The 72,089-nt window shown below is 38.4% G+C and overlaps 1 protein-coding gene across 3 annotated transcripts; it reads right to left on the bottom strand.

Moving 5' to 3' along the window:
- Positions 1 to 38,588: 38,588 nt before the first annotated feature.
- Positions 38,589 to 46,673, bottom strand: LOC110940326 (DNA primase small subunit). Of its 3 annotated transcripts, none has more exons than XM_022181882.2 (17): positions 46,518 to 46,672; positions 46,203 to 46,338; positions 44,351 to 44,401; positions 43,365 to 43,540; positions 43,092 to 43,169; positions 42,875 to 42,986; positions 40,875 to 40,959; positions 40,727 to 40,778; positions 40,584 to 40,645; positions 40,386 to 40,495; positions 40,210 to 40,319; positions 40,025 to 40,093; positions 39,753 to 39,810; positions 39,582 to 39,655; positions 39,454 to 39,502; positions 39,114 to 39,193; positions 38,589 to 38,830 (listed from the first exon to the last, which is right to left on the bottom strand). In XM_022181882.2, exons 2-17 carry the CDS (start codon positions 46,309 to 46,311, stop codon positions 38,768 to 38,770), a joined length of 1,338 nt encoding a protein of 445 aa, XP_022037574.1. In that variant the 5' UTR covers positions 46,312 to 46,338; positions 46,518 to 46,672; the 3' UTR covers positions 38,589 to 38,767. The 3 variants fall into 3 exon arrangements, with proteins under 3 accessions (XP_022037574.1, XP_022037575.1, XP_035846170.1); XM_022181883.2 differs by having other exon boundaries at positions 46,203 to 46,329; XM_035990277.1 differs by lacking the exon at positions 38,589 to 38,830 and adding an exon at positions 39,303 to 39,381 and having other exon boundaries at positions 46,518 to 46,673.
- Positions 46,674 to 72,089: the final 25,416 nt, after the last annotated feature.

Genomic DNA, 72,089 nt, shown 5'->3' with positions numbered 1-72,089 from the left:
TAATGGAGCAGTCTGATCCGTAATGCTAGCCTGCGAATCCGAAATGCAAGTCAATCTAGTCCGAAATGCAGATTTTGATTCGAAATGCAATCCTTTGAATCCGAAATTCAAGTCTGGAAATCCGAAATGCAATCAGAGGATCCGAAATGGTCCGTAATTGCTTGTTTTCTGTCCGTAATAGCCTGTTTCTGGTCCGAAATGCTTGTTTCTGGTTCGAAATACAAGCTGTCAATCCGTAATGAATGATTTTTGGTCCGAAATCCAAGTATTTTGATCAGTAATGATCCGAAATGCTTGAATCCTATCCGAAATCACTAGCAGAACACGAACTCAGCCTTCAAAAACCTTCCAAAAACGCCGATTTTTCTGCAGAAACGATTCTGAACCAAGCCAATCTAGAGCCGAATGCTCTGATACCAATTGTGAGTCCCCTAACGCGTGCGGATCGTAACAGAATCGTCGATCCAACCTAGAGTGAGGAATCCTCTAGATCAGATTTCACAGAAAAGTGTAGAAAACAGAAATCCTTCAAACCCGATCTTTATTGATTATCTTCGTAACGATTACAATCAATCAAGATCCTAATTCGTCCAAGCCGTTGTCTTTTACGAATTCTCTCCAAGTGATTAAGGTGATTGTAATCGTTACGAAGATAATCAATCAAGATCCTAATTCGTCCAAGCCGTTGTCTCTTACGAATTCTCTCCAAGTGATTAAGGTGATTAGAAGATTAACCTAAACCCTAATGCTAAGCTTTGTTTATATAGGACAAAGCTTTGCATATGGGCTAGGTCTTGGGCAAGGCCCATTTCGCAAACCCTCCCCCATATGTGGGTTTGGTTTGGCCCAATCACTCTTAATTCACTATTACAAACTATTACAAAGCTAAACCCGCTAACTGTTTATCGTTTTACTAATTACAAGATATCCAAAGACCAAATTTAAGCTGTTGTCACAAAACATGCACCAACATTTTGTAATAAAAATCATGGCGAAATTTATATTTTGAAAACAAGTTAAAAATATATTTATAAACACTTGTCACAAAAATATTTCTAAGTATTATATTTCTGGAAAAAATTTGTCAGAGTTTCCTCTGTAACTGGAGGTGGCCACGCTTACTAGCGTATCATTTTCTTTTCATATAACACGTTAGATCGTTCTCAATAACCAACACGACATTTAGACATGCAAAATACTACTTATATCCTTTCAGTTTTAATATACGAGACTGGGCTGTTTTCGGTTATTTTATTAAAATAGTTATCTTATTCCAAAAATTCCCAAATTTTTACAGAATGTCTTGTATGACCCAAATATTATTGTGTAAAAATATCATGGTCCAAATCATTACCAATATTTTGTAGAAATTCATTTTCAGGACTGCATTCAGATTTACCTTTTTCTGACTGCAGTTCACGGAATATTTTATTTAAAATTCATCGTAAGTCCGTTTGACGTAATTCTAGTTGGAGGATTACGGCGACAATAGTGACCATCTACAGTGTAAATTTTATGATCTAACCCTACACCAAAATCAAGTTATGACTAAAAATATGACTCTCATTTACTGCTGTAAAAATGCAGCTTTAGCTGCTGTTACAAATCACCGCTTTAAAAATAGTAAACGAAGTCCAAAAATTATGATTCCGGTGCCCTAAGAACCGTATTTCATAGTACATAAACCTAGACTTCAGAAAATACATTTTTCGTTTTATTAAGGTCCTGTTACAGCTAGTTAAAGTCGGCTGAAAATGCAAATCAGCATGCTTTTTGTAGTATAAGTGTCATTAAAAAGTACACATACGATTACCATTCATTCTAATACGATTAACATCAGAACCTTAGTCATTTACAGCAGATTTTTGTTCATTTAATTCAGATTTATCATGTATTATCACCTTTCATCTCATGACCTTTGTGTAAAGCTTTTATGTTCATGCTTTAAGTTATGATCTTTAGAGTTCTTAAGTTTAACATCATGAATCATACTTCAACCACCTTCATAGCATGTGAAATGAATGGATCTAAGAGACTTACCACTAGCTCAAGGCTAGGAGAGTTCAAGTGAAGAAATGTGGTGGTTAAAAGAAAACGAGAGAGGTCCTTGAGCTTCCAAACACACCAAGCTTCGTTGAACACCTTGATACACCCTTGAATAACCTTGAAATGCTTGAAGCTTGAAACAAAAGTGGGTGGTGTGTGTGTGTGGGAAGTCAGCCGAGAGTGGGAGGGAGGGTATGAGGGAGATGGTGAAGTTGGGAGGATGATGAAAATGATGGTTATTTATAATTCTCTAACCTCCATTATCCAAGGGTTCATATGCCTCCATTAGTACCAACATAATCACACTAAATCCCATGAAAGATTATGGAGATATTTTTGCAAGATTTGAAGAAATCTTTGGTGGGGCTACATGAGTGGACCGAATAAGCAAGGGGGGTTTAAATGAAATTTTGAGGGTAAGTAGGTTAATTAGTGGGGGGAGGGGGTTAAGTGTAATATCTAGTATTTAATGTATTATGTATGTAGTGTAATATAAAGGGTGTTAGGGTGTTCGGGGTCCCTAACTAGCTCAGAAAAGTGTAAACAATGTCATTGACAATATTTTTATGTTCCGGGTAAAGTCCGGTTGTTCGGTTGGGTATCGTTCCGTTAAAGTGCTTAATTGTTCTGTAAAGTGTCTTTTATAATGCTTTTTGTATCACAATTAATTCCTGACACTTTGGAAAGTGTCTAGTATCATTTTCCCATGTTTTTGCACTTCACTAGTTGAGTTAAATGCTGAATTTTATTTAAAAGTGCAGAATTTTGCAGTTAAAGTATGTTTTAGGCACTTCCCGGCGCTATAACTATCACCTAGTGACACAGTTTTACAATCCTCACCTCCCTACTAGTGTAGTAATCTATTCCCGGCTCATACTGGCCTCAGAGACAATGTCTGTCTAGTGCTGGCAATGTCAGCATGTTTACTTGGTTATCCGCTCAGTGTGCTAACTGTGCTTTGTGCATCAAGTTTGTCACTAAAGTTTGTATATAATAAATGGAGTGACAGTAATAAGGTATGATGCAGGAATATGTATGTATCAGAAAACAGAAAGCAGTTTATTCGTAACTGAAATCAAGCACAGTAATTAAGCACTAATTAAATATTAATTATCTTGTACGGATACCTGTTTTGGTGAGGGTTGTCACACATTAGAAGATTGTTGGAACAAACTACAAAAAATATGGATGACCATTGATGGAAGGTACATCCTGAAGATATTCAGATCTACAACACTAAAATTCAAGAATAGAAACTTTATCAACTACTAACAACTACTGATGACAAGTTAGAATCAATCAAGCGGGACATCTTGAAAAAGAATCCTTTACTTTCGGTTAAAGCGGCATATGCAGCGATACGGCGCGAAGTGGCAAGACTCAACATTCTAAAATCTACAACCTCTAAAATTGACATGTCATTGGAGATCGGCCAGGGTCTGGTAGCGAGGGAATCAACTGGAAGGTTTAAACCCGTTCAGAGCCACAATAAAGTAATAAGGAAGACAAATCAAAGTTATATTATACCAAGTGTAACATGAAGAAACATTCAAAGGAGACATGTTTCAAGATTTTTGGTTATCCAGAGTGGTGGGAGAAGGCAGGGCAGTCAGACAAGGTGCTTGTCGTCGTCGGAAGCCTTGACACCGGTGGTGATGAATCAGTGGTGTCAAAGCAACATGGAGGAGCAGGTGGTTTTGGGGGCGTGGCTACAAGGATGAATCAAGCAGGTGCAACAGGTAAAGGGTTTGGGAGAAACTACAACTCAAGCCCTTTAATTCTTAATCCTAAATATTTTAGTCCCTGTTGTTTTGAGTATGACAAGCAGCCCAACCCCAGTATTTTTAATTCAAAATCTAAATTATGTCAATTTAGTTCCTATTGTTTTGAGTATGACAAGCAGCCCAACCCCAGTATTTTTAATTCAAAATCTAAATTATGTCAAGCTAGTTCCTCATCAAGAAAATTAACAGAGTAGATTTTTTTATTGTGTTGCTACAGATACTATGACATATGACTGTAAATATTTTTTAAACATGTCACCCTGATCCAAAGCCTATATTTAAACAACTAGTGGAGAACGGGTTAAGGTCAAAGGGGGAGGTTCAATTGAATTCTATAAGAAAATAAAGTTAGATATATATATATATATATATATATATATATATATATATATATATATATATATATATATATATATCCCACCATTATCCTCAAAGTTGTTGTCTGTTAGTCATGTGACGAAAGATTTGAACTGTGAGGTACTAACGTATTCAACCTTTTGGATTTTGTAGGACATTCTTACCAAGGAGATAATTAGGCATGGTATTGAGACATGAAGTCTCTACTATGCTGATGAGGTGACTCATAAGGGACATGCTATGCTCGCTCATGGAATGACTGATAGAGAACTTTGATTATGGCATCGTCGTCTTGGCCATCCGTCATTTTGGTACCTTAAGTCGTAGAGTGTCCTTCGACCAAAGCAATTGTCACACCCCGACCGCGTTAAAACAACAAACCGCGGTGGAAACGTCGGGGAGTGTCGTAACAGAATCATTGTATCACAACACATGGATTGAAGTTTCGTTATATTGAATTAAGTTTATTACATTGTATTGAAATCAAAAGCAAAACATGAACAAATTGACTTTCATTTTTATCGAGTCACTAAGGTCTCGTCCATTCCTATGTGAGTAAGCATCATAATCATCGTCAAACATCATCAAATTATGGTACCTGAAACATATGTGAAAATACGTCAGCATAAAAATGCCGGAGAGTACATAGGTTTTGTGAGTGTGTCAGATTCACGACTCGAGTTCATACCGCAATACCTCGTCCAACTACGAGAGTTGTCGAGTGAGTATCTTGAAAACAAAAGAGTTTGATATTGCGATATGTTTCTATCAACTTTTACAAGTTGATATATGTGTAAACCAAAACTTTGTAGCCATGAATCTTAACTGAAAACATTTGTTTTAGTAAACCAATTAGTAAATCGTCATTTGAAAGTAATCATTGTATGGTTTATATCTTTAAGTAAACCTTGTAGTGTAACTTTGTGTTGACCAAAGACTAGTCAAAGCAGAAAGTCAAACACTGTTTGACTTTCATGTTAAAAAGCAATAAAAGCATGAAAGAAGCTTACAAAAGGTCCAAGCAATGAAGAATTTGATCTAAAACACCGAGGTATGAAGCAAAGGCTTCAACTTAGAGCAGATTTAGGGCAAATGTGAGTTGGGATGAATGAAATCAAGTGGGTATTTATAGATTTCCAAGAACCGTTAGGATCGTTTCTCGTAATTCGGGCTTTAATCTGGACCATACAAGTGTTGCCCATGGTTTACAATACATGGGGAACTTGAAAACCATCAAATGGTATCACAAATCAGGGATTAAAACCATCAAATTCAGCTCAAATGACTAAGTTCAATGTTTCTGTCTGGGCATCTGTCGCGCCCCGCGTAGACTCACACTGAGTCTTACGCGCCCCGCCAGAGATACTTTGACAGATTGTCAAGTTTAGTCCCTGCAAGTGTAAAACTTGGTTTTTGGTGCATTTTCGACACGTTTAAGCCCTGTTAACCCCATTTCAAGGCTCTACAATGAAGTTAAAGTATAGGGAACTTGAAATATGCTTGAAAACATCTCGGATGTCGGTTCGTTTGGTCGTACTGTTGCGTTATTCGGTTAACTATGCCGAAAACTCGAACGGACGCAAAAACGATCCAAATTACGCGACGAATGGTATTTTTGCATTCCAATCACTAAAATAAAATATATATCAATGATTACAAAAATTTTTGGGTGTCCGGATATGTTCAGAAAGTAAGATATGCGCGAAAATGTAAACTTATGCACTTTTTGACGCAAACCATCCAAAACTTATTTCTAAGTTATGTAAAGGTTATTTAAGGTATGTTAAGCCTATGTCACTGTTCCGGAGTGTTTGTCGCGTTAAACTGGTTTTGTTTACGTATCAGTTCGCGTAAAACTTTCCAGAAAGCGATTTAAAGCTTGAAATTGAACAAGAATTGATATGTGCAAACGATACACATATTTACACAAATCCCAAGTATGAAACACAAGATTTCATTGGTTTTGTATTCGTATGATGGTCGTAGAGGCACAGATGTCACAGTCTCCCCTATTTTAGGAAATTTTGTCCCGAAATTTATTCGTAGGAGTCTGTCTGTAACGTTGTGTTAAACAATTGTCTTGCATGGAATCTAGGGTATCATCTATTTGCGCAGAGTAACCCATCGAAGATTTCTATGCAGGGCATAACCTTGTCATTCCCCAGTGGATATATGAAGAAACACTAGATGAATCGATCGGAATCAATTATCTAGGGGGTTTGAATCTGCATAAAAAGGTAAGTTTCCTCTCGTTTGATTTGATTGCCACTGATCTCCTTCTCTGATAACTCTGCAAAAAAGAAGCACCGTCAGCCTCACCAAGGGGAGAAAAGGGTTCTCTCCTTGACCCGACTCCGGTGTGAGAATAAGTATGGGTTATGAAGAAGAAGATGTATTTGAGAAGTGTGTGTAACTTGAATTTCATACCTGCATGGTTCTCATCTTTATAGTCGGGAGTCTTTTGGGCGGGAAAACCCGTTAATGAAAGGTTGACGGAAGATGCCAACCCCGTAAGTGGTTACATTTCCTTCCGTCAAGTTTCCTGATCCGATGTGAGTGCACACGGATCGTGGTTTAGATCAGTGGCTGGGGTTTTGCCGCATGTAAAGTGATCAATTGGAGATTACTCTCCAATTGCATGCTATCGTTGTGATTTCAGGTTTGCCTGAGGTGGCGACACGTGTCCAGACGGTTATAACCGTCTTAGTGGTGCACGATTGAATTCCTTCTAGAAGATTACTGCTGTAATCTGGTTTGACTCCTTATCGTGTGGAATCAGCTGAATAAATGAATCCCAAGTCAGGGTAAATAATATCCAAGCCTGGATATTATTATGCGGAAGTATTTTAACTTAGGATTTTCATCCTTTGCTTGTGAGGAAGGCGCAAGGATTTATGATTTCCTTTTGGCGCACGGGTGTTGTTTGCTATCTGCCTTTTAACCCTTCTTTGTAGGACCAGTGCGCAGCTGCGCAAGGTCAGAAGGGCTATATGACCAAGTTGTGGTATGGTCCCAAGTACTTGTCATAAGGTTTTTGGGACCTTACCCCTTCAAGTCCCCCCAGTCTAGTGTTGCTCTTATGCAAGTAAGTGGAGCACTGGACTTATGAGAGAGAAAGTGCTTTTTTGGCGCGAAAATGAGGCATCTTCTATGAGAAGATTTAATTTGTTTTGCTGTGAAGATTTTGAAAATTTTTGACTTTAATGGATAGTACAGTCAGGACTATGTGACAGGCTGTCACTGTCAGGTATATTTCACTATCCGTGTTTTTCATGCGCGCGTGAGATCGCGTTTGTGTTGTTTTTCACTCGCCCATGTTGCTTGGGTAACTGTGATATCTGAAAAAGGTGCTATGGCAGTTACCGAGGCTATTTATGGTGGTGAGTATATAAGGCTGCTTGAGTTGCCCAATTTCAATCATTACGTTTATTGAAAACTTTTCCCCTTCCTTTCTTCTTTAATTGTTTGAGAAAGAGATTGCCAATCTTTCTTCTTCTTATGTCAACTGGAGAATATCACGAAGATTTATCAGAGGAAATGTCTGCTGAACTGCCACCGCTGAAATGGCCCAGGGCAATTTTTGACGGCCTGGTTCAGAACCTTAGATTCCCGGAGACCTGGGGTGCCCGGTACCCTGAGGAGGGTCAGACGGCAGCAGATGCTCCGGCTGGGTATATTACTCTGTTTTGGGATTTCTTTTGCGAAGGCAACTTTCGCTTGCCTGTAACAAAGTTCTTTCTTGAAATTCTTGGTTTTTACAAGATTCATCTCTCTCAACTGCATCCTATTGGCATGGTTAGGGTTCGTCAGTTTGAGTTTGTGTGTCGGACTATGCATATTGAGCCGACCGTTCCCCGATTTAGGGTTTTCCATCAAATGCATTGTACCCAGGGGTTTTATTCATTCGCTCAGATAGCATCTGCAAAGAAAATTTTGCAGCATCCTCCAAAGTCTTTTCACGATTGGAAGCAAAAATTTTTCTTTATTAAGGCCGGAGTGATTCCGGTGAGGATGGTTTTAAGGGGAAAGGAAGATGTTCCCGTTGAAACGCTTCGGACCCCTTCTGACGATAATTGGTACCAAGATTTGAAGGAAATTCCTAACATTGTTCTGCCGGAGAAAGCCCTTGTCGGAGCTAGTATGAGTTTAAACAGGAAGATGGACCGGGACGACAAGCCGGTGTATACGGAGGAAGGTCATGGTACGATTGGGTTTTTCCCTTCTTACCTTTCTCCCTCTTTTTTTTTTGAACATGCTTCCCTTCTTTTACAGTTGTTTCGTTGTATGTTGTTGCATATAAGAGAGAAGGCGGAAGGATGGGTACCATTAAGAAAAAGCCTGACGAAGAGCTTTGGTACCATCGTATTGTGAGGAATTTTGCTCTTCCGCGGGATGCGGATTTGTCTGCACAGCCTGCTGCTGGTACAGGTAAGATTGCGCATACTGTTTGTTATTTACTTACCATTGCACGTCTGAGTGAATTGTTCTTTGCGCTTTTATAGGTGAGTTGTCAAATTTGGACATAGGCCCTGAGAAGAAAAAACGAGCGATGACTAGTAATGTTGCGCCGAAAAAGAGTGATGCTGAGAAGACTCAATCTTCTAAAGCTAAAAATGTTGGGGAGAAGAAAGGTATGCGCCATTCTTCTGACAACTGGTGTGATTATGTGGTGGTTTCTGATACTTTGGAGGCTCTTGCGCCTGCAGTTACTATTAGGCGACCGAAACCAGAACCAAGGGATTCTGCTGACATTCCTCCATCCAACCCAGAGAATCCAATTGATTTGGAATCCAGTCCTGAGCATTTGGTGCAAAGGGGAGCAAGCAAAAGGAAACAGAATGATGCGGAAGCCGAGGGTCAGCCTTTAAAGAAGGTTCAGAGAAAGAAAATTACCAGGAAAGGCAATCTTGATGCTTTTATTCCGGATTCTGCTCCTCGTAAGTGTTTTCTTTGCTCTTTTTCCCAACGCGCTTTATATATTTATGGATTCTGTTTTTCCAGAAATCCCTGTTTCTCCTATTCCCACAGAGCCGCCGCCTGTGGTTAATGAAAAACTCCCACCCTCTCCACCGCATGCTTCCATTACTGATCAATTGAAGAATGCCGAGGTTCCTGAGGGTGGCGTGGAGAAGACTGTCAAGCCTGTTGATGTTACTGTAGAGGCTGAGAAGATTTCTGATCCAGGAATTGTGGATGGTGTTGATAATCCACAAACTTCTGAAGTTGCTGCCCATGATTCAGAGAAAGAAAAAACTGTTGAAGAGACTACTGCTTCAGTTTTCTCTCCTAAACCCTCTGATGTTTTGCCTGAGCGTGTTGAAAAGGTTACTGCTGAAGAACAAGGCTCATTTTCTGGAACCGGCGAGGATTCTCCTATCCGCCCAGAAGAAACCCCGGGGGACTATTATTACCGAACTTATACAGAGAAAAATGCTTCCGAGCCGCATGCCCCTGTCTGGAATTTGAAGAAAGGTGACACTTTCTCGGATTGGCGCGTGTGCCGGGATTGGCTGCAGGGAATATTTCCATCGGGGGAAATTAGGTTCCAAGAGAGTCGTCAACACGAGCAAACTTATCATTCCTATCTTGAAGAAGTTGCTTCCCATTCTTCGACCACTTATCGCATAGTGTGCGAGTGGCACAGTATGCATAAAGAGTGGGACTCTTTCAGGATATCAAAGAAGAAACTTGCTGATGATGAAAACCGATTTGCCCAGATGAAGGCTCGGTTGGAAGCTGATCAGGCTAAATTTGAAGTTGCCGGAAAACTGAGGAATGGTCAGTTGCTGGTTGGAAAAGAAAAGCGGAAGCTGAAGCTACCCTTCTTGCTGAGGAGTGCAAGAATTGGAAAAGAATTTGCGAGAAGGACAATGCTGAGAAGATGAATCTTCGCAATGTCATCAATAATCTCAAGGCTGAAGTTGAAAAATTAAAGAAGCAGGATGCGGAGATAGAGAAGCTGAAGAAGGAGAAAACTGAGGCAGAATCTGCACTGGAGGAAGCGTGTTCTCATAGGGAGCGCAGTGAGCAATGAGAGGTACAAGCTTGCGCCACTCTTGCTCTTAGAGATAAAGAGTTAGAAGAACTTACTGCTTTGCTTTCTGACCAGGAACAACTTAAGAAGGATCTGGAGCTTGCGCATTCCGAGAAGACTGAAACCTCCTGCCGTTTGACTGAAGTTGAAGAGAAGTTGGAGAATTCAGAAACGGCGCGGGTTACAGCGGAAAGTGAGCTTGAACCTTTGAAGAATGATATGGCCTGGTTGAAAGATCGCGGAATTGCCTGTGTAAGTTTCCTTCTCTTCTTTTCTTTGAAAAAATGTTATTGCTCTTCTTTTTTTTTATTCTGCCTTTATTTCCTACAGGTTGCTGAATCGGTGTTGAATTCTGAAGAGCTTGATAAGACGGTTGCGTGTTTGGTGATTGCTGCGCGAAATGACGGGTATTCTCAAGGCTACGTTGAGTGTTCCCATCATGTGAATAGCTCATTAAAAGTTGATTGGGATAGTAGCAAGTCTACTACTTATGGTGTAAACACCGGCGCTGAGCTTTTAGCTTTGAAGGCAGAATTCAACAACTTACAGCTTCCAGTGATAGATCTTATAAACGTTGCGCTGCAATCTGACGATCACGTGGCGCAATTAAAAGAAATCTTTCCGAATGGGGGTGAAGATTTAGCGTAGGTTTGTTTCTTGAAATTGTATTGAACAATTTGTTGTAGTATTTGGGATGTGTATCCCTTTTGTTGATGCGCTGTTGCGCAAGTAGCTAAAACACTGTCGTGTTTGGTAGCTTTTTGGGGCATGTTTGTATGCTGAGAACAATATGTCATGGTTTTTAATTTTACAATATCTTGCATGAGTACAATTACTTTGGTTGAGTAAGGCGAATGAAGTTGGTATAAAGCTCATGTGTGAACGTTTGGTCATTTGTGACGTAATCACTGGCCGTTCATGAGGCTTTATTTGATTTTTACCATTATGTTTTTGCGCTTACTAAAACAAATTGCATGCACTTTGTAAAAGAAAAACACAAGAATGAAAAAACTTTGATGTTTATTCCTGGATAGGGAACAGAGGTCATTACAAAGTTTTTTGATAAATATATGGTACTTAACTTACTCTATTTCTTGCGCTATCTTGATAAGTCTTGTCTTTCTGTGCAGAGATCGTAGAGTTTTCTTCTCAGTTTTTTGCCCTTTTGCTTGGGCCTTCCTTTCCCCGGGTTATCTGCTTTATCTCTTTGCGCACATTTTGAAGCAAATGTGTGAGTTTGCCGCTTTTGAGGGCTTTCTCTATTTCTGTGCGTAAAGAAATACAGTTGTTCGTGGTATGACCGCTGTCTTTGTGGTACTCACAGTACTGGGCAGGGTCTTGTCCACGCTTGTTCTTCATAGGGATTGGCGGTTTGAACTGGTAATCTTCTGTGCTCAAGACTTCATCAGATAAAGTCACAGGAAAAGCTATCTGCCCCAATGGGAATACAGCTTCATTGCAAAATCCAGTGAGAGGAAAATCAACCGGTTCTAGACGTGCTTCGTCTTCTGGATCAAGTTGTTTGAAACATTGCTCGTATATGATGTCCATCGAGCTTCCCGGATCTATGAACATATAGTCCGTCCGGTAATGGCCGAAGATGCCAGTAATAGTTACTGGTCGTTCTTCCTGAGGGCCTCCAGGAACAACAGGAAACACAACTTGTTGTCCCCTCCAATGTTGATCGTGACATCGTTTATTTGGCCTTCGCGAAGGGCCTCCTTGTACCATGTTTATGTGTTTTGATTTAACTTTCTGATGGCTGCTATTTCTGGATTGTTGACATATATCAACATTACGACTAGATTGGATGTCCCCCCGACAGGGTGTTGGTGGGTCCAATACTATAGTGTCAATTTCTTCACCAGATTTGATGTTTGGGAACTCGGATCTGGCAATTTACATAACAATTGTGTTTAAAGCAATCTGGCATCTGTTAAACCAATACTCTGGGGATCTCTCTATGATTGGATCTGAGAAATTCTTCCTGTCTGAATGACCGTTGTTTTCGTTTGCTCCCATGATTCCGTTAATCTGGGTATTTTGGGTTGTAGAACCCTCGAACTCAGATCGAGGACCTGATGGGTGAGATAATGAATTGTCTGCCATGCGAAAAACAGAGAATAAGACAACTGAATCGAAACGAGACAAAAACTGAAAAAACAGAGGAATCGGTGGGCGCCAATGAAGAAACACTAGATGAATCGATCGGAATCAATTATCTAGGGGGTTTGAATCTGCATAAAAAGGTAAGTTTCCTCTCGTTTGATTTGATTGCCACTGATCTCCTTCTCCGATGACTCTGCAAAAAAGAAGCATCGTCAGCCTCGCCAAGGGGAGAAAAGGGTTCTCCCCTTGACCCGACTCCGGTGTGAGAATAAGTATGGGTTATGAAGAAGAAGATGTATTTGAGAAGTGTATGTAACTTGAATTTCATACCTGAATGGTTCTCATCTTTATAGCCGGGAGTCTTTTGGGCGGGAAAACCCGTTAGTGAAAGGTTGACGGAAGATGCTAACCCCGTAAGTGGTTACATTTCCTTCCGTTAAGTTTCCTGATCCGACGTGAGGGCACACGGATCGTGGTTAAGATCAGTGGCTGGGGTTTTGCCACGTGTAAAGTGATTAATTGGAGATTACTCTCCAATTGCATGCTATCGGTGTGATTTCAGGGATGCCTGAGGTGGCGACACGTGTCCAGACGGTTATAACCGTCTTAGTAGTGTACGATTGAATTCCTTCTAGAAGATTACTGCTGTAATCTGGTGTGACTCCTTATCGTGTGGAATCAGCTGAATAAATGAATCCCAAGTCAGGGTAAATAATATCCAAGCCTGGATATTATTATGCGGAAGTATTTTAACTTAGGATTTTCATCCTTTGCTTGTGGGGAAGGTGCAAGGATTTATGATTTCCTTTTGGCGCGCGGGTGTTGTTTGCTATCTGCCTTTTAAGCCTTCTTTGTAGGACCAGTGCACGGCCGCGCAAGGTCAGAAGGGCTATTTGACCAAGTTGTGGTATGGCCCTAAGTACTTGTCATAAGGTTTTTGGGACCTTACCCCCTTCAATATACTTTGAAACAAAAATGAATGGATGATTCATTTTCTCCAATGGATTCTTCGTCAGATGTGGAAATGAAAGATGAATAGGTTATTCGTTTCCAATGGGTATTTCTTCAAAAGCGGAAATAAATGGATAATTCATTTTCTCCAATGAATACTTTTATCAGAAATGGAAAAGAAGGAATGGATAAGTTGATTATTTCTCAATGGATTTTTCTTCAGAAGCGAAAATGAATGGATGATTCATTTTCCGCAGTGGATACTTCGTTAGAAGTAGAAAAGAAGGATTATCGCAAGGAATATTCATTTCCCCGATGGATATTTCTTTAGAAGTGAAAATGAATGGATGATTCATTTTCCTCATTGGGTACTTCGTCAGAAGTAGAAATGAAGGATTATTGAAAAAGATATTCATCTCCTCCGATGGATATTTCTTCAGAAGTGAAAATGAATGGATGATTCATTTTCCTCAGTGGGTACTTCGTCAGAAGTGGAAATGAAGGAATTGATACAAGATTATTCATTCCCCAATGGATTTTTCTTCTGATGCGAAAATGAATGGATAATTCATTTTCCTCAATGGATACTTCATCAGAAGTGGAATGGATTTATTTATTTTTCCTCAGTGGATATTTCTTCAGAAGTGAAAATGAACGGGTGGTTCATATTCCTCAGCGGGTACTTCATTAGAAACGAAGGCGACAGAATAACGCATGATTATTCATTCCCTCAGCGGGTATTTCTTTTGAAGTGAAAATGATTGATCAATTCATTTTCCTCAGTGGGTACTTTGTCGGAAATGGAATGAATTTATTCATTTTCCTCAGTGGATATTTCTTCAAAAGTGAAAATGAACGGATGGTTTATCTTCCTCAGTGGGTACTTTATCAGAAATGAAAATGAATTTGTTCATTTTCCTCAGTGGATATTTCTCAAAAGGGAAATGAATGGATAATTCATTTTCCTCAGGGGGTACTTCATAAGAAATGAAAATGAACACGGTTCATGAATAGATTATTCATTTCCCTCAGCGGGTATTTCTTTCAGAAGTGAAAAATGAATAGCTAGTTAATCTTTCCTCAGTGGGTACTTCATCAGGAATGGAAATGAACAGAGTTAACTTTAGTTTCTTGCTTAAGTTGATATATGACAAAACTTGTTGTGGTTTCTGTGCACTAAATTTCATAATTATGTATGCATCCATAATTACGTAATTCCTTGCACAGTCCGCACAGTTTGTTTTATAATGTGTAGGGGATAGAATTTGTTGAACAATCTTGAGATAACTTAGATTAGGTCAACACATAAACACATAAGCACATAATTTTTTACTTGGTTATCAATTCGTTATCAGTTTGTTATTAATTGTTATTAAGTTGACGTTGATTTGTACACGGGTATTCAAAGTATACCCGGAATCCAGTCAATGGACTTCAACTAGCACTTTAATCATCTTCAAGAATTTTACCTTATAAAGATAGGACAATCTTATAAGGATTCGATTTTGTTCACAAAGAATTGTAAAATTCGAATTAGCACACAAAGAATCCAATCAAGGACTTTGATTGTTGCGCTTTAAACGTCCACGAGGGTCTAACTATGAAGATAGGAAGATCCTATATAGATTTGGAATTCGTATAGTGAGAGGTGTTTAGGAACCTTCTACTAGATATGTTAAGACAACATATGAAGCAATTGGATCCTTGAAATCATTATGCCAAGCATGCTAAGCTAGCATACAAAGCAGGGTGTTCTTGAAAATCGAGTACCACATATGTTAAGACAACATACTGGCAGTTTGTTTTTGAAAGCTATGCTTGGAATCGTTAAAAATATGTTTTTGAAAACCTTTTGTAATGTTTTTGAAATCATGTACTAAGTATATTAGGTAAACATTTTTATGAAATGTTTTAAAACCATGTGAGATGATTTTGAAAGCATGTATGAGGTTTTTGAAAACATGCATAATCTTTTGAAATAGTATGCTGTGTAAAATATCATGAAGTCGGGAAGCTATGATATGTAAGACCAATCAAGGGCTTACGGAAGTACTCTTGGGTATCCTTTTAAGGATTTAAAGTGGTACTTTGGGTATTCGTCCAGAGTTGTAACTTGCACCTTGTACTTCGTTTCTTAGAAGAAACGAGTATTCAGGATTTTTGTGGAGATCGCAAGTGATCACAAAATGGAAGAATTTCGAGAGTAGTTTGCTTGGCAAGGAACACGGTTCCTTGGTGTCGGTATCATAGGGGATAAGTTGTTTATACATGCAACCACATTTGTGCATCGAAATGTAAATAAAGATTTATTTATAAACTAAAATATTTGTTTCAAAGACTTGGGTAACAAAAGAAAATAATACATAAAGTTCGATTATTTCTAAACAGCATCGTCTTCCAGTCAGTCAAATGCTCATCCCTGTGCTGGATTTGCATTAGCAAGCTTTGGGCAATTGTTTCGAAAATGGCCCATCTCGCCACAGTTGTAGCAAGAACCTGGTGGAAAGTGAGCTTGAGCAGGATTGTTATTAGCTTGATTTGGTGCAGCTGCAGCTCGACAAACCCTAGCTGTATGACAAGTAAGTCCACAATTTAGGCATTTGTGGCATTTCACACTAGCATGATGATGAAGGTTACATTGGTTGCACATAGGTGCAGTTCCGTTGTATGGCTTCTTAGCAGGGGGTTGAGCTGGTTGGTTAGGGGCAGCTGGATCGTTTTGAGCAACTACGGCGAAATTCTGAGAAGCCTTACGCTTCTTTGACTTCTTAGAGGATTCAATCTGCTTATCCTTTGGTTTCGCTTCTTCGGTGGGTTTCTTGTCGCCTTTTCGGAAAAGTTTACCCTTCTTGATCTGAGATTCAGTCAAGGTAGCGGATAGCTCAATGGCCTGTCTAACTGTAGTAGGGTTGCTACCAATAACAATGTCTTGTACTGAGTCAGGGAGGCCATTAATATACTTTTCAATTGCCTTATCCAAAGGCGTAACCATGGTCGGGCATAACAGACTTAGCTCCTCATATCGGTCCGTGTAGGCTCGATGCTCACTACTATATCCTGTTTAAGATCGTCGAATTCCCTTTCCAATGCCCTGATTTCATGACGAGTACAGAATTCCTTCATCATTAGAGCTCGAAGCTCTTCCCAAGTTTGAGCTACTAGATGCAAATTCAACCTTTCGTTCATTTGGACACTAAACATGTTTGAATGTGCTTTCCAGACTCTCGAACCATTGTAGGAGCGCAGTTGCTCCTTGAGACCCAGAAAATTTCAATGGTTAAGCTGAATTGAACGTTTTGAAGTTACACGGAGCATTGTTATTGTTGTTATTGTTATTCGCTTGGTTTATCTGGGTAATGAGGTTCGGAAGCACAGCAGCCATCTGCTGAACGATTGTGGTTGTAAGGGCAGCATTTTCAGTTTGATCGCGTCTAGGAGGCATTTTCTAAAAAAGAACAAGAAAACATGAGAAACAAGTGAGATTAACATTTGAATGGACAAAAGAGATATTGAAGATATCAACGAAACATAAGGAAGGCGATCATTTGTTTGTTACTTCGAACAAGCAACGACGCAAAAATGGCTGAACAAAGTAAATAGGTCCTTATAATGTATCGCGAAGACATGCTTTAGCCTATAAGTGGACACTCATCCTAAGAGTTCCCAGGTAAGAGTGACTGGTCCGATTATGTGGATTTGTACAAACACTCTAGCCTTAGACAAAAAACTCAGGATACAGGCGCCCACCCTTCCAGATTGCCCGTGTTCACATTAATAAGACCCAAACTTTGACGAGATTATGAAAATTTTGAAGGTTCAAAACCTTATAACAAATCATCTAAGAGAAGACGGTTATTTTTCAAGTCGGATTTGTAATTCGTGTTCTTGTTGTGGTTGTCACTTAAAGATAGGCAACGGTATTGTTTTAAGGCTAAACACAAGGTAACTTGTGTTAGGGTCCTAGGAAGGTTATAGTCTAGGTCAAAGCATTACTAATAACCTAATTCCCTATAACCATGAGCTCTGATACCAACTTTTCTGTCAGACCCCAACCGCGTTAAAACAACAAACCGTGGCGGAAACGTCGGGGAGTGTCGTAACAGAATCATTGTTTCACAACACATGGATTGAAGTTTCGTTTTATTGAATTAAGATTATTACATTGTATTGAAATCAAAAGCAAAACATGAACAAATTGACTTTCATTTTTATCGAGTCATTAAGGCCTCGTCCATTCCTATGTGAGTAAGCATCATAATCATCGTCAAACATCATCAAATTATGTTACCTGAAACATATGTGAAAATACGTCAGCATAAAAATATCGGTGAGTACATAGGTTTTGTGAGTGTGTCAGATTCATGACTCGAGTTCATACTACAATACCTCGTCCAACTACGAGAGTTTTCGAGTGAGTATCTTGAAAACAAAAGAGTTTGATATTGCAGTATGTTTCCATCAACTTTTACAAGTTGATATATGTGTAAACCAAAACTTTATAGCCATGAATCTTAACTGAAAACATTTATTTTAGTAAACCAATTAGTAAATCGTCGTTTGAAAGTAATCATTGTATGGTTTATATCTTTAAGTAAATCTTGTAGTGTAACTTTGTTTTGAAAACATTTGCCCAAGTGATCTAGATAACGCAACGAAATGTAATGTGTTAAAAGCACTTATATATAGGAAGTACCAGCGGCGTATCCACCATGCTTTTATCACATTACACATGTCCCGTTACCTAATCACTTACCATAACCCAATCATTCAATAGTTAAATAGTTCAGTTAGTTCACATAGTTCAAATAGTTCCAATGGTTCAATAGTTCAAAGTAGTTCACATAGTTCAGGTAGTTCCAGTGGTTCAAATAGTTCAGATAGTTCCAGTGGTTTGAATAGTTCAGATCGTTCCAGTGGTTCAAATAGTTCCGATAGTTCCAGTGATTCAAATAATTCACATAGTTTAATATAAACCATAACATTCGTTTTGAAAACTCGGAAATCGTTTAGCACATATGAATCACCCCAAAACATTCGAAAACGGTAAAAGAGGGGAAACTATGTACTCACCTTGATATGTAAGGTATCCTCGATTAAAGTGAACTAACAAGCTCGGGCAATCAAGGAATCAAGTGGCACCTAGTATCGGATCGCTAAGTTAATCAATTGATACCTAAATCGGGAGATTGGGTAGAATGAGGTCTTGTAAACCAAATGAGTATTGGAACTCATGTGATATGGTTTAACAAAGCCTACATTCTAAATCGGAATCCTATCCTAAGTGCTTACGACCCGTTACGACCCATTAAGGTAGCTTACGCTACTTTAATGCGTCGTTCGCGCAAATACGCATTCGAGACGCCTAACTAGTCCTATGAGAAGTATTATATGCCCTAACATGTTTAAATATGTTGCATAATCAGTTTAAGTGGCAGATGTTAAGTTACATATGATTAAATACCAATTATGCATGAAAAGGGCATTTTGGTCATTTACCTAAGGCATATAAACTACCTATCATACAACTAATTAAACTATTTGATCATAAGGTATAACCTTGGAAGGTTATTCCCTATACAACTATGGTCACTAAACATGCTTGGTCGGATCCTAATGATCGACCAAACGGGTCGAGTTCGAAAGTCTAAGCGGTGGTTTAGACCGCTTGACTTTACGACCCTATATAAGCACTAGATTAAAAGTGACGAATTATACATGTTTAACTAAGTTAGAAAACAGGGTTGATATCAAAATAAGGTGTTTTGATACCCGAAAATAGCTTCGATGCAAAATACGCATAAACACGTATTTTGACCGAAACTTTGACTCGTCACTTCGACTAATCGACGTGGTAATCAGTAGGTATAGTCACAAGGGACTATAACCATCGTGATTACGCTCACGTTGCAAAGTTCAAACGAACTTTGTGTTGACCAAAGACTGGTCAAAGCAGAAAGTCAAACACTGTTTGACTTTCATGCTTAAAAAGCAATAAAAGCATGAAAGAAGCTTACAAAAGGTCCAAGCAATGAAGAATTTGATCTAAAACACTCAGGTATGAAGCAAAGGCTTCAACTTAGAGCAGATTTAGAGCAAATGTGAGTTGGGATGAATGAAATCAAGTGGGTATTTATAGATTTCCAAGAACCGTTAGGATCGTTTCTCGTAATTCGGGCTTTAATCTGGACCATATAAGTGTTGCCCATGGTTTACAATACATGGGGAACTTGAAAACCATTAAATGGTATCACAAATCAGGGATTAAAACCATCAAATTCAGCTCAAATGACTAAGTTCAATGTTTCTGTCTGGGCATCTGTCACGCCCCGCGTAGACTCACACTGAGTCTTACGCGCCCCGCCAGAGATTCTTTGACAGATTGTCAAGTTTAGTCCCTGTAAGTGTAAAACTTGGTTTTTGGTGCATTTTCGACACGTTTAAGCCCCGTTAACCCCATTTCAAGGCTCTACAATGAAGTTAAAATATAGGGAACATGAAATATGCTTGAAAACATCTCGAACGTCAGTTCTTTGGTCGTACAGTTGCGTTATTCGGTTAATTACGCCGAAAACTCGAACGAACGCAAAAACGATCCAAATTACGCGACGAATGGTATTTTTGCATTCCAAATTAAGATCCAAATAAAATATATTAATGATTACAAAAATTTTTGGGTGTCCGGATATGTTCAGAACGTAAGATATGCGCGAAAATGCAAACTTATGCACTTTTTGATGCTTTTAGTCCCTATTGATCAAATAAGTTTATTTTCGCATACCGAACCCCTCAAAGCCTATTTATAAGCTATGTAAAAGATATTAAGGTATGTTTAGCTTATGATCAAGTTCCGGAATGTTCGTTACGATACGAATCGGCATAGTTTCGCAGTTTGACACGAATAGTCCCTGCGATCGAATAAACTTGTTTTCGACACACCAAACCATCCAAAACTTATTTCTAAGTTATGTTAAGGTATTTACGGTATGTTAAGCCTATGTCACTGTTCCGGAGTGTTTGTCGCGTTAAACTGATTATGTTTACGTATCAGTTCGCGTAAAACTTTCTAGAAAGCGATTTAGAGCTTGAAATTGAACAAGAATTGATATGTGCAAACGATACACATATTTACACAAATCCCAAGTATGAAACACAAGATTTCATTGGTTTTGTATTCGTATGATGGTCGTAGAGGCACAGATGTCACAACAATACTAGGTTTAAATTTGTGTTCTCTTTGATACATTCTAATGTTTGGGGTCCATCTCAAAATTCTAATAAAAGTTGATTTTAAATATTTTGTGTTGTTTGTTGATGACTTCTCTCGAATGACTTGGGTATATTTTATAAAACATAAATCAGAGGTTTCTGAAAAATTCTTTGTATTTTATATAATAATTTAAACCTAGTTCAATAGGAAAATACAAATTCTTTGCTCTGATAACGGTGGAGAGTTTGTGAATCATTTTATACATATTTCTTTCAAGAAAATGGTCTTATTCATCAAACTTCGTGTCCCAACACACCTCAATTAAATCGTGTTGTGGAACGTTAAATTTTACTTAAAAAGTGTTGTGCTATGATGATTGAATCTGTAGTTCCTCAGCATTTTTGGCCCGAAGCAATAGCAACATAGAGAAAAACGGTTAGTTCCTGTGGTTTGGTGAAATTTCACCTATAGAACCCAATTCTAAAATTACAGCCTTAGTCCCCAACTTTTGCACACTTGTTTCTCGGATAGTCCCTAACGTGAATGATGGTTATTTTTCTTAGTTAAGTGGGTGTGAAATGAAAAAATTACCCTTACTAATAAACATCTGATAAATAAAACCCCACACATCTTCACTTTGAAAAGTCAATGGGTTTGGTTGATGGATGCACAGTCACCTACCATTGCCATTCAATCCAGTCCACCCCCATACCTTCTTAGTTCTCTCCAGCGCACGTTCACACCTACTTCAACCCATTCCTACACATGTCCACCCTACCGCCACCGCCACCGTTTAACGCAAATTTCGATCACCCTAACAATCTTCACGTTTATGTTATTCATCGTCTCCACCGCTACTATCACATCAGATCTGATTGTTGTGCACGATTCAAACGTTGAATACAAAGCTTCGAAGGAATCTGCAACCATCGTTGATTCAAATGTTGTTCACCCTGTGTCCCGACCGAGATGCATATATCGCAATTAGATGAAACCATCGCTAACGATCATTTGCCGAAATCTAAAACAATTTAGATCTCCGTCGTCATTCCGATTGAACCAACACTGCCCTCGATATTTTCTCGACGACATCCGATTCAGCGTCACTCTGTTGATAGATCTAATCGGATTCCACTCAGGTTCGTTTGGCGTCATCCATGTCGCAAGCTTAAGAAGATGATTCTGATCCCGAACAAGAGGTCCTACGGAAATGATATGAATTTATCCGATAAAACAACTAGCGTCAATCTAGAAACAATCGGCAATCAAGTTTCAACGAAGTGGTTGGAATTTAAGCATAAGTAGAGTCATCAGGGGAATGGTGGTGGTTTTAGAAGTTAGGGTTAGGAGATGAAGAAAAGGGGAAGGTGCCCCACTTTTTTCTATATAAATAATAGTGGTGAGCCCCACTTGCCTTTACAAATGATTAATTAATGTTTTATTTTTTTAATGAAGGGTAATTTTGTCTTTTCACACCCATTTAACTGATAAAACTAATCCCCATCCATGTTAGGGACTCTCCGAGAAACAAGTGTGGAAAAATTGGGGACTAAGGTTGTAATTTTAGAAATTTGGGGACTATAAGTGAAATTTCAGCAAACCACATGGACTATCCGGGCATTTTTCTCAGCAACATATGTATATCTTCTTAATTGTCTTCCTACATAGATTCTAGAACACAAAACCCTTTTACAAACACTAGCAAGTCAAGTCCTAATTCCCCATATCTTAACCCTACTACCACGTGTCTTTGGGTGTACTATGTTTATCCACATTCCCAAGTCCGATAGGAACAAACTCGGTGCACGTGCAGAAAATGTGTGCTTGTAGGATATGGTACTCATCAAAAGGGATATCGGTGTTATAATCCTATTACTCGTCACATCCATGTCACCATGGATTGTGACTTCTTAGACATTTATTTTGATGACCAATCTAGTTTTTTAGGGGAGAAAGTTACTGAATCACTAGATTGGTTGAGTACTCTAAGTTATCTTGATGTTGTTCTAGAAGAGAAAGTAGAGGAAGCCACCGAGTCTTTCAATACCAACATAGGTAGGGATCACAAACCAGTATACACAACCAATTAATCTACTTTTGATGATGTCCAACAAGAGGTACATGAATCTCAATCTGATTTGAATAAAAATACTAGTCATAAAGATTTTTCAGTTCCAGAAAGTAAGCCTGGAGCACCATAGACTCGTGTCTTACCTCCAAGGAAAATAGAGGTTTGTCGGCTGCTAGATACTCACCAGAGCATGAGTCTCGATCTTCAAGGTACCCCGTATATACAGACATGGGGAGAATTGCTGAGTTGCAAAAGCTTTTTCTGTAACACTTCTTTTAGAAAATATTCTAAAGACGGCTCAAGAAGCAAGTAAAAAAGTTGAATGGCAAGAGGTTATGATTACAGAAATGAAAGCTTTTACAAAAATGACACATGGGGAAAATGTATGTTACATGTAGGAAAGAAACTGGTTAGTGGCAGGTGGGTGTTTATCGCCAAGTATAAAGCTGATGGAACTATTGAAAGATATAAGGCCAGGGGCGTAGCTTATTAAGTGCCCGGGGGTGCACCCGCCCCCTCCAATATTTCGGTTAGAAGTGTATAATTTCCGATTTTTCGTCCGAAAATTTTAAAATTATATAGGATCGCCCATCCAATTATTTTGCCTAAATATTTATACAATATATAAATCAAAGTAAAGTTTGTTACCACTTTAAATCTTAAAGGTCGTTGGGCTGAGTTGTATTTTTTTGTCCAGGTTTCATTTATCTCGTACCATTATATATATATTGGTCTTTTGTTTGTTAAACAATATTTAGTTTTTTATTATGCAGTTAATATCGGTGAGATATCGGTGATATATCGGTTATATCGGTCATATCGGTCCCTTAGTAAAATATCGGTGTCAAATATCGGTCAAAATATCGGTACCGATATTATCGGTGATATTGACCGATATTTGACTGATATAACCGCTATATCACCGATATTTGACCGATATAACCGATATATCACCGATATATGACCGATATAACCGATATATCATTGATATATCACTGAATTATTTGTGTTAAATTGCTATATATGTAAAGTCTGCATTATATTAAAATTACCGATATCCCACCGATATCTCACCGAGATAACCTATATTTCAAATATCGGTCCATTACCGATATCCGATATTTTACCGCATTAACTGCATAGTTTTATATGTAAGAACGGGTCCTTTGAATAAATGAAATTTTTTTAGTTTTATTTGGAACTATTATTATTTGACCCGATCCGAATAGAATAGCCGCCCCGACCCGGAACATAACGATAGGAAAAAAAATTTGGGTCCATGACTTTACGCCCGCTCGAAACTTTTGCTCAAGCTCCGCCACTGTATAAGGCCATGTTGATAGCTAAGGATATACTCAGACATATGGCATCAAGTACTCTGAAACATTTACCCGGTTGCCAAAATTGATACAATCATGGTGTTATTTTCTGTTGCTGCAAACAAAGATTGACCTCTACACCAGTTTGATGTTAAGAATGCTTTCCTGCATGAAGATCTAAAAGAAGAGATATATATGGAAGCACCACTAGGATTCTCTGATGAGTTTAAAAATGGGGAGGTATGCAAACTTAAAAGAGCTTTATATGGGCTCAAATAATCTCCACGTGGGTGGTTTGGAAGGTTTACAATGGCTATGAAGCGATATGGGTACAAACAAAGTAATGCTGACCATATCCTATTTCAAAAGGAGGGGATATCTAGTTATTCACCTAATAATCTATGTTGATGATGTGATCATAATAGGAATTGATGAAGAAGAAATTGCTTTACTTTAAAAGAATCTCTTTACAGAACCTTGGAGGGCTAAAGTATTTCCTGGGAATTGAAGTTCTTCGATCAAAATGAGGAATTTTCGTTTCTTAACGGAAATATATACTAGACTTGTTAGCTGAAACAAGTATGGTAGATTGCAAACCAAGTAACATTTCAATGATGGTTAACCATAAACTCAAGCTCATTGAAGTAGTTAAGCTAGAAGATTGAGAAAGGTACCAAAGGCTGGTGGGAAAACTAATCTACTTGGCCCTTACTAGACCAGACATTGCCTAGGTTGTTGGGATTGGAAGTCAATTCATGCACCAACCTCAGTCAAAGCATATAAAAGCAGTTATGAGAATTATACAATATCTTAAGGGTACTTCGGGAAGAGGTATAGTGTTCATAAAAAGTGGACACATGGATGTTGAAGCTTTTACTGATGCAATTGGGTTGGAAATCCAAATGATAGACTGTCTACTGCACGATTTTTACCTTAGTTGGAGGAAACTTGGTCATTTGGAGAAGCAAGAAACAGAAGGTAGTGTCTTTATCCAGTGCAGAATCAGAATTCAAGGTCATTGTGAAAGGAATCACAGAGATTCTTTGGCTGAAAAAAATGATGAACGAAATTGGTTTTCCACTAAAGCTTCCAACTCAGTTGATGTGTGATAACAAAGCTGCAATTAAAATTTCAAAATATCATGTTCAACATGACATAACAAACATGTTGAAGAAGACAGACACTTTATAAAATAGAAAATTGAAGATGGCACGGTGAAACTTCCTTACACATGGTCTAAAGATCAGTTGGTAGATGTTCTAACGAAAGTTGTTGGAGCAAAAACGTTTGAAGAAGTGTTGTGCAAGTTAGATATTGGAGACCCCACTATACAACTTGAGGGTGAATGCTAGAATATTCTAGACTTATTGTTATAAGAAAATAATTCTCCTTTAATTAGGGATTAATATTTTCCATGATTAGGAAATCATGTTTAGCTTGTTCTTTCCTATTTAACATTGTGTCTTGTGTGAGTTTTGATATAGAAAAGAAAACCTAATTTTCTCAAGTCTTTGTTACCTGTGAACAAGGAAGGTTGTTCGAAAAAAGCAAACGTCATTGATAAGAGACAGTTGTCTTAAAGGACGGGGTCGACGTCAGTTATTAGGTTAAAAAAGCAACCATATAAGAATTAGGGAGAATTGCATATATCTTTTTGTAATAAGTTGAATTGTTATTTTGGAGAATTGCGTACTCCTCTTATTAATTGAATATTTACCTTACCTAAAATCAAAATTGCATATATCTCCTCCCATAATGAAAGTTCACATAATGAAAAAAGAAACAATTGTGACAACTCGGACTTTAGACCCACTTTGTGCAACGTATGTGAACGTGTTATGATTACGAGCTTTAATTTTAATGAATGATATGTTATTATGTGCTACGTGTATTACGTATTTAATGTGTTTGTTATTATTAAATCGGATCGCACAACACGCACGGCCCAAGGGCAGCCCGATCGAATGGGCCGGCCCACTCCCTCTATGCGCAAATAACCTTAGGGACTTGGTTAGTTTTCTCATTTGTTACAAAATATCTTAACACACACAAAACCCTAGCATATCTCTCTCTCCCTCACGCATAACCGGACGGCACAAGCAACCGGAAATTGATTCCGATTTGAATTACCCTCGACCGATCGGTTAGTGTTTTAATTGAATTGCTTTACTTGAATTGTGTGTTAATCGGCTGAATGTGTTGTTGAATCGGTCGGACATGTTAGAACTGATCGGCCGGATATGTTGTTAATCGGAATTATTGTTTATGACATGTTGATTATGTGCGATTCCATGATTCGATTTACATTATGATAATGATAGATTGGACGATTGATTTTGATTGTTAGATGATAATATGACATTAGGGTTCATAGCATGTTAATCGGTCACCAAATCCTACGTTCGGATTGGTTGTACGATAACCGGTTATGTGGTATTGTGTTTGGCTTGTTTGCATGATAATCGGACAGTTGTAATCGGACATGTTTATGAAATCGGCTCCTATGTGCAAGTGTTAATAAATCGGATAGCTTGAATGGTCTTGTTATTCAGATTAGGGTTCATACGAATTTGTGATGCAATTCCCTGTTTGATCGATATTCTGGTTAATTGATTTGTGGATCGGTGTTAATTGATAACTGTTAAGATGTTAATTGATTGGTAAATTGGAAACTGTTATGTGAATGCTTAATATCCGGATATTCAACCGATCGCACAAGGGTAAGCATGAACTGGATCACACGAGTGATAGAATGGACCGAGTAACACGGACTGTCCATACCCACTGTCCGCACGAGCGGAACTGCTCACCCGCACGAACTGTCCTATCACCCGGACTGACATCCGCACGAACCAACAGTCAGCACGGATTGACAATCCGCACGAACTGTCAATCCGGACGGACTGACTACCCGCACGGATGGTCAATCCGCACGATCCGACTATCCGCACGAATTGTTAAACCACATCCGGACCAACTGGCTGTCCGCACGAACTGTCACCCGGATGAGTGCCACTCGCACGAACTGTCCACCCGGATGGACCAGTGGCCATCCGCACGAAGTGCCCATCCGGACGGATTGGATACCACTCGCACGATTTGATTTGATTTGATTTGTTTGGGCCAGGAATGATGTGTGCTTGCTTGTTAACTCTGTGTAACCCTACGTGCTATACGTGAATCGAACCTGACTTGAATAAATACATGATAGGACGTGATTGATCAATTACTTGCTACCTGTTCTCTTGTGTATCTGCCGAGCAAACCAAGGTGAGTTCACACAGCCAAGGCATGGGATTCCCGGGTTGGGAATTGGGTTGAATATGATGAATGTGGAATGAATACTCGTACTTACGCATATACCAGACTATAGACCATCGTCCTCAGGTTAGTCAGGACACGTTACGTAAAGCCTACGTAACCCAGTATGTTTGCCATTTGTCTCCCGGGTCGGGAGGACACGTTACGTAAAGCCTGCGTAACCCAATACCATTCTCTGGCTTCCGGGTCGGAAGGCCACGCTACGTAAAGCCTGCGTAGCCCCCACGCGTACCACTGTCCTCGGGGAAGGGCACGTCACGTAAAGCCTGCGTGACCCTGTACGTTTTCCTGTTCTCGGTAAAGAAGAACACATGGTCGGAAGATAGTCTAGTAAGTACCATAATGAGAAGCCCGTTATAAAGGATAAACGTGAGATTTCCTCACCAATAAAATACTCTTGCTTGGGAAGCCTTATTAGATGAGCTTACGCATGATTATAACAAACTTATTTCCTGTGAACTCGCTCAACTAGTTTGTTGATTATTTGCTGCATGCCTTGCAGGACCTTAGGTACACTTGGAGCTTGCACCAGAGGAGAAGCAGGTCGTTGTGGACAAGAACTCGTGAATGCTTATTAAACACTTTTACATTCACATATTGATACTTATGTTTTGGGTTTTACATTTAATGCTTCCGCTACTTAAACAGTGTTTGGTTTTGAACACCAATTATGTCTTTGATTATTATTAAATGCTATGTTTGATATAATTGGTGGCTTGATCCTGGTCAGTCACGCTCCCAAGCGGTGGTGCTCCGCAGGTGGATTTTGGGGGTGTGACAGATTGGTATCAGAGCCATTGGTTATAGAGAACTTGGTTTTAATATGGGAAAACGTTTTTATTAAAACCGGACTATAACCAGAACAGTGCTCTCAACGATCCACAACGACGCTTCGCTCCACGTGCAAGACTCGACATCTTAGGTAATAAGGTTTATGTTATTGCCTGTTTGCTAGAACTGTTTAGAACTTTGCTCGCGTTACGCTTAGATACACACGATACTATAGCACGAGAATCCCTACATGCTCATACTTTTCTGTCATCGCCCTATTCGCGAACCATTCTTACCTACGCTACCTTTTACAATGAAGATCATGTCTGGACGAGTTAACATGACACAAGCCCAGCTAGAGGCTCTCATTGCTACGGCAGTTGCAGCCGCTCAAGCAGGTCAACCCGCTCAGCAACAACCTGTGTGTACCTTCAAGAATTTCATGGACTGTCGTCCAAATTCCTTCAGTGGCACGGAGGGAGCAGTTGGACTCCTCCATTGGTTTGAAAAGCTAGAATCGGTATTCGAAATGTGCGAGTGCCCTGAGGCTCGCAAGGTCAAGTTTGCTACTGGTACTTTGGAAGGAATAGCACTGACTTGGTGGAACGCCCAAGTCCAAATCTTAGGGTTGGCAGCTGCTAACGCCACCCCATGGAACGACTTCAAGGAACTCATCAAGCGTGAGTATTGCACTCGCGAGGATATTCATAAGTTGGAGGATGAGCTCTATAATCTGAAGATGGTGGGATCGGAAATCGAAGCGTATACTAAGCGGTCGAATGAGCTGGCCGTGTTATGTCCAACTATGGTGGACCCTCCATACAAGCGCATTGAGTTGTATCTCAAGGGATTGGCGCCAGAAATTCAGAGCCACGTGACTTCGGCTAATCTTGAAAACATTCAGGAAATCCAGCGTCTCGCTCATCGCATCACCGACCAGGCAGTGGACCAGAACAGACTGCCTAAGCGTGTCAACGCTACTGCTACAGTCACTACTTCAGCTACTCCTGCTACTTCTAGTGATGGCAAAAGAAAATGGGATGGAGATTTTAGCAAAAGTTCAGCATCTGTTCAGTCACAAGCTCAGCAGCAGAAGATCGATCACTATCAGAGTCCTAGTCAGCAATCCTCTGGTGGTCACAGACAGAGGAGATATCAGGGTAGTCAACCTAGGTGCCACAACTGCAACAGGCATCACAGCGGCCAGTGCAACAAGGGTCGTTGTCAAAGATGTCTCAAGATGGGTCACGAGGCCAAAGACTGTAGGAGCCCACGGCCTGTAAATCAGGACCAGCAACCACAACAACCAGCTCCACAGAACCCACAACAGCAGCAGCCACCACGTGGAAACCGGGGATGTTTCCAGTGCGGAGCAGAAGGTCATTACAAACGCGATTGTCCTCAATTGAACCAGAACCAGAACCACAACAATAACCAGGGCAACGGGAACAACAACAACAACGGGGGAAACAACAACAACAATGGCAACGAGGCAAGAGGTCGAGCTTTCGTGTTAGGACGAGGAGACGCAATGAACGATATTTGAACTTATAACTTGTTTTGGGTTTTCATTAATATGTTTCCGCTACTCAAACAAAGTTTAGTTTGAACATCAATCGTATTGGGTTTTATGAATTATTTTAACTGCTACACTTTATGTTTGATATGATGGATGGTTTGATATGATTGAGCGCACCTATCGTATTTAAGGACCTTATGAACAGGGTGTGCAAACCCTACCTAGACAAGTTCGTCATAGTATTCGTGAAGTCTACTTTCTAGGCCACGTAGTGAACAAGGATGGGATTCAAGCCGATCCATCCAAGGTAGACTCGAAGCTGGCCTGCACCACGTACGCCAACGGAAATACGCCAATTCTTGGGTTTGGCGGGTTATTACAGACGGTTTATTAGAGACTTTTCGAAGATTGCTCAGCCGCTTGCGCTACTGACACAGAAGGGTGTTACCTATCGCTGGGGAGAGCCCCAGGAGACCGCTTTTCAGCACCTAAAGGATAGACTTTGCAGTGCACCTATCCCCTCATTGCCAGAGGGCACAGACGACTTCGTGATTTATTGTGATGCATCCATTCGGGGACTTGGATGTGTGTTAATGCAGCGCGACAAGGTTATCGCTTACGCCTCTCGTCAACTCAAGATTCATGAACGGAACTACACGACGCACGATTTAGAGCTGGGAGCTGTTGTATTCGTGCTTAAAATATGGCGACACTACCTGTACGGTACCAGGTGCACGATTTACACCGATCACAGGAGTCTCGAGCATATTCTTAAGCAGAAGGATTTGGATATGCGTCAACGACGATGGGTCGAGTTACTTAACGATTACGAATGTGCTATTAAGTATCATCCAGGCAAAGCCAATGTTGTGGCTGACGCTCTCAGTCGGAAAGACACTCTACCACGGCGCGTGCGAGCGCTACAGCTTACGATTCAGTCTAGCCTTCCAGCACAGATACGAGATGCTCAGATAGAGGCATTGAAGCCCGAAAATGTCAAGGCTGAAGCCTTACGCGGCTCACGACAACAGATGGAACAGAAGGCAGACGGTGCCTACTATGTAACGGGGCGTATTTGGGTCCCACTTTATGGCGGTCTACGCGAACTTGTGATGGATGAAGCTCACAAGTCTCGCTATTCGGTACATCCAGGGTCGGATAAAATGTACCACGACATCAGCACTACTTATTGGTGGCCTAGTATGAAGGCCCACATCGCTACATACGTTGGAAAATGCTTGACCTGTGCGAGAGTCAAGGTCGAATATCAGAAACCAGCTGGCCTACTCCAGCAGCCTAAGATACCGCAATGGAAATGGGAAGAAATTTCCATGGATTTTGTCACAAGCTTACCTAGATCCCAGCGTGGGAACGATACGATATGGGTGATAGTTGATCGACTCACCAAGTCTGCACACTTCCTACCTATAAAGGAAACGGATAAGTTCTCCACTCTCGCAGACGTCTATCTTAAGGAAGTTGTTTCGAGGCACGGAGTGCCCACATCCATCATTTCGGATCGCGATGCACGATTTACGTCAGAACTTTGGCAAGCGATGCACAAATCTTTCGGCTCACGATTAGACATGAGCACAGCATATCATCCTCAGACGGATGGGCAGTCTGAGCGAACGATCCAAACACTTGAAGACATGCTTCGGGCATGCGTTATTGATTTCGGCAACGGCTGGGAAAAGCACCTCCCTTTGGTGGAGTTCTCGTATAATAATAGTTATCACACCAGCATTCAAGCCGCTCCATTCGAGGCATTGTACGGGCGTAAATGCCGGTCACCACTCTGCTGGGCAGAGGTGGGAGATAGTCAGATTACGGGTCCAGAGATAGTAGTGGACGCCACAGAAAAGATAGCACAGATACGACAACGCATGGCGGCAGCACGCGACCGTCAGAAAGTCTACGCAGACAAGCGTAGAAAGCCATTAGAATTTGAGGTCGGGGACCGGGTTTTATTGAAAGTTTCACCCTGGAAGGGTGTGGTTCGTTTTGGCAAACGGGGTAAACTGAATCCGCGGTACGTCGGACCATTCGAAATCATAGAAAAGATTGGCAAGGTAGCCTACAAGTTGAACCTACCAGCTGAACTCGGGGCAGTTCACAATGTCTTTCACGTATCGAACTTAAAGAAGTGCCTATCAGATGAAAATCTCATCATTCCTTTTAAGGAACTCACTATCGACGAGCGGTTGCAGTTCGTTGAGGAACCAGTAGAAATCACGGACCGGGATGTGAAGGTCCTCAAACACAAGAGAATCCCTCTTGTCCGAGTTCGTTGGAACTCCAAACGTGGCCCAGAGTACACCTGGGAACGCGAAGATAGGATGACAGAAAAGTACCCCCAGTTATTCGGGAACAAGGCAACCACTACTGAGGCTGAAGCTACTACTTCGGAATTTCGGGACGAAATTCCAGATCAACGGGGGGAGGATGTGACACCCCAGGAAAATCAGTGAACAATACAGTTTATCTAGCTTCCTCAGTGAGTGCATACCAAATTTCGGGACGAAATTTCCAATTAGTTGGGGATAATGTGACAACTCGGACTTTAGACCCACTTTGTGCAACGTATGTGAACGTGTTATGATTACGAGCTTTAATTTTAATGAATGATATGTTATTATGTGCTACGTGTATTACGTATTTAATGTGTTTGTTATTATTAAATCGGATCGCACAACACGCACGGCCCAAGGGCAGCCCGATCGAATGGGCCGGCCCACTCCCTCTATGCGCAAATAACCTTAGGGACTTGGTTAGTTTTCTCATTTGTTACAAAATATCTTAACACACACAAAACCCTAGCATATCTCTCTCTCCCTCACGCATAACCGGACGGCACAAGCAACCGGAAATTGATTCCGATTTGGATTACCCTCGACCGATCGGTTAGTGTTTTAATTGAATTGCTTTACTTGAATTGTGTGTTAATCGGCTGAATGTGTTGTTGAATCGGTCGGACATGTTAGAACTGATCGGCCGGATATGTTGTTAATCGGAATTATTGTTTATGACATGTTGATTATGTGCGATTCCATGATTCGATTTACATTATGATAATGATAGATTGGACGATTGATTTTGATTGTTAGATGATAATATGACATTAGGGTTCATAGCATGTTAATCGGTCACCAAATCCTACGTTCGGATTGGTTGTACGATAACCGGTTATGTGGTATTGTGTTTGGCTTGTTTGCATGATAATCGGACAGTTGTAATCGGACATGTTTATGAAATCGGCTCCTATGTGCAAGTGTTAATAAATCGGATAGCTTGAATGGTCTTGTTATTCAGATTAGGGTTCATACGAATTTGTGATGCAATTCCCTGTTTGATCGATATTCTGGTTAATTGATTTGTGGATCGGTGTTAATTGATAACTGTTAAGATGTTAATTGATTGGTAAATTGGAAACTGTTATGTGAATGCTTAATATCCGGATATTCAACCGATCGCACAAGGGTAAGCATGAACTGGATCACACGAGTGATAGAATGGACCGAGTAACACGGACTGTCCATACCCACTGTCCGCACGAGCGGAACTGCTCACCCGCACGAACTGTCCTATCACCCGGACTGACATCCGCACGAACCAACAGTCAGCACGGATTGACAATCCGCACGAACTGTCAATCCGGACGGACTGACTACCCGCACGGATGGTCAATCCGCACGATCCGACTATCCGCACGAATTGTTAAACCACATCCGGACCAACTGGCTGTCCGCACGAACTGTCACCCGGATGAGTGCCACTCGCACGAACTGTCCACCCGGATGGACCAGTGGCCATCCGCACGAAGTGCCCATCCGGACGGATTGGATACCACTCGCACGATTTGATTTGATTTGATTTGTTTGGGCCAGGAATGATGTGTGCTTGCTTGTTAACTCTGTGTAACCCTACGTGCTATACGTGAATCGAACCTGACTTGAATAAATACATGATAGGACGTGATTGATCAATTACTTGCTACCTGTTCTCTTGTGTATCTGCCGAGCAAACCAAGGTGAGTTCACACAGCCAAGGCATGGGATTCCCGGGTTGGGAATTGGGTTGAATATGATGAATGTGGAATGAATACTCGTACTTACGCATATACCAGACTATAGACCATCGTCCTCAGGTTAGTCAGGACACGTTACGTAAAGCCTACGTAACCCAGTATGTTTGCCATTTGTCTCCCGGGTCGGGAGGACACGTTACGTAAAGCCTGCGTAACCCAATACCATTCTCTGGCTTCCGGGTCGGAAGGCCACGCTACGTAAAGCCTGCGTAGCCCCCACGCGTACCACTGTCCTCGGGGAAGGGCACGTCACGTAAAGCCTGCGTGACCCTGTACGTTTTCCTGTTCTCGGTAAAGAAGAACACATGGTCGGAAGATAGTCTAGTAAGTACCATAATGAGAAGCCCGTTATAAAGGATAAACGTGAGATTTCCTCACCAATAAAATACTCTTGCTTGGGAAGCCTTATTAGATGAGCTTACGCATGATTATAACAAACTTATTTCCTGTGAACTCGCTCAACTAGTTTGTTGATTATTTGCTGCATGCCTTGCAGGACCTTAGGTACACTTGGAGCTTGCACCAGAGGAGAAGCAGGTCGTTGTGGACAAGAACTCGTGAATGCTTATTAAACACTTTTACATTCACATATTGATACTTATGTTTTGGGTTTTACATTTAATGCTTCCGCTACTTAAACAGTGTTTGGTTTTGAACACCAATTATGTCTTTGATTATTATTAAATGCTATGTTTGATATAATTGGTGGCTTGATCCTGGTCAGTCACGCTCCCAAGCGGTGGTGCTCCGCAGGTGGATTTTGGGGGTGTGACAACAATTGCATATTTCCCCTTAAAAAACTGTTTAATTGCGTATTTACCCAACTTAAAATTAAAATTGCATATATCCCCTTCCTTAACTATTAAAATTGCATATATCCCCTTCCGTAACTAATATAATTGCAAATTTACCCATTTTGATTTATGTTATTAAAAACAAGTTATATAATAACATTTTTACCCTTATTTTTACTAAAACTTAAAAAATACAAATTTATTCATTAACAAAAAGGAAATTTATCAAACAAAAAAACAACTGATTATTTAATCATGGGTAAATTACTTTTTGAGTCCCTGTGTTTTATGTTTTTTAACCACTTGAGTCCAAAAGCAAAAAGTTTAACGACCTGAGTCTCCATAAGCATTTTCTTTAACCATTTGAGTCCAAATTTCTAACTCCATCCACTAAGTCTGTTAACTATGAGGGTAATTTAGTCATTTACACACAAAGTACAAGTCTTATATGCACATGAATACAAGGAACAAGTCTTTAATGCATAAAGCTTTAATATATAACATATATAAATATAATTACATATATATAACACACACTAGCACACACACACCAGTGCACTTTCTCTCTCTATACACCACCGAAGTGCCACCATCTCCACCACTGCCTTAGCTCCACCACCAGTGCCGCCCCACTGCCACCATCATCCCCACCAAAATCACTAACGACAATGGTAACCAAGAATTTCTAGAAGCTTTACCATTTTGTGCTTAATAAAACCCCAAACTGCAACATCATCGGCACAATCGAATTTCTAATTTCTTCAGTGCTCTAACAATGGCGGATACTATCGAAGTTGACGTTCACGATGTTCATTCGCTCTTATCTTCTTCCGAAAGAGATTACCTTGTTCGCAACAACGGTGATTAGTACTTAATTTGATTCCTTTTAGTAGACTGTAGTATAATCTGTCTTTACCTTTAATAGATCAGATGTTTAGTGGTTTGGAAGTTATTTGCTCACTATTGATTGTCTGATGGTTCAGTTACGAGCAAAAACCAATTTGTCTTGTTTAATTTGCTCAGATCTGTTTGGGGATTAAAAGGAGGAGGAGGAGGAGGAGGAGATTACCAGTTGAAAAAGATGTACTCTAACATTGTTTATTCTGTTGTGAGATTTGGTATGCCATGAAGATTCTGCAGATCATATAAGATCTTATTGGGGGGATGGAGGTAGTTTAGAGAGAGAAAGGAAGAGATGAGAGAGAGAGAGATAAGGCCTAAGGGAGATGACAAATCTGTGATGTGTGGGTAATAAATTAATTTTTTTTTATTTTTTTAATTATAGGGGTAATTTGGTCTTTTAACAAAATTTAACAAAAAAAAAATCTAACTGTGTTAGAAATTTGGACTCAAATGGTTAAAGAAAATGCTTATGGGGACTCAGGTCGTTAAACTTTTTGCCTTTGGACTCAAGTGGTTAAAACCCATAAAACACAGGGACTCAAAAAGTAATTTACCCTTTAATCATTTAATTATTACAATCGCCACCGAACTCATACCCATAATGATTCATGACTGTAAATCAAACACCAACTAAATTATGTGAATGGGCACAGCAGGAGTATGATAAACGCAACATTTGCTTTGACGCAATTAAAAAAAGATGAACATCAATATTAGAATATAACTTAAACAATCGTAACTGATGATATGTTATTATTTGGTCATATTTTCTAGGATCTGTATTGAGAGCAATGAAAATAATGTCAAACGCTCTCTTCTTTGCTCCTTTTGGTTCATATTTTCTAGGATATGTTTTTGTGTTTGATAAATTTGCTTTTTGTTGATGAATAAATTTGTATTTTTTTTGAAGTTTTAGTAAAAAATAAGGTTAAAAAGTCATTATATAACTTGTTTTTAATAAAATAAATCAAAATGGGTAAATTTGCAATTATATTAGTTAAGGAAGGGATATATGCGGGGAAATAAGCAATTGTTCCATGAATAAAAAAAATACTTTATAGGATAAAGAAACCTTTGGCATCTTTGTTCGCTCTCTTGGCATTGCTGTGAAAAGCGATTAGATTTTCAAGTTCCACGTCCCCTACTGTTCATTCTCTTAGCAAGCTAGTGATTGGATCGTTTGCAAAGCGAACTGAGTCGACTGGCTCGTTTTCAGCCATGCGAAATTGAACAACGATATTTTTGATCCGAGCATTTTTCAATCGAGTTTAAGCATAGAGCAATTAGGACAGGGTCAATAGAACAAGATAAATTAAGAGATTTGTCGTTTAAGGGCGATTCCATTTTTCTTTCTTTATTACAGCCTCGCGATATTCTGCGTGTTGGAAAATTCAATTACAGCCAAGACATGCGTATTGCAATTATATTTGTTCAATAGTCCTTGATTACAACTTGTCAAGTACATCTAATAAAGATCAATTCTGTTGTAGAGGGGAGGGGAGGGGCGAGGTGCACAAAAACCCGTAGCCGTAACTAGACCCGGCAAAAGAAACCCGGAACCAATTTTTTTAATTTTCGGATAATGTATACCCGAAACCGAAACCAACCCTACATGTCGGGTATAGATAGGGTATGCATTTTAATCTAAATACCTAGAGCCGGAACCAATCATACGAGATTAATATCCGAAACAGGATAGGAACCGGAACCAAAACCGATTATACCTGCCTATACGCAATACATGATTCTAATATCAATCTACTAAATTTATGTTACTACATTTATTTTAATTTTTTTACATTATACAATGTATATTTATAATAATAAAGAAAAAGACGAGAAAATAGGATAATAAAAACACAAAAGAGTATTAAAAAACCTAATAATATGATACTAAAAAACTCAAAAATAAGGTATAGAAAAACCCAAAAATAGGATATTTTAAATACCCAGTTTCTTAAGAACCAAAACGGAAACCGAACACTACCTAGAACGGAGCACATGGGGTATGGTTTTCTAATGAAATAACCGGAACCGGAACCGAAACCAAACCGGTTATAACACTAACCAGTTCTAGTCCTTAAAACAAGAAACCTAAACCAGTTCCATCATTATGAACCGGTTATTAAAAATACCCAGACCTCTAGGCAACTCCATTACATGCGCGATTCAATTTGTTCGATTCCAGTAGGTCTAGACAGACAGGAGGGATACTATTTGATTTCAAAATGATTCTACAAATCTATACAGATTTCATTTGATTTCAAAACGATTCTATAGGCCTATACAGTGCAATTCCATTATAGGTCTATACATATGCGTTGTGTTCCATGATTTAATTGTTCACAGTTGACTGTGCAATACCCAGTTCAATTGATTTCACAACAATTCACATTTTCCTACAATTACAACCATATTCGTTAACTTACTTTTTCTTATACTTCATACTCGTAAAGAATATGGAACACTTGTTTCTCTTACAATTATATTTTTTGGCATTTTGATTCATCATTTGCAATTTCGTGCAGATACTAATGCCTGTGTCAGCTCACTCTTTACCATTCAAGGCACACTTGTCTATTACATTGAGCATATGTAAATCATAATTCCACTAAAAATATCCATCATCCTAGTCAGAGATGATGGATAATGCATAATTCACAACAGGGACCAAACAAAGATTTTGAATAATCAAAAGATGATTTCTTGTGATAGGGGAGCCTTCAAGCATTAAAAAAATGGGGAATTAGCCTATAATAATCCTAACTAGAGGTCATTGACCATTGCCAGTCCCACCTTTGAATATTCCCCCTACCAGTCCCACCTTTCACCTATTTTTCCTACACTGGTCCCCCGTTAAAAAAACTTAACGGAGTTTAGCTTTTTTTCCAAATTACAAACAGATTTTTTAAGGCTTTTGATTAGAACAACGATTCAAGTCCATTAATGTAAAACTTACCTCGAAATGGTGCTTCAAACGACTTGATTTTTGTTAATTGGAAATTTAAACACCCGAATTGAAACGTCGTTTTCATCGTTTGGAGCACCGTTTTGAGGTAAGTTTTACATCAATGGACACTGATCAAAAGCCGTAAAAAACTATAATTTAGAAAAAAAACATAACTCCATTAAGTTTTTTTAACGGGGGACCGATGTAGGAAAAATAGGTGAAAGGTGGGACTGGCGGAAGGAATATTTCAAGGTGAGACTGTCAATGGCCAATGACCTCTAGTTGAGATTATTAGAGGCCAATTCCCCTTAAAAAATTACAATTTTATTTTTGCACACAGAAGTTTCTTCAACAAATATAAAAGATGATGCCAAAGCAAACCATGACTCTTGAAGATAACTACTTTAGTCATTGTCATGTAGAGAGAGAGAGTAGGTTAAACATAGACGGAATAAAAAAAGTGAAAAACGAAAAAAACGCATAAAAGAAACCATAAAAATGCTACAAAAAGTTTTGAGAACATTGTTACTGGAAGTTGTAGACATTACCAGCCCAAAGAGTTCTTTGATTGCTGAACTTTGGCATTATATGAGGCTTCCATCTCTTCCTGCAAATATAGTGAATTGGTACTCTTCAGTATGATTGCAATATACAAATTAATAAAGTTCCCAAAATGCATTTTCTAATATGCCACACACTGTTGGTAACTTTCTGGTTTTACAGGTAGCTTAAAAAAGTGACGGGTCAACTTGACCCGTTACCCAACCCGCCTACGCCATCATTTTGCCACATGTACTATATGATATATAAAATACGTACCAATCCCTGTTCCGAAGTATAAATAGACAGTTGTCACAGTCATCTTTTGGACGAAAAACGAATCACATTACCTTACAAGATTTCAGCAACGGCTGCAAGAACGAATCTTTAAAATATCTGATGGGCTTCCCCATTGAAGTTCTATCCCATACTGACAAATCCACAAGCCATAAGAATATTAACACACGGTAATACTAATAAAAAAAATGGTCTGTTGAGGATAACATTTTGAGTCGGATGTATCATGCATGAAGCACAACCTTCATCCATGTTCCAAAACAAATGAGATCCATAAAACAGGTTTAATATAACCGTTCACTTGATTATAAAGCTTCAAACCTATAGAAAAAAAAAAAAAAGTAAAATAGCATACTGAATTGAATACTTATTATGATATTTTGAGTAGCATACCTTTCTCGCCTTCTGCTTGCAAGCCTCCGGTATTGATTTCTCTCAGAAGCTGAGATTCAACAAATAGGATCTTATTCCAAGTGGGAAAAAAACTACAACAGAAATAGTTTGCTAACAAATTTGATTACCTTGGAAAGTGTCGGCACGTTGGTAGGATCAAACTCATCACAAAGGTTTGGATTTATGGGAACACACACGCGACCTGGAAAAAAATAAGCATTTAAGCATAAAAATAAAATATAACTCATAAAAGTCAATTAATTTTTGTACGCGGTATCAAATACTAGTATACTACTAACCTGTTTTGGGGTGTACGCAAAAAGGCGACTTCAGCAAATGGTTCATGTGTTTTGAAACCTAAGATGTGAGCTCAAAAGAGTTTAGATATAACTTTATACGTACTTAATTGCACAAAGCCACAAAATTCCCAATTTCGATTATGCATAAGTAAACTATACGATAAAAAACATTATTAATACCAACTATCACAAAATAAAAATGTTAAAAAGACCAAGGTTTAAGGGAAAAAAGGCGGTAACTGTTGCATGGTGAAAATAAACAGATTACTGACCTCCATATCAATCCTAGGATAAGTGTAAGAAAAGACAATCTCCTCAACGCACCTACGAAGCCCAGGTGTCTGCCATGTTAAAGTAAAAGTGTAAAACAAAGATTACAGATGCATATAGGAGTGAATCGAATCCATGACATTTTATGAGTTATTCAATTGACTTTAGTTAACTATAATGAGCATACCTTTTTCCTGCCACACAGGTGTTTTAATTGCTCCCATCGCACAATATTTATATCGTTTGCATTAGAGCGCCTATTGCCTTGCCACTTACCTCTAAGCTCTGAGGCCACAGCTGCAAAATCGTTTCAAATGTTATAAACATTTCTTAGGAGTGATATATATAGTCTAGATTGCATACATTCATCAGAAATCATGTCCAGTATACTCTCATATCTCTCATCAGAAAGCAACTGTTGGCTACAAAGTATTTTCCTCTCGAAGTAGTCACTCAAAACATTATATGATCTCCTGCAGGAATGACACAGGGTGCAAAGAAATTTCAAGGTGGTTAAAAGTAAATAATTATTTAAAATATTATACAATTTTCGATACTTACACAAGAAAAGGATGAAGCGCAGAACCGACAAGAGAAACCTTTGATTTACTGTTACTGTTACCCTGTAGAGCAAAGAATGAGAATGAAGAATTTTATGATATAAAATTTTGCACAACTGAATGGTGTAGGAACAACTAAAAAACCTTGTACACGCGGAAATACTCTGCGACAGCCGACCTTTGTTCATTATTTAGCCTGAGATTCAAGATGGTAAAGTCAAGGTTTTACAAGACGTAATGATGCAAGCGTAGAAAAAATTAAACTATCATTTTACAAGTTTTGCAGCATCACCTTCTTGCTTTTGTATCACAAACCCAGCAATGGACCCCACGACGACCACTGTATACCCACAGAATATGATTGAATCCAAAATCATCTGAATTAATCAGACATGAAATTAATGTAAGCAGATATATTACGGTAAAATCATGGTTTTAAAAAACGGCTGAAGCATGCGCCTCGAGGCGCGCCTCAAGGCCAAAAAACGACTCTAAGGCGCGCCTCAGGGGGTTTCTAGTGTACATGCGCCTCAAAGAGGCTGAGGCGCTAAAAAGGCTGCGCCTCAGGGGTTTCTGATATTTGTTTTTTATGTTTTTGACTTTTTATGTCAATTTCAAGCAATTTATGTCTTTTTTATGTGTGTTTTTGATGAATTTGATGATGAAGTTAGTTAGTATTATTATTTGAGTAAACTGCCATTTTGGTCCCTGTGGTTTGGCCAGTTTTGCCACTTTAGTCCAAATCTCAAACTTATTACATCTGGGTCCCTGTGGTTTGCATTTTGTTGCCATTTTAGTCCAAAATTCAAAAACCCCAATTTTTCACTGTTGCAACCTGGTTTTTTGTCCTTTTCTGAAGAGGCATTTTGGTCATTTTACCTGCCCAACTACCCACCCCCACCCCACCCTCCTTTTCTTCTTTCTCCTTTTCTTCGTTCTCCTCTTCTGAATCGGAGCTTCTCTCTCTCTTCTCTCTCTCTCTATAGCACCACCACCGCCGCCACCTCCTCCCTCTCTCTCTCTTCTCTCTCTCTATAGCACCACCACCACCGCTAAAACCCTAATTTTTAAACATAGATGCCCGTAACAATTATGGTGTAGTGTGACGGAGAAGATGAACGGCGGAGATGAAGATGGTGATGACGTTGGTCGAAGTTGAACGGAAACACGATGAAGGGTCGGGAGATGGTTAACAATTGAAAGATGAAGAACATAGGAGAGCGGAGGTGACTGAACGGTGGTGTTTGTGGTGGTGACAGAGTGAAAACTTGCAGGTGGACGATGAAGGTGGTCGGAGATGATTGAGGTTTTACGGTGGTTGTCGGAGTATTGTGATTGCAGGTTGGTTGTTCACAGGTGAGGATCGGTGTGAAGTTCAGGTAGGTAATGATAGAGATGAATGATGTTGATGATGATATGGAGCAGGTGATGATGATGAGTGGATTTGATGCGATTAGTATCGATTCAGGTGCAGAAAGATGATGATTTAAGAATCAAGGTAAAGGTTTCAGTTATCAAATTAGTTTTCTGTTTCTTGATTTTAACGAATTTGGATTCATTTGAGATGGAAAGAGGCAGATAAAGGATTTGAATTATTTGTAAACCGGCCTTTTAATGAGGTTAATAGAAAGATGCAGGTCATGTGTTGTCTGAATTGTTTGATTTTAGGTTTAGATAAAGAGATAGAGAGGCGATGGAAAGAGAGTGAGGAGAGAAAGGGTTTTTTTTTTGTTGAAGATGATGAGGGTGGGGGTGGGTAGTTGGGCGGTGATTGCAGGGGGTGCGAGAGGGTGGTGGCAGGTGGTGGTGCTTGGCGGCGAGAAGGGGGTGGTGGGGTTGAAGATGATGATGATCAAGGGGTTGAGGTTGAAGATGATGATGATTTGGGGGTTTTTATATTTTGGGGTTTTTTATTAAATGAATTGCTTTAAATAAAACATAAATGACCAAAATACCCCTGCACTAAAGGACAAAATAGGCAGCTCTCAACAGTCAAAAAGGGGGTTTTTTGGATTTTGGACTAAAATGGCAACAAAATGCAAACCACAGGGACCCAGATGTAATAAGTTTGAGATTTGGACTAAAGTGGCAAAACTGGCCAAACCACAGGGACCAAAATGGCAGTTTACTCTTATTATTTTTATAAGATATACAATTTTATATTTATTTTTTTAATTCCGCCTCGAGGCTTACGCCTCGTGAGGCGAAGGGAAAACGCCTCGAAACTCGTTTCCGTTTTTTTAAACCTTGGGTAAAATTAATGAGACGTGGAATTAATGTAAGCTGATATACCTCTAAGTGCAGTATCAATCACTTTAATTGCAATGGTCATCAGAGGCCAGCAATCCAAACAAACATCTGCTCCAGAGCAGCAATATCTGACGTCATTGTAATCTGAAATATCCTGGAAAACAGAATGGTAAACAATGATTAATCATGTTAGATATCGGAAGATTTGCATTTAGACTATTAAATTTTAGCAATTCATTCATAAGCAAAACAATCTTACTATATCAAACACTAGCTCTTTTTCCACAGGAGTGAAAATATTGTCCCCGGATTGTGAGTACGCATGCCTCTTTGCAGGCTGTTCAAAAAACAAGAAAAATGTACCAATAAGCAAACAACACAAGTTCACTATTAATATATGGAAAATGATTTAGTTGGAGATGTAATAAGCAGGAAGCAAATAAACATTCAAATCATAATGGCTCACGATACATGCTGCACAAAAACTGAGTTCCTTCAGCAATAATTAAAATAATGATCTGTAAAATCTTACATCGACGCTATAAACGGGACCAATATCAATTTTGAATGGACAGTGATCTTTGATGGCTTTTTCCAGCTCCAGTGCAGTTTTGTAAGACTGAAACCGCATATATATATCATTTTCCAATGTAAAAGAATACTCTCTTCGTCCGAAATAAGATTGGTCACATGCAGGATGTTTCCCATCTGCATAAATAAACAATACAACCAGTCACTAAAAAATATTCACAATTTAAATAAGATTGCTTGTGAATCTTGAATCCAGATATACTGAAGCTCTTCTCATAAAATAAAAATAACTATGCAATACAACGAGTTCCTCAAGCTGGGACTGGATTTAAATAACAAGAATTTTTTGTAACGTGTGGAAAGGGAATAAAACTTTGTTTTGGTGTGATAAGTGGGTTACGGGTGGGTATCTTAAGAACCAATTTCCAGGCGTCTTTGACTGTATAAAGTCAAAAAAAGCCCTGATACAAGACTACTATAGGAGGACGCCGGAAGGAGGTGTGTGTTGGGATTTTGCGTGAAAGAAAGTTCCTCAGTCCAGTGTCGAAAGGGCCAAAATGGAGTTGGGTTTGGGCCAGTGAGGATGGGATCAAAGATTTCAATGTGAAAGAAGTGAAAAGGGACCTTAATCTCCAATGGATTGAGGCTGACCAGAATATGCAGTTTAGATGGAGCAAAATTGCGGTACCAAAGGTTAATTGTTCCGTGTTGCGTGCCATTATAGGAATGATCCCAACGGCTCATGCGTTGGCTGTGAGAAATGTTGTTTTGGGGGACGGGTTGTGTCCTCTTTGCAGCTGCCACAACAAACGGCGAATCATCTGCTTGTGACAGGTTCTTTTGCCGAGATGGTGTGGTGGGCTGCATGCGGTTGGGTCAGGGTTGCAGCCCTGGATTGAGGCTGACCAGAATATGCAGTTTAGAGGCTTTTTGGGTCAATAAAATGCTTCTTTGGCCGGAAAAAATAAAACTATGTAATGTGATTACCGTTTCCGTATGCCATCCATTTGGACATGTCAGCATGAGGGAAAAGCCATCCTGCCAAATATAAACATGCACATTAAGTCAAAAACTGATTATACAACCCTACTGATCAAGGTTACAGTTGTAAAAAAAATTATAAACCAAATGATCATATATTCGCTCATCTTAAATTTCCTTTTTTTCTTAATGTTTTTATCTCTGCAATAATAATGAAAATTCACTTTACAAACATCAAGAAATTGCATAAAAAGTTTGAGCAACAACAATGTTTTTGGTAATTAAGTTCAGGGGAAACAGACACCGCTAAAAGGGTTTATGAATAACTCTTAATCTCTTATTAAAGTACTAATTTCCCATAACATGCTAAAAGGGTTTATGAATAACTCTTATTAAAGTACTAATTGCCCATAACATGATATGGAAACATCATCTCCGACTAAGTTTTGATGAGTTTGATCATTGGGTGGAAAATTTCATATGCTATACATTTGTGATCATGGTTTTATTAAACACTTGAGGCGTGCGCCTCGAGGCGAAACGGCCAAAAAACGAGTCCGAGGCGCGCCTCATGGGGTTTTATTGTATTAGCGCCTCAGAGGGGCTGAAGTGCTAAGAAAGGATGTGCCTCAGGGGATTTTGATATTTGTTTGTGATGTTTTTGATTTTTTGTGTCAATTTCAAGCATTTCAAGTCTTTTTTATGTGTGTATTTGATGATTTGTGTCAATTTCAAGCATTTCAAGTCTTTTTTATATATAATTTTATATTTATTTGTTAGTACCGCCTCGGCCTTACGCCTTGTGAGGCGAAGGGAAAACGCCACAAAACTTGTTTCCGTTCTTTTAAACCTTGTTTGTGATTACTCACTCATTCAAACAAAAACAGATGCATTTCATTCTGATAGCCAAACAAACAAATTTCCATCTTCAATACTTTATGCAAGTTCTGACTCCTTTCATTGTCACTTTCGCAGCCACATTAAAACCTAGAGCAAATATAAAGATAACAAAACCTAGCTAAATTATCTCAATTTTACATCTGAAGTCGAACCACTTGCTTTCGAATACCAAGAAAGCAAATTAAAAAACATACAATGATAAAAAAAAAAATAATTGGACATAATATTTTTTTGAACAACTAAGTCACACATTGACCGAACCTACTATTAAATCTACACAAATGTCAACCATGGAACTACATCACTCAAACTTACACTATAAATATGTAATATTTTTTTTGAACTAACTCGCACACCGACCAAACCTAATCCTAAATGGCAAAATCTACACCAATGTCCACTATGGGGCTAGAACACTCAAACTTGTACATATTATTTTTGAAAGACTCACACACCGGGAGAACTACTTCTACATCTACACCAATGTCAACCATGAGACTAGAACACTCATATTTACACACAACTTACCAACTCAACCTACTCCTAAATCTACACCAACGTAGAGCATGAGACTAGAACACTCAAATTTGAAGATAATTATTTTTTAACTAACTCACACACCGTCAAAACCTACTCCTAAATCTAGATCAATCTTTACTAAAATCCATGATATGGCTACAGGCCCCTAGGTAAATATGCACAAAAATTAGGGGTGTGCACGGTTCGGTTTTTGGCAAAATCAAAACCGAAACCGAAATGTCGGTTTTCGGTTTTTCAAAACTGTTCGGTTTCGGTTTATTTTGGTATCGGTTTTTAGGTTCAGTTTTTTCGGTTATTTCGGTTACGGTTCTGTTATTTCGGTTTTCTGCTCACCCCTCAAAAATTGATACAATAAATCATAAATATTCCACAAATGCATAAATTTACAATAATGCATCAATAAATCACAAACAACTACCGTAATAAAGTTTAATCCTCTCAGGAAAAGCCTCTAATTCCTTGTCTTGGGGCTCAGGATCATCGATTAACATATCATCTCTTCCATTCCCTGCTTCTTCTTTCGTCATACTTTAACTGATAACTTTCTGCAAACCCTAACAACACCGTCAACGATTAGAAACACTAGATCTGTAACAAAAGCACGGAACGAAGAATCTGAAATGCGATTAATTTTAAAAACCCTAACATTATTACTACAAAAAAGGGAACAGTTGGATGTGTAAGGATCAAACGATATACAGCAACTAAGTAACTAATAGAATGAGGAGCGTACCTGAAACCGCTAGTTTTTAGGATCAGAAGTGTAGAGGCGGTGGAAGAATGGGTGTGAATTTTGGGAATTGGCGCCAATTGTGAAGGGGATAGGGTATACATACACCTTTTTGGCGGGAACTGGTTACATAAAATAACTTGTTACTTGAGGATTTTTGAGGCATCATCGTCATTTCTAAGGTGCAGGGCCAGGCAAGGCAGCACATACCCTGTGCTTGGTGGGCTACCTTACTAGGCCCATTATCTATGATGAAGGCCCAACTAGAGAGTTGTGGTTCAATGTCAACCGAACTAGAGAGAAAACGCAACTAATAATATTAATCTATATCAATATCTATTCTATCTATATCTATCTATACTATATAATAAAAGAAACCACTTTTGAGACACTTGTCATCCTCTCATTTAATTGATTAAAATTATTAATAATACTAATAATAATAATATTTAATCTAATCTAATACAAATTCTTATTATTAATAATATTTAACCAAATCTAATCCAATACAAATTCTTATTATTAATAATATTTAATCAAATCTAATAAGAATTTTTACGAAAAGATAAATTATTCCATAGTTTTACAAATAACAAAACTATAATTTCAAATATTCGTTATAAGACCAGATACAACTAATAATTTGGTTTATTTAGTTTTGAAATCACGAACCAACACAATATCAAAAATCCAATTTTTTATGTTCTAACTAACTTAATTACTGTAGAGATTTGTTGGTTGGTGAGTTTTGGTGCTTTGAAAAGTTCAACTTCTTCGATTAAACAATGATTATATTGTTAGTTTATTATTATATTATCTCTAAATAAATTAAAATAATCACAAAATCAATATTAATAAAGATTTCAAATAAATAATTTACTATTTTATTACTCCAATGGCTGCTTATTTGATTTTTAAATAACATGTTTGATCACTGTATATTCTTTTCAATAATCATCTCCACATAAATAACATGTTTGACCACTGTATCTTCTTTTCAATAATCATCTTCGCAATCATCATATCTATCGCATACCGAGTATAACAATTAGTTTTTTCAAATATAATTTTCTTTATTTGGTATATAAAATCATATTTATTCAAGCCGTGTAATACACGAGGGTTTTTAAAGATATAACTTTTTTTATTATTTGGTAAACAATATTACATTTATTCAACCCGTGTAATACATATGGTTTTAAAGTTATATTTATTCAACCCGTACAATATGGTTGTTTTATATATAACTTTTTATTACTTAATATATAAAAATGATATTTATTCAACCCATGCAATAATCACTACATTATAGTGCGATTTTCGTCAACAATCAATGATTCAAACACCCAACCAACGTGTTCTTCAACTTTTTTGAAGAAACCCAGTTTAATTTCATACAATATCTCATTTTTCCCGTGATTTTGAAGCGAATCACTCGATTCGTTCGATTCGATCGCTGAGAAGTGTTTCTAACATTCAAATTTCGTCAATCGTTGAAGAAATCTGAAGAAATCGACTTCGATCTATGTAAGAAATTTTTTAATTGCATTTTTACGATCTGGATTTTTGAATTGAGTCATTGCGTTTTACAAAGTAATGAAAAGACACCGTTTTTTTTTTTTTGTATTTTCAGTTTATTGGGTATTAGAAACAACACATTTTATTATGTTTTAAGTTCATTGCGTTTTAGGTAAAAACACATTTTATGTGTTTTTATTCCATTGAGTTTTAGAAAAAACACTTTCTTTTGTGTTTTTATCTATTGCATTTTAGGAAAACACATTTTTATGTGTTTTTTGGTCCAATGTGTTTTAGAAAAACACATTTTGAAGTGTTTTTAGTTCATTGCGTTTTAGGTAAAAACACATTTTTATGTGTTTTTAGTCCATTGCGTTTTAGAAAGAATACTTTCTTTTGTGTTTTTAGGCCATTGCGTTTTAGAAAAAAGACATTTTTATGTGTTTTTTGGTCCATTGCGTTTTAGGTAAAACGCATTTTTATGTGTTTTCAGTCCATTGCCTTTTAAAAAGAACACTTTCTTTTGTGTTTTTAGGCTATTGCGTTTTAGAAAAAAAGACATTTTTATGTGTTTTTTGGTCCATTGCGTTTTAGAACAAAGTCATTTTTTACGCTTTTTGTCCATTGCGTTTTACGCAACTGGGTTTTCGAAAATATAGCAATAGTATACTCGTTTTAAAGATAAAGAATGCTTGTTTTTTGGTGCAATTTTATAAAAAAAATAATGTCGTATGAAAGAGTTATTAACGTTTAAAAAATGGGGGGGGGATTGGAGGATAGAGAAACTAATGCTCTGGATTGACTAGAATGTCCCTACACAAACCCACACACCTCCTTTTTTTTTCTTCAATTTCACTCATTTAATCAGAGTCCTTGATTAAATCAATTGATTGTTAAGATTACTTCCTAGCCTTCCTAGCAAAAAAAAAAAAAAAAAAAAAACTTTCTATTATATCCTGACCTAATATAACAATTATCAAAGTTTGTTAACAACACCATATTACGTTAAATACAACTGAGTGTGTAATTCTAGCAATTGTTTATATAGTGTAGTTGGTAGTTGTTCTTTGTTGTTCCCCGCATAATGCCATTATTATGTACAATTGGGTGTGTAATTCAAGTTGAGTTTGTTATAACTTTGTTGTTTACATTACAAGTGCAAACCTCTTAAGAAGATGTTTATGATGCTTCTGTCCAAAGTGATGTCAAATTGTGGCCATTCAAGGTCACTTCAGGTGTGACTGAGTAGCCCATGACTGTTGTTAACTACAAAGGCGAGGAAAAAACCTTCGACGAAGTCTCATTTATGGTCTTTATTGAGATGAAAGAGATTGCTCGAATAAAAGGAAAACAAAAGTGCCAATTAGATCTATGTGTAATATTGTGAACCGGTGGGATGATTTGGATGATTTGGGCAATATACATTTGACATTTGACATTTTGAAAGTCAAATATAAAAAACAACACCAATCTTTTATGATTTTAAATTATCAGGTCAACGTAGATTGATATTTTTGGGATGTTCAATCTCTTGATTTTCTCACTTTTCTCCCTTATTCTTTATTTTACAAGTATTGAGTATTGTTATTAGTATGATCTCTTATAGCTAAGATTGATGATGATTTATTAGTAGATTTGTATCTGTTGTTGTAAGTGTATGTCTGTTTTGATGTATGATGGTGCAGGGCATCTGATTTTTTAAGGGAATTTGATGGTGTGTGTGTACAAACGAGAATGTCGTATAGCCCGGCTGCACAATTTTTCCTTTTCTTTGTTCAGTGGTCAGCCTATCACCTTGCGGGTGATCTTGGACTCTTGAGGATCATAATATTTCAGGTCAAATTTTCAATCCCGTTCTAGTATTTCTATTTCCAGTATAACAGCTAATAAAGTTTTCTTCTTGCACACCAGGTTTATGTTTATGATGATGGCACCACCACCATAACCACACACGAAAGGAAGGCGAGTGATGTATTACAAAATACATCCTTTATCGTGTATATTTTGTATAGTTTATCGGTATTTATAATCTAGTTTTATTTAGAATTACGTGCTATTGATCATAATTCAGTTTTCCAGGTCTCGATGAATAAAGTTGCTGAAAAAGGAGCAAAAACGAGCTGAAATGCTGAAACATCACATCCTGGAACAAGTCAAAAAGAGTTAGAATAATTCTTGAATGTTTTGGGGTTGGAAAGCTGAGTTTTGGACGAACATTCTGTGGAAATACGCCCGTGTCCTTCTCTTAGATGTTGACATCTTTAAGTTCATCATCACTAACATGCACTCCCCCTCAAATATTGACTCTTCCTGCATAAAACTCTACCACAAACATAAGATTTATGATAAACATTTAAGCATATAAACAAATACATCAATTCATTACTGATGAACCACTTTCAACTATATCATTTTTTCTTATCAAACCAACACGCTCTCCCAAACCATTTGTTCATCATGTTTAGCACTTGGAATTTTGAAAATCAGCTTTTCAATATCAGTTGTCGAAAATCTTTTGACTTTTCAAAATTTATGTTAAAACACACCAAAAATCTTTTTGGATTTTCTGTAAGAAAGTAAATGCAGAAATAAACTATATACAGATAATATTTTTGTGAGTTTGTGTAAGAGGATCATATCAGTTTTGAGACATATCACCAACACCGTTAAGCTTTAAACATATTAAGTTCTAAACAATTCACCTAGATTGTCAGTATACTGATCCACTTAAATTTTTACACAACTTTCAATTGATTCGAGATACGATGTTAATGTTTTAGATTCTTGAACTTATTCGTGTGTCCCACTACTTGAATATACTCCCGTATCCAGATCCCAATATTCAGTCTTACAGGTGAATATACCACAGATGATATCTGTAAAGGGGTAAAATGCGAGGGCCGTGAGAGCTCAGGTCGATACTTCCGTATACGCAGAGAGATGACGGCTTCGACTTTTGGTGGGTCCCTTTAGAGGATCTTTTGATTACAACAGCAGCGACTATCAATTTTATTGTTTCATCAGCTTGCTGAGGGCGATGCTATGTTTCAAGCATTTGCAGAAAGCATTATCCGGGGACTAGGTCAGTACTTCCATACAGCAGAAGTCCCGAGATAATACCCCAGATATCACTGAGTATAAAGACCTAGTATCTCAGAATAAGGGACCTTTCAAACAAGATTTCAGGGGTTACCTATATATTCAAGCAGTTTTGTTAACCCACAGAATAAGCAAGTTTGAAATTTAGGTTTATATCTCGACACAATCTACTAAATGTATAAAAACCTACTGACACATCCACAGTAAGATTGTTTATCACATTTTATCTATACATTTCTTTAGCATGTTGAGACAATCTACTGATGTACTGTCATTTCCTCTTTTTTCAACAAAACTCATTTTTGAATTTTATCATGTTTTTGGCTTTTTCAATTTTCTAATGTTTTTGGATTTTCCGAAATTTTCTACTCCCCCTAAAATGCAAACACATTAAAGAAAATTGAAAACAAACTAGACTCTAGATCCACTTAAAAACATGAAATGTAAAACAAACTGTACAACACCTGACAACCGATATCAAATCGCCATTCTTTCAGCATAAACAATCAGAACTCCCCCTATCACCAAACCATTTTCCCATTTAGATCTCAAAACACTTAAGTTTGTCTTAATCAAAATGGTTTTTCCGGAAAATAAGTTTGGTTGATTTTATCACTTGTAGGTTTATCAATAACAAGTTTGGGGATGTGGTTCATCATGTTGTCTTCCAACCAGTTGTAGGAAAATGCAAGTACAAATTAATGTCCTTGATTTACCATATGCAAGCAATGCACAATCAAATCTTCAAACTTCTTGTAAACAAACACAAACAAACCTTTTTACCATTTGTATGATTGACATTACCGAATAAATTTTCTCAAGAAAGATGCCGATTCCTGATCCACGATTACAAACTTGGGATCTCCGGCAAGTCAGGTTTTAGTCGAAGAAAATATCCACCCAAGCCTGACCAGCCTTGGGTTTCACCGAGTCACTATCACTCGGTTTCTTACCTTTCCTCTTCTTCTCATAAAATTCTTTAACCCCTTTGACTTTTCGGTCAATCATCTTTCCAAATATATGTTTTACCTTGGGGTTAAAGACCTTCTCAACATCAAATTGCTGTTTGTCATTATAAAATTGGTTAGAAATTTCAACTTTACCAATTTTCTTTTTATAATTTTCAGCCCGAAGTGATGGAAAATCCTCATCATTCACAATCGGAACTGATTTTTCACCTTTTAAAACAGCTTCACATTTTGAAACAATTTGTGGCTCATCTAACTTTGTGGAGTCAGATTCATCACCAGAAGATAGCTCCTCTGATTTTGACCTATCAGAATCACTGCTAGAGCTTTCAGCAGCTTTCTTAACAATCCATTTATGGTTGTCAGATTTAGCTCTCTTCTTGTAAAACTTGTTTGAACATTCACCAATTTCAAATGTAGAATTTTTAAACAACTTGGTTCTATCAATTGGTGGTTCAAACTCAACCACTTATTCTTTAAGTTTACGAGATACTCCCTGTTTTGATTGTATTGCCTTAGAACACTCTCTGGCAATATGTCCAACAGTGTTGCATTTGAAATAGGTTCTCGTGTCTTTCCTCTACTCAGCCATCTTCTTCATTTCATCTTTCTTCTTTGCAAGGAACTCATTGTTTGACTGTCTCCAGAAATCTTTCTTTTCTTCTTCATCTGTTGACGTGCCTGAAATAAATGTCATTTTAGATTTAAAATCACGAACGTATTTTTCATTTTTCTGTTTTTCTGTTGGAGTAAAACCAAGACCTTTCTTTTTTAAAATTACCGTTATGGTTTGATTTCTTTTGGAAACCAGAACCATAACCAGAACCGTAACTCTTTTTCTTGTTTAATCTTTGTTGTACTCTTGAGGTGTATTTTTTAGGTTTTGCATTAAGACATAAGTCTTTTATTTCAGAAATATTAATTTCTGTGAGTTTGAAAACCTTGTTTATCAGTTCAGTTTTGACACCTCTTATTGGAAATTCCTCATCAGAATATAATTTGTCAGAATTATTTAAAGTATAAGCAACTTTAAACGGTTCATCATCCAAATTAGATTTTGATAATAGGAATTCTCTATCATACACTATTTTGTCCTGTTTTTCTGTTTGACAAGGAGTGCTTGACCCAGACTTTGACTCTGACGCGAACTCCGACTTTGACTCCTCTATCTCATCGTTTTCTAACACATGATCCACAACTTTCTTCATCAATTGAGACTGTTGATCAGTGTCAGACGATGTAAACACGACATCAATACTATCTGGTAAGTTTACTGACGACTCCGACTCCCACTGTAAATTTGTTGCCTTTTTGACTCTTTCATCATTTGGATTTCTAGCCAGATATCCGTTTTCCAGCGGGGGTGGACACTTGTTGTAACTGACACCTTGTTTCTTACCAGATGGTGTCTTTTCAGTGTCTTTCTTCTTTTTGGTCTTTTTCACTGGAGTCTTTTCTTCAACCTTCTCTTTAGAAACTTTCTTTTCTTCAGTTACTTCATTGTCTTCAAATGCCTTCAAACTTTCAGCCAATGGATAAATCCTGTCAATGACATAAGACGAACATGAGTAACTTTTCAATAAACGATTAACTCTTTCAGTTTCAATTCTTTGAAGTTCAAGTTTCTGTTCGAGATCAGCATACTTCTCAATATAGTTGTTTACAACTTTTTGCTTGACCATGAAAGCTCCCTGAAGTATTTTCATTGTTGTAGCTTGCTCTTCACTAGTGTCGTTGTACATATTCATTGCCCTATTCAACACATCATATGATTCTTTCAATCTGTTCATGTTATGGATCAATGAACTGTTCTGTTTCTTTACAACTTCACAATTTTCACAAGTGATTGGACTCTTCTTTGCAATGGCTTCTTCATTAATCTCGAACTTTGGAGTTTCTTTCACTTTTCTTCTCACTACTGGTACTGTCTCATCATCGCTGCTAACCGGTGTTTTTACCTTTTTCTTTTTATTCTTTGCCTTCTCATCTTCACTGTCGCTTTCTTCTAACATCTTCAAATGTTTTGCCATCTGTTTAGCATAGTACTCAGTATCATCATCACTTTCATCTTCAACTTTGGCAACAAAAGCTGTGTAAGCTGTAGCTTGATCAGGAATATAATCATCCCATGTGAAATTTTCCCAGCTAAATCCCTCAGGTAATTTCTCATCATCTTGATCAATCAAACAAGCTTTTCCATCAGCTGAAACATATTTATCCCAGTTGAATGACTTCTTTTCTTCTTGATTAACCACACATGCTCTCTTTCCAGAATCTTCAATTATGGGTCTTCCATGTGCAGTTTGTGCCTGATGTTGATGTTGTTGAGATGGTTGTTGAGCAACTTGATGGTAGATGGCTTTCCGATAGTAATCATTGTTGTTGTTGAAAGGATTCTGAGCTCCACTTGCTTCACGGTTGGTACACTCTCTCTTGAAGTGACCTTTCTCTCTGCAACGAAAACAAGTGACTTTAGATTTATCAAAACCTAAAGTAGAAACATTAGCCTCATGAAGATCATCTCTCCCCGTGATCTGCTTAAATTTCTCAGCTCTCCTTAACACGCTTGCCAAACACCATTTTATGTCCATCAGTTCCATCTCTTCAGCATCTATCTGGTCGTAATCTTCCTTTGTTAGCATTGGATTCCCGATACGACCTGCAACAAAACAACTGTAAGATTCTAAAACCATTCCTAATAAAGACATATGGTTTTTAGCAACTTCCTCAGAATAATCTTGATCATTTTCAAGATTTAACACAATATTGCACTGAAGTTTTCTCCCATTTTTTGTTGCTGAAATATTCGGATCAAAAGATGGAAATGATGTGAAACTGGTTTTGCTGTTTGATCCTGATGATGAACTTCCAGGAGAATTCTTGGCGTTGTAAGCAGTTTCTATTTTTGGAGATAGATTTGTGGACTTCTCATTCACCCCTGCTTTATAGTACAACCCAATGTCCTGTTCTCCATCGAAATCTTTCATCCGAACAATCTTTCTTTGTTCCATTTCCTGAGCTTCCAACTTCTCAATAAATTTGCTCAAAGTTAACTCGCTAAAACCCTTTTTGTTCCTGAGCATCATCAGATATGCTCCCCAAGTTTCATGTGGTAACGCATCAGCAAGTTTTTCAATTAACTCTTCATTGTCTTTGTTGATGCTTAATCTCTTCATGTTCACCAATAAGTTGCAATATCTTTCAATGATTTGTTTTGTACTCTCATTCTTCAATCCTCTAAACAAATCAAACTCCTTTTTTAAAAGCGATTTTTTGTTCTTCACCATCTCCTGACTACCAACAAACTTTGAACGTAATGCTTTCCAGATAGAATATGAACTCCCGTTGTGTTGTAACAAGACCATAATATCTTCCTTCACAGCTTGTTGTAGCAGACTTAACATCATTTTCTCATTTTTATATTTCTTCTTGTCATCGGCACTCATGTCTTTTATCGCAACTTCCTCTTCGTCATCATTTAACGGTCTCACATACTTTGTTTCCACATACTCCCATGCATCTAGGTAATTCGCTTGTACCCAGTTCTCGAAACGACCTTCCCATCCTTTATATTCTTCAATATTCAATAGTGTGGGCGGTTTTTGCATTGTTCCCGTTTCGTTTTCGAGCATTGTGGTTTGAGCAATAGTGATCGGGGTAACTGGAGTAGCGAATGCGTTATAAAATTCCTCGTCCATTTTCAGATTTTAACAATTTTCTCACAACAGTCCTTAAAAGCGAAACTTTGTGTTCTCAAAAATAAAACTTATTTGATGTTCAAACGAGCGGAACCCTATTGTCAAATAAGTGAAACTACTGAGTTGTCCAAATAAGCGGAACTACTTGGACAAAAGAACGAAACTACAAGGTGATCACAAGAGCGGAACTGCTAAGTGTTCACAAGAGCGGAACCTCTTAAATTTTGGAGCGGAACCTCTGATATAGTGTAACAATAAGCGAAACTAGGATGTCTGAAGAGCGAAACCAGTAGGTTCGAATGAGCGAAACCTCTGAATTGTTCACTGGAGCGAAAGCTGATGGGTCAAATGAGCGAAACCACTCGTAATGTGTAGCTATGAGCGAAACTAATACATTCACACGAGAGAAACCACTTTGTTCGTAAAAGCGAAACTTATTCGGAACCAGTTTTAGGTCATTTTTAATTCGAATTTCAATGCCAAACTTTCAGGGATTTGTTTATGTCCAATTACGCACAATCTGTGAAATTTTGAGCTGATTTTGACCAGTGAAACTTTCTGAACTGAAGAAAGAAGGTGTAGAAGTAAGAAATTTCGATGAATTCCAGCTATTCTCTGCAGAACTCCTCCTCCTGAAGCTCTGATACCACTTGTAGGATCGTGTTTCGACTCGAACGAGTCGTTCAGAGGAGTTTTGATCAAATACAGATGCGGAAAATAAGTATCTGACTTAGGAATAGCTAGCAAATCACTTTAGACACCTCTTTGCATTGATTTATGACAGTTTACATCCAAATCTCAAACCGGCAGCACTTCAGTATGAGTTCCAAGACTGATTACATGTTCCGCTCAAATGACACCTATATATAGTCATTGAGGTTTCGCTCTAATGGACGTGACGTATGAGCGAAACCACCAATCTGACATAAAAGCGAAACTACTTGATACCAGATAAGCGAAACTACTTGGTGATGACCCTATGAGCGAAACCTATTACAAACACATATACAATATCTTGTTTTCTCGTATTACGTGCCCTGATCTAACACTCTAAAACTAAGACTCGATCCAAGACGAAGTCGACAGATGTAGTGCACCAACAAGCCTGACGAACCGTATCACTTAGCATGGGAGAGGTTTTAAACATTGCTCTCGCGTTGTTCCCAACATGGGCTGTCGGATTGGGCTTTAGTAGAAAAATTTTACAATGGTCTCACCCCTGAGTGCAAGGCCCGATTCGACACATCTGCAGGAGGCCACCTAATGGGAAAGAAAACTGTGGCTGACTGTAATGATCTCTTTGAGAGCTTCGCTCATGCTGATATAGATCATAGTGCTACCAGCAGGAATTCCAATCCTGTGATTACTTCCTCATCTTCTCGATGAGTGAACCAAGTCGTTTCAGACTCAAAGGTAGTATCTCAACTAGATTATATCACCAAAGAATTGCTAGAAATTAAGAAAAAAGGTCGATAGGTGTGAAGTTTGTAGAGGTGGACATGACACCATAGATTGCCCAACCCTTACCCTAGAACAGGTCGAGTATATAGCAGGTTAAAATAGGGGTCCAACTAACTCGTTCAACAATAGTAACTCTAATTGGCGTGCTAACAATTATCGCTCTTCAGGTAACCCCCTGGTTTTCCATCAGGTCAATACCAAAGCAGGGGGCCAGGTTTTTATTCTAGTGGGGGGTCGGGTCAAATAGGTCATTTTGCTAGTTCAGGTTCAGGAGGGCAGTTCAGAGGTGAGGGGTCAAACCAAGAGGTTCAACCTTGGAATGAGGGGTCAAATAGTAGTTTGTCTAGGATAGAGGACCTTCTCACCCAGCTAGTGGTTAAGGATCAAGCTACTCAACGTACCTTAGAAGAACACGCTACTTTCCTAAAGAATAACCATTTGAGTTTCCTAGATCTTCAAAGGAAAGTTGGGGATATTGCACGCCAGTTGCAAGAGCGACCTCCCGGTTAATTTTCGGGCAACACGAAGCCCAACCCATCTGGCTCTTTGAAGGCAATTTCGACCCGTAGTGGTAGGGTTTTAGGAGAGGTAGTGAGACCCGAGAGTGTTGAGATAGAAGATGAGGAACCCGTAGATGAAGAGGTTCAAATGGAGGCACCCGGTAAAGTGCAATCTAGGTTCATCCCAGTAAGTACTGCACACACCGGGGGGCCTTCAAGTGAGAAGAGTGTAGGAAAAAGGCCCATTCAAGTTGTTCCATCACCTAATGTTGATATTTCCCGTGCTCCATTCCCTTCCCGTCTTAAAAACCAAACCTATTCCAAAGAGTACGGGAAATTCTTAGAGATTTTTAAACAACTTATAATCAACCTTCCTTTCATAGAAGCCCTTCAATCAATGCCGAAATATGCAAAATTTTTAAAAGATCTTCTAAAACGTAAGGATAGGTTTCTAACATCCCCTTAGTGGAGGATGTTCCGCCGTAGTCTTGAACAAGGTCCCGGAAAAATTGACGGATCCGGGCCTTTTCACCATCCCATGCTTGTTTGGGAGTGATACCGAGTGTAGGGCCCTAGCCGATCTAGGAGCGAGTATAAACCTAATGCCATATTCCATGTATGAGAGGTTAGGACTAGGAGAGTTGTCCCCTACACGTATGTCTTTGTCTCTAGCCGATAGGTCAGTGAAATATCCACGTGGCATAATTGAAAACCTTCTAGTCAAAGTGGATAAATTCGTCTTTCCCGTAGACTTTGTCGTTCTTGATATGGAAGCCGACGAGAAGGTTCCTATCATTCTAGGACGCCCATTCTTGTGTACCGCCAAGGCTATCATCGATGTCTTTGACGGGAAAATCACACTCCAAGTCGGTGAGGAGAGAGTCACTTTCGAGATAGCACGCTCCATGGAACATCCTAGTGGTTCCGATAACCTTAGTAGTCCTTGCCATTCGGTCTATTTCATAGAGTCTTTCTTGTCATGTGTCGACCATTGCTTTGACTATATTAGTGGAGCCGATCTAGTTGAGAGTAAGATAGATGAGGTATTTGAGAAGGTAGAGGAGGGTGTGAGTGAGAGTGAGAAGGTAGAAGAGAACGAGTGGGTCCCCGAAGTGCTAGAATTGAGTGAGGTCAAAAGTGAGTTTGAGAGTACATCTATAGAGAAACCCGCCCCATTAGAACTCAAAGTTCTCCCATCCCACTTAGAGTACGCTTTCTTAGGTGAGGGGTCCGATTATCCCGTCATTATTTCGTCTAAGTTAGAAGAGGGAGAAAAGGGTAGGTTGTTAGAGGTGTTGAGAGAAAATAGGGAAGCCATTGCATGGCGTCTTTCGGATATCAAGGGCATAAGCCCCGCCTATTGTACCCACCAGATACTCATGGAAGATGACTATAAGCCGGTGGTGCAACCTCAACGGCGTCTAAATCTGAACACGCAAGAGGTTGTTAAGAAGGAAGTGCTTAAGTTGTTAGATGCCGGGGTGATTTACCCTATTTCCGATTCACTATGGGTTAGCCCGGCCCAAGTCATCCCAAAGAAGGGTGGGATGACGGTGATCATGAACAAAAAGAACGAACTGATCTCTTCCCGTACCGTTACCGGTTGGCGTGTATGCATAGACTATCGAAAGTTGAATGACGCCACACGGAAAGACCATTTCCCTTTGCCATTCATTGACCAAATGTTGGAGCGTCTAGCGGGTCAACAATTCTATTGTTTTCTGGATGGATTTTCGGGTTATTTTCAGATCCCCATCGCCCTAGAGGATCAAGATAAAACGATGTTCACATGCCCTTACGGCACTTATGCGTATGCCGCATGCCTTTCGGGTTATGCAACGCTCCGGCTGCTTTCCAAAGATGCATGGTTGCTATATTCCAAGACATGCTTGAGACTTCCATGGAGGTTTTCATGGATGACTTCTCGGTTTATGGCACCACTTTCGATCAATGTCTTCTTGAAGGATCGTTTTCACGACCAAAACGAGTCGTTCAGAGGTGTTCTTCTCAATACGAGAGGGGGAAACTAACGTATCGAGTTCAAAACAGCTTGCAATTCACTTTAAATGTCTATTTGATTGATTTGACAAAGATTTACAGCGAGTAGACACTTCGGCAGCAGTTCAGCACTGAAACCGGAAAGTTACAAATGACAAGGCATCATAGGTATTTATAGGAGAGGTGATTTCATACGAAACCATTCCATGCGAAATCACTTTCACACGAAATAGTGATTTCGTGCGAAATACCCAAAGTTGATTTCGTGTGAAATAGCAAAATGCTATTTCATGCGTTCACACCTATATTTGACATTTTTCTCGTAAAACGTGCCCTGATCTATACAATCTAATACAAGACTCGATACAAGACGAAGTCGACAGACGTATGCACCAACACTTCTAAATCTTGATAGGATACTTAAGAGGTTCATAGAAACAAATCTTATGTTGAATTGGGAGAAGTGTCACTTCATGATGACGGAGGGGATAGTTTTAGGTCATAAAGTGTCTAGAGAGGGTATAGAGGTGGATAGGGCCAAGATAGATACCATAAGTAGATTGCCTCCACCTACTAGTGTTAAGTCCGTTAGAAGCTTCTTAGGTCATGCGGGCTTTTATAGGCGTTTCAAAAAGGACTTTTCAAAAATTACACGCCCCATGACCCGACTTTTTGTTGGTGCTTATGTCTGTCAACTTCCTCTTGTATCGAGTCTTGTAATAGGAATGATAGATCAGGGCATGTTGTATGAGGAAAATAGGGTTTGAGTGTGTTTGGTCCATTTCGCACGAAATGGAACATATCCATTTAGTACGAAATGAACATTATCCATTTCGCACGAAATGGATTTTGATCATTCCGTGCGAAATGCCATCCCTATATATACCTGATGTGCTTATTCATTTGTAACGATTCTGATACCGGTACCGAAGTGCTACCGATGTGTCTACTGCCTGTAATTGTTGTCAAATCAATATACAAGACGTTAAAAGTGATTCTGTGTGCAATTCAAGCTGATTCTACATCAATATGTCTGTTTCCGCCTTTCATATTGACTAGAACTCTTCTGAACGACTCGTTTTGGTCGTGTAAACGATCCTACAAGTGGTATCAGAGCTCAGGAGGAAGAGTTCTTGCCAAATCAGCCTGATTTTACCAAAATTTCTGATTTCTACACCTTCTTTTCAAAATTAAACAAGATTTCATGGTTAAAATGAATTAATTTTCTCACATTATAAGTGAAACATAGTTTTAATGAATCCTTGAAAGAATCAGACCTAAAATCGGCCTAAAACTTGATAAATTTTGCGAAAATCTGTTCGTTCGTTTGTGACGTCAGCAGCATTCCGCACGAAATGATTCATTTCGTTTGAATCAGTTTATCATTTCACACGGATTGGACATTGAACATTTCATTTCGCACGAAATGAACTATTATGACATCATTTCGTACGAAATAGCTCATTTCGTTTGAAAGCTCCTCCATTTCGTACGAAGAGGAACTCCATTTCGCATCAGATTTCCATTTCGCTTGAAGTAGCCATTCCGCTTGAAGTAGTCATTCCGTGTGAAAGTGCCATTTCGCGTGAAGAAGCCATTCTGCACCAAATTCCATTTCATTTGAGATCTCATTTCGTGTGAACTTACATTTTTCTTGAATTTTGTGAATTTGTGAAACAGGTTACCGAAACATGGAAGAGGAATTTTATATTGCGTTTGCGACTACTCCAGCTGCCCCAGTCATAGCTGCAGAAACAATTGAAATCGAAAATGAAACAGGAACGTCTCAAAAGCCTCCAAAGCTTATGTACATCGAGGATTTTAAAGGATGGAAAAATCGCTTTGAAAACTGGGTGCAAGCATATAAATTTGATGCATGGTGTTCGTTAGATGTAGATTACGTTAAGCCAAAAAATGAACGTGGGATTGAAAAAGCTTTAAGTGACTATTCAGTGGCTGAGAAATTGAAATACACAAGTGAAAAAATGATGATTAGTCTTCTCCAACAAGCCATAAAAGAAGATATTTTTGTGTTGCTTCAACATGAGGAAACTGCTAGATCAATTTGGTTGGCATTGATTAATAAGTTTAAGGGAAGTGCTGATATGATAAAGAACAAATAAGCATTACTAAAGAAATCATTTGATATGTTTACAGCTTTTGAAAATGAAACAACAAAAATGACTATCGATAGATATTGTCATCTTGTTCTGGAAATGAGAAGATTGGAAATAAAGAAAGACGACGATGAATTGGTTGATAAGCTTGCTAATGCTCTACCACAGAATAAATGGGGAACATATTTGTTGATTATGAAACATATGAGAAAATCTGAAAGTATGAATTTGGCGAAGTTCATTCAGAAGATTGAAGAACATGAATTGGATATTCAGAAAACTGCTATCATGAATAATCCAAATGCTCAAAAAGATGTTAGTCTATACTACAGAGGAAGCAAATTTGAGGCTACTCCGAGTCCAAAGATTAAGACTGCTTTCAGTGTTGATAGTTCGTCTGGAACAAATGGTAGCACAGTAACTCAGAGTGGTGGATATTCGTCATCGTATTCAAGTTTTGATCCAAACTTCACAACACCAAGTCCTCAACGACAGAATTCAACAAATCTGCAATGCAATGTTACATTGAATATTCAAAATGGTCAAAATCTTTCTCCAGAAATGGCTAAGCAACACATGGCATCACTTGTTACTATGTTAGAGTCTTATGAAAGCTTAGTTGCTGGAAGAATTGGAAATCCGATGCTCACCAAAGAGGATTATGATCAGATTGATGCTGAAGAACTTGAGTTGATGGACATCAAGTGGTGTTTAGCTAGTGCTGTAAGAAGAGCAGAAAAATTCACAAAAATCACCGGAAGAGATGATTTTTGTGAAATTGCTGCATCTCCGATAGGGTTTGACAAATCAAAAGTTACTTGCTTTCGTTGCAAAGAAAAGGGGCATTTTAAACGAGAATGTAAAAATAAAGAAGCAACCGGAAGGCAAGATCCTTTTGGAAAGAACGATTATTATCAAAAATCAATTTTTCATCAATTGCTCAACAACCATCATCATCTCGTACTATTGAAGACAGAAAGAAGAAAGCTTATCTTGTTAATCAAGATGATGAAAAAGTGGCATAGGGATTTAGCTGGGATAAATACATTCCGGCTGATTCAGGACTTGTTGCTAGAATCTTGGAAGAAGATGAAATCAAATCTAAGCCAAAAAGAACGAAGATTTTCAGATCATCAGAAAGTGATGAAGATACCGATGATGAGGAAGAATACATTAATAATGCTAGAAAAAGTTTAGACTCATTTAGTTTTAATTTGTTTTTTGCAGATAAAATCGAAATGTTGAAAGAAAAAAGGGTTGCTCGTCTTAAGAAAGAATTGGAAGAATTGGAAGTAAGAAAATTTGCTGAAGAAAAGGCAAAAATGGAAGCTGAGAAAGCAGAAGTTGAAGAAAATTCGACGGAAAAGGTTGAAGTTGAAGGATGGGAAGCAGAAATAGAATTTGATGAAGAACCAATGAAGAATGATAAAGTTCTTGAGAAAATAGGTGAAAAGATCGTCGAAGTTGAAAAGATAGTCGAAGTTGAAAAAATAGTTGAAGTTGAAAAGATTGTCGAGGTCACTAAACCTTGTCTAAAATGTTTGGAATCGTGCAAATATTGTGAAGAAAAAGACAAGAAGATTAGTGAACTTGAAGAGTTGAAAGAAAAATTGTTGTTTGATGTGAAGTATGTGAAAGAATCATATGATGTGCTAAACAGATCAGTTGATAGTTTGAACAAGACAAACTTAGAAGTTGATGCTGCTATGACAATGATGAGTTCAACATTAATGAAAAAGCAGAAGGTTATCAATGAGTATATTGAAGATTGTGCAAAGTTGAAGCAGGATTTGGAACTCGAAAAGATTAAAAATGAGAGGATCAAACGATTGCTGTTGAGTTATGCAACTTATGATTATTTGATTGACAGCGTTTATCCTACTGTTTTAGGTCTTGAAGCTTTTCAAGATAAAAAGACGGAAGAGGATACTGGTAAGAAACAAAGTGTCAAGTATAACAAGTGTCCGCCTCCAATCTATGAAAGTTATTCTCCCAGAAAACCAAATGAGGAACGATTGAAAAAGGCAGTCAATATAAAATTAAAGTCTGAAACCATTTTGATGAGTTACCAGACAACATTGATGTCACATTCACAGCGTCTGACACTGATCATGAGTCTGAGTTGTTAAAGAAAGTGGTCGATCAGGTGTTGGATATGGATGAAGAGTCAAAGTCGGAGTCTAAATCTGAAAGTTCGAGTTCATCATAAAAGAGTCCGAGTTCACAAGTCAAATGGGTTTATAATAAAGAATTTCTGTTATCAAAAAATAATTTGAATGATGGACCAATCAAAGTGGCATATACTTTGAATGATTCAGACAAATTATACTCTGATGAGGAATTTCCAATAAGAAGTGTCAAAACTGAACAGATCAAACAGGTTTTCAAATTAACAGAAATTAATATTTCTGAAATAAAAGATATAAATCTTACTGAAAAACCTAAAAAGTACACTTCAAGAGTTCAACAGAGATTGAACAAGAAAAAATGTTACAGTTCTGGTTATGGTTTTCAAAAGAAACCAAACCACAATGGTAATTTCAAAAAGAATGGTTTAGGTTTCATTCTCTCAGAAAATCATAAAAATGAGAAAACTTATAAACCAAAAACTAAATTTGTTTCAGGTACAAGTTCAGTAGAAGAAGAAAAGAAACCTTTCTGGAGACAGTTAAACAAAGAGTTTCTTGCTGAAAGAAAGAAGAACATGGTGAAGGAATCTGAACGAAGAGTTGAAAGAAGAACCTGTTACAGATGCCAAAAGGTTGGACACATCGCTTGGAGTTGTCCAAAGTCCACCAACACAAAACAGGAAGTTTCTTCTAACTCAAAGATGAAAGAAAGTTGTGTTTATAAAACTAAACAACCAACAGAAAATTTCAAAGTGTTAAAAAATTCGAATTTCGAAGTTGGTGAAAGTTCGAAACGTTTTTACAGAAGAAAAGTTGATTTAAACAAACAAAAATGGGTTGTTAAATCAGAAAGTAGTTCTGACAATGAATCTGACTCGTCAAAGTCAGAGGAGTCAAGTGTTGTAAAAAATGTTGAGAATTCCGTTCCTGAATTGAACGATGAAAACTTTCCGTCATTGACAAAAGAAAACCTGAAATCCAAAGTTGGAAAGATTGAGATTTCAGATCAATTCTTCTCTGGTAAGGAAGAATTTGATGCTGAAAAAGCTTTTAATGGAAAAGTTAAACATATCTTAGGGAAGATGGTTGACGGGAAGGTAAAGGGTGTGAAAGATTTTTATAAATCAAAAAGATGGTGGGATAAAGTTGAATCAGATTCACCCAAGGCTGGTCAGGCTTGGGTGACAGCGTTTACTTAAAATCCTGATTTGCCGGAGCTCCCAAGTGGGTAATCATGGAGCATGAATCGGCATCATTCTTAACAAATTGTTCTTTTTAAAAAAAATTGTTAAAATTTGACAAGTGTGACTTGCCAGAACTCCCAGGTTGGTAAGAGTGGAGTAGGAATCGGCATCTTTCTTCAAGTGGTAGTTATTCTTGATAATTGTCATAGTTTAATTTTTCGAGTGGTATGGTTGATAAACAAACCTACAAGTGGTTGAAAGAGGTTTTCACCTACAAATGGTTAATCAATGTCATTAAATTGAACTTGATTTAACTTTCATTCAAGAAATTGGAAAACAAAATGATGAGTTTGACCCTAGCCTTACAAGTGGTAAAATCAACAAAACTTATTTTCCGGAAAAACCATTTTGATTAAAACAAACTTAAGTGTTTTGAAATCATAATGGGAAAATAGTTTGTTGTCAGGAGGAGTTCTGATTGTTTATGCCAAGTGGACGGAGAATTGAAGCATTTCTCATCAGTTTGTCAAATTTTCTTAAAATGGTTTTGGATTTTAGGGGGAGTAAGAAATTTCAGAAAATCCAAAAACTTTAGAAAATTTGAAAAAGCCAAAAACATCGAAAAATTAAAAACGAGTTTTGTTGTGAAAAAAAGGAAATGATAGTACATCAGTGGACTATCACAGCACGCTAAAGCATTGGAAAGTCAAAAGTGATAAACGGTCTCACGGATGATATGCCAGTAGGTTTTTATACATTCAGTAGATTGTCTTCGAGATATAAACATAAATATCAAATGCTTACTTATTTCGTGGGGAACATCTCTCGGATATATGGGTAACCCCCGAAATCTTATTTGAAAGGCTTTCTATTTCTGACATACTAGGTCTTTGTGCGTGATGATATCTGGGGTATTATACCTGGACTTCTGATTTTGCGGGAGCAATAGCCTAGTCCTCGTATAATACTTTGCATATGCTTTAATCTTAAAGCTCACCCTCAGCATAAAAAATGATGAAACATTGAAAAATGCTAATCATGTGCTGTTGAAGAAAAGATCCCCAAACGGGATACACCAAAAGTCGAGCCATCATCTCTCTGTCTGAATGGAAGTTCTAACCTGAGCTCTCATGGTTTCGCATTTACCCGTTTACAGATATCATTAGTGTACATTCACCTGTAAGCCTGAATATAGAAGTCTGGATACGGGAGTATATTCTGAGGTGGGACACTTGAATAAGTTCAAGTCAATTAAAACATTAATCTCGTATCTCGAAAAAGTTAAACTTTGTGTGAAAATTTAAGTGGATCAGTATACTGACAATCTAAGTGAATCGTTTAGATCTTAAAATGTTTAAAGCTTAACGGTGTTAGTGATTGGTCTCATAAACTGATATGATCCTCTTACACAAACTCACAAAAATATTGTCTGTAAATATTTCTTTACTGTATTTCTTTAAAACAAAATTCAAAAAAGATTTTCAGTGTGTTTTAGCATAATTTTTTTTGAAAATACAAAAAGATTTTCGACAACTGATGATGAAAAGCTAATTTTCAAAATTCCAAGTGCTAAACATGATGAACAGGTTTGGGAGAGTTTGTTGGAAATGAAAATTAATTTGAAATGTTTAAATGGTTCATTAAGTTGAATCCAAGTTTGAATGTTTGCTTACAAGTGGTCATCAGAGATGTTAAAATGTTAAATCATTTTTAATAATATATGCTTGTGATATACAAATTGTTAAATTTGTGAAATTTATTATGAGGTAGAGATTTGTGCAGTTCTCCGTGTTTAAGCCTGAGCAGAGTATGAGCCAGGTTTCGATTCTAGAACTTGTGAAAGTCGGACTTTGATCCCAGCACAACTTAAGGGGAAGTCTGCTAGCAAAGGAGAGTCTGTAGATACATAAAGCCAGCTTCTGATCTTGGAATTATGTTTACACAAGCTGCTGATGCTGAAGAGCTTAAGGAATCAAGAGATCTGATCAAGAGAATGTGAAGAGCCAGATTGAGATTTTGAAGAAAAAAAAGGAGATAAAGATTGTTAGATCATCATCCAAGGGGGAGGTTAGCTGATGATGAGAGAGAAGAAGATAGAATTTGATGGATGCTTACACTGTCAGATACTTTGGAAGAGCACGAAGACTGATTAAGACTAAAGACTGTGAAGACCCGACACCGAAGAGTTCGTCAACATCCAAGGGGGAGTCTGTTGGTGCATATGTCTGTCGACTTTGTCTTGTATCGAGTCTTGTAATAGGAATGATAGATCAGGGCACGTTGTATGAGGAAAATAGGGTTTGACTGTGTTTGGTCCATTTCGCACGAAATGGATTTTGATCATTCCGTGCGAAATGCCATCCCTATATATACCTGATATGCTTATTCATTTGTAACGATTCTGATTCTGGTACCGAAGTGCTGCCGATATGTCTACTGCCTGTAATTGTTGTCAAATCAATATACAAGACGTTAAAAGTGATTCTGTGTGCACGTCAAGCTGATTCTACATCAATATGGTTTCATATTGACTAGAACTCTTCTGAACGACTCGTTTTGGTCGTGCAAACGATCCTACACTTTTAGAGAAAGATGTACCTTTCGTCTTCGACGAAGAGTGCATCAAGGCTTTTGATTTCTTGAAAGAGAAACTTGTTAGTGCCCCTATCCTTGTTTCGCCTGATTGGAGCTTGCCTTTCGAGCTCATGTGCGATGCAAGCGATTATGCCGTAGGTGCGGTCTTAGGTCAAAGAGTCGATAAACACTTTCATCCAATCTACTACACGAGCAAAACTTTAAATGATGCTCAAGATAACTATACCACCACGGAAAAGGAGCTCTTAGCCGTAGTGTTTGCGTTTGATAAGTTTCGCTCATATCTCGTGCTTTCCAAAACCACCGTGTTCACCGACCATGCCGCTTTGCGATTTCTATTCCAAAAGAAAGACGCGAAGCGGCGTCTCATTATGTGGATTCTTTTGCTCTCCGAGTTCGATATAGAAATTATGGATAAAAAGGGAGCGAAAAACGTGGCCGCCGACCATTTGTCATGTTTAGAGGATCCAAAGAGAGAGGAGGTTCGTGAGGATTCCATAGGAGATACTTTTCCTCATGAAACCATAGACTTTGTTAGTGCCGAGGTAGAGGGTTTGCCATGGTTCTCGGATTTGGAAAAATATTTAGCAACCGGAGATCTTGTGAGGGGTATGTCATATCAACAAAAGAAAAAGCTTCTTAGGGATGCTAGGAAGTATATTTGGGATGACCCGTACCTATTTAGGATAGGTGGAGATAGAGTACTTAGAAGGTGTGTTTTAAAGGAGGATGGTTTAAACATCCTTAGACATATGCACGAAGGTTTAACGGGAGGCCATCATGGCCCAAATGTGATGGCACAAAAGGTATTTGATAGTGGTTTCTATTGGCCAACGGTAGTTAAGGATGCCGTAGAGTTTGTTAGGACATGTGACCGTTGCCAACGTACCGGCAACATATCATCCAAGGATGAAATGCCCCAAAATCCCATCCAAGTTCTTGAAATCTTCGACGTTTGGGGCATTAACTTCATGGGACCTTTCCCATCTTCGAGTGGGAATAGGTACATCCTCGTGGCCATTGACTATGTCTCAAAGTGGGTGGAAGCTCAAGCTTTGCCTACAAATGATGCCCGAGTGGTGGTGAGGTTCCTTAAAAAGTTATTCACACGTTTTGGAGTTCCTAAGGCCATAATAAGTGACCGTGGTACGCATTTTTGCAATTTCGCCATGGAAAAAGCACTTGCTCGCTACAGTGTCACTCATCGTCTTTCCACCGCATACCACCCGCAAATTAGTGGCCAAGTAGAGAATGCTAACCGAGGGGTGAAGAGAATCTTAGAGAAAACGGTAGGAAAAAGTAGAAAGGATTGGTCGAAAAAGCTCGACGACGCTTTGTGGGCATTCCGCACCGCCTACAAAACACCGTTAGGAACGACACCCTTCATGATTGTGTATGGCAAAACGTGCCATCTTCCGGTAGAGTTAGAGCATAGAGCTTTGTGGGCTTTGAAAACCATTAACCTTGACCTTACCGAAGCCGCAAGAAGGAGATTCTTCCAAATTCATGAGTTGGAAGCTTTGAGGGATGCTGCCTATGAACGATCTTGGAGTATCAAAGAAAAAACTAAGGCGTTGCATGATAGGAGATTGCGAGGATTGAAGGAGTTTAAGGTAGGTGATAAAGTACTCCTATTCAATTCAAGGTTGAAATTGATAGCAGGGAAGTTGAAGTCAAGATGGAGTGGACCGTATGTGGTAAAGGAGGTGTTTCCATACGGTACCGTTGAGTTATATGATGAAGTCGACAAAGGTGTGTGGAAAGTAAATGGTCATCGCTTGAAACATTATTTGGGAGGTCCCATTGATACCACCGAAGAGGAAGAAATTCCTCTAGAGGACCCGCCCACCTTCACCGAGCAGTGAGTTGCAAAAGCTTCGTTTGTAGAGTATGTACCGTTTGTAAATTTCGTCATTTTTCGTATTTCTCGTAGTTTTTCGTGTTTGTGTTTTTTGTGTTGAGAAATTTGCAGGAAACATATCCTTGAAGAGCTGAATTTGCGAAGAAAAAGTCGTTCCAGGTAAGTCCCATACTTAGAAAAATTTGGGATGGTTTGGGGAAAGTTAGAAAAATTTTCTAAGGCAAAAACTTGAAATTTTACGCAACTTTCTGTTCAAAAACGCTGCTCGCGTCGCGCCACCACCATACACATTACATGGTGGCGCAACGCCACCATGTGGTTCACTAAAAACCCTCATTTGAACCTTTTAAGCAGTCTTGAACCCCCAAATGATGAACTCTTTCATCCTATGCAGTTAATGCGGAAAAATATCGGTTATCGGTCAATGACCGATATTTGAGATATCGTTTATCGCGGTGAGATATCGGTAATTTATAATATCATGCATAAATATATATCTAAACCCTATATGATATATATATATATATATATATATATATATATATATATATTCACATGCAACCAGATATGTCACATGCACTAATCACTGGCCAACATACTTTTCGATACTACACATGCAATCTGACAACAATTAATGAATCACATGGACTATGCTATTATCACTTTCTAATTGGACCTTACTTATAAATCACATGGGCCATTGAAATTTGATTGGGCCGCAGCACGATATACATGCAAACTTTCAGTGGAACCTTTTTTTGCTGTGAAAATGCAGTTTTGTAGTAAAATCACTTCTTTTTTTGCTAAAAAATGGCCCAGACGAGATATCGGCGATAAGACTGAGATAACTTATACAGAATATCGGCGACATATCGGTGGTTATCGCCGATATTATCGTTGACCGATATGTTGACCGAGATGAAAAACCGATATTTGAAGGAGGGGCCGATAACCATTATATCGGTGATATAGCACCGATATATCGCCGATATTGATAGCATAGCTTTCATCTGAACCCAGCCATGACGCTACGCCATGGCCCACCCCATTTGCCACGAACAAAACCCCAACAACATATTTGCCATCCGTCTGTCATAGAGCCGCGATTTGGGGACCTACCATAATTCAAAAATCTTATCTTTTCTCGCATACATCAACGATTCAGGTATGTTTCTTGTTTAGTTTCGTACCTTGTTGCTGATTGAAGACTGTTGGTGTGTTAATTGTGTCGGATCATTTGAGTTAGTAAAAGTCAATTGTGTGTCGAGTCGTTTCATATGAGTCAGTGGAGTCTTTATGTTTAGGTCAGGTGCTGCTGCGTCCGTAGTCGAGTCGGGTCAATAGTAAGTCTGTGTTTACATTATGTCGAGTCCGTATGTTTGCTGGTTTGTTCTATGGAGTAGAAGTTAATGCAGGTCTAAATGTTTTGGTCAGTAGGATATGGTCTGTGTCTCGAGTCTGTTTTGTCAATGTCGTATGCAGTTTAGAGTTAGTAAATATTTCTGTCAGGTTTGCTAATGGTCGCGTTTAGTTATTTGTTTCGAGTCGATTGTTTCGCGTCTATTGTGTGCAGGTCTGATCTTGTTAGTGCAGGTCATGTTTGAACGTAAAGTCAGTAGTTATAAGTCCAGGTCAGAGACGTTATAGTTACTTGAGGATTGTTAGAGGGTACGGGCGGCTCGGGTTGGTTTAATTTGATTTGCTTTGGATATTGCGGGCATATTTGATATAGGCGTAGTAAAGCTCAAGTGTGGGCATGGTTGCAAAAGTCGCTAGGCGCTCCCTAGTCGGTAGACTGGGGAGTTGAGAGTACTCGGTCTAGGCGGAGAGTACCCGGGGAGTACTCGGACATGGTAAACTATAAAGAAATTACTTGTTGAAGATTAAATATATGTCAAATAACACAAATTTACTAATATTTATAACAAAATATGTGAAAATGATATTCATTCTTTAATATGATAGGCATAGAAATTAAGTTTTATTATTATTTAAGTCAAACTAGGCCCGAGTTGACCTACTAGATCCAATTCTGGCCGAGGTTGACCGCAATTGACCGACTCCGAGTAACTAGGCGGAGTCAAAGAAAGTCGCCTCGGTAGCCTACCTTGTAGCGACTACTCGGGGAGTACTCGGCCTTGGAAACCTTGTTTTACAACCATGAGTGTGGGGATACGAGTCACAAATTTTTCATTCAAAAACGTGATTTTTACTAACTTTGCGGCTCGTATCCGTTGCTTCCAAATTTAGCTTTGTTTGATAATGTTCGGCACTTGGGATTGCTCGAGGGCGAGCAAAGTGCCGGGAGAGTGTATGCTCCTAAGTTTAGTTGTATTTTGCGTCAAAGTGCTGTAACACCTTGAAAATTTTGTGTCCTATTAAGTAGTGACACGTGTCATAGGTTAGCACATGGCAATAATTACTATAGAGGGACTAAAGTTGACAAA

The sequence above is a fragment of the Helianthus annuus genome, chromosome 5 (genome assembly GCF_002127325.2).
Source record: "Helianthus annuus cultivar XRQ/B chromosome 5, HanXRQr2.0-SUNRISE, whole genome shotgun sequence".
NCBI classification, from domain to species: Eukaryota; Viridiplantae; Streptophyta; class Magnoliopsida; order Asterales; family Asteraceae; genus Helianthus; species Helianthus annuus.
Note: the sequence above shows the minus strand (reverse complement) of the source record. Positions and strands in the feature narration are given on the sequence as shown.

What these genes read in the sequence shown, in the direction of transcription:
- LOC110940326 (XM_022181882.2), bottom strand. Translation starts at nt 46,311, where the DNA reads ATGACGAAAGAAGAAGCAGGGAATGGAAGAGATGATATGTTAATCGAT. An exon ending in AAGAGCTAGTGTTTGATATA is followed by an intron (nt 42,987 to 43,091) that starts GTAAGATTGTTT and finishes TCTGTTTTCCAG; the next exon opens with GATATTTCAGATTACAATGA. An exon ending in GCGCTTCATCCTTTTCTTGT is followed by an intron (nt 40,496 to 40,583) that starts GTAAGTATCGAA and finishes TCATTCCTGCAG; the next exon opens with GAGATCATATAATGTTTTGA.